Source organism: Dasypus novemcinctus, chromosome 4 (assembly GCF_030445035.2).
Source record: "Dasypus novemcinctus isolate mDasNov1 chromosome 4, mDasNov1.1.hap2, whole genome shotgun sequence".
In the NCBI taxonomy this organism is placed as follows: domain Eukaryota; kingdom Metazoa; phylum Chordata; class Mammalia; order Cingulata; family Dasypodidae; genus Dasypus; species Dasypus novemcinctus.
In genome coordinates this window covers 88,714,675-88,786,763 of record NC_080676.1, presented here as the reverse complement: position 1 = coordinate 88,786,763, position 72,089 = coordinate 88,714,675, and the positions used below count along the sequence as shown (strand labels likewise).

Here is a 72,089-nt window from a genome sequence, read left to right as displayed (position 1 = left end):
CTAAATATTTTAATTCAAATAGCGTTCCTCAGGCTGATGGTGATATACATCATAATTTATTGCTCAGACAATCAATTTTCTTGTTATTTCTGAACATATTTTTTTAAAAGAGAACAAGAATAAAATAAATACATAAAAATTGTTCTACTTACTTACATTTCTTTCTTCCTTAAAAAGCACACCACTTGAGGTAAGGAGACCATTACCTCAGAGTGCTCAGACTTCATTAAAACAAATCACCTTGGGTCAGTATAAGGGGGGTGCTAACACTCATTCTGGTGGAGGAGGCTGGGAGGCCCCCTGAGAAGGAGTGAAAGAATGGATCTCTTGTTGGCTTGCACATGACATTATTTAGAAATGGTTTGTTTTGCTAATATGACCAGATGGTTCCCAGCCCTATATAAAAACATGCCAGTCCATACTGATTTGCTTGAAAAGTATCTTACAACAAGGCATTTAACCTCGGCTGAAGGACATGTGTCTATTTGGTGTTAAACTGTGTTCAAAGAATACTGATGAGCTGTTCTTGGGAATTCCAGTGTTAATAGGAAAAGCACTTGCTTGAGACAGAAGTTGTAAATTTGAATTTTTATTCCACCACTTCCTGGTGATGTGGAATGACTAAATGGAATATTTTCTAGGCCTCCATTGCTTCATTTGTAAATCAGGGATCATAGGTGAGATTTAAGTTACATTAAGAAAGAATTGGGAATGAGAGTCTGATATCTAGTAAGCATCTAATAATGGAATATTAGCTGACACAATAGATCAATTTAGACATGTGTCTTCAAATTTCAGATCCTAGTTTCAAGATGTTAGGAATTGTAATAGAGTGGGAAAAGTGTTAGATTTTGAATCAAGGAAAAAAACTAAATATATTTGTGACTTGCTCAGGGGCTTTGACAAATTACTCAAGCTCTCTGAATCTTATTTTCTAAATACGCAATATGTAGCATAATAATATCTCTTCTCTCTACTTTCCAGGATTGTTGAGAGAGACAAAGTTTGTTTCTGTGTATTCCACCGTCAGATTCTGCATTCCTTCTGTTTCTTAATGTAACAACCATTGGCAAGGCATGCATTTGTGTTTTCTCAAATTACTAATTTATGATGGAATGGATAGCCTTAGAAAAAACCCAGTTGGAGAATTAGCTAGGTTCCAGAATTCTGCAGTCTTCTCTGAGGGAGCATTTGTGCAACAGATACTATTAAACAGCAATGATGAAGATAATTATCTGTCTCTGGAGAAATGCTACCCCCTTCTGTGCCCTTAGGCTTTCAAGTTCAATAAGACGGAATAATTCCATAATAACTCAAGTCCTACAACTACCTTTTCTCAGCAGAGCCTGAGTAATAGTTTCTGAGAACTTCAGAAATCAAATTTTATAGCCAATTGGCTGCATTAGTAGGTAAATCACAAAGGCTAAGGTTCACAAAAACCTCTTCAAGAATTCAGACCCAGTGAATGTAGAAGCATTCTAGCCAAAGTATGCATGTAAGTTTATGGAACATTGCCTGAAGGAAAATAACTCCAAGTTATATTTTAGTTCAGTTGAATAGAAAATGCTTGTCAATTTATCTTCTCTTCTTCTACTGGGGGAAAATTAAAACGCTATCTTTAATTTCCAAGTAATACATGAATATATTCTTACTCTAAAAAGAGTTTCAAACCAAACCTTATAAATAAAGTTTTAAGTCCCCTTGTCACCAGCCCCCTTCTCAAAGGTGACTACTATTATCAGTCCATTGTGTAGCCTTCCAGAAATTGTTTTTATGATTTTATTTAATACGTATATGTACCTATAAAAATATAGTTTTGTTAGTGTATAATTGCACAAAAATAATATAAACTATTTTATAAATATCTTTTTAGTTTACAATGTGTATTAGAGATATTTCCATGTCAGAACAAAGATATCCACCTCGTTCTTTTTAACTGTTGCATAATACACCATAGTATGAATGTACTATCTTTTATTTAACCATTCACCTATTGATTTACAAATATGTTTCTCTTACAGATACTACTTCAATGAATATATTTTCCATGACTCCCTGGGTACATGTAAAGAGATATCATAGGATATACACATTTAAAACTGTAGACTGCAAAATGATTTTTTAAGATTATTGTGCTGATTTAAACTCCCACAGCAACATGTCATGGTGCCCATTTCCCCATACTTTCACCAACACTTGAATCATAGATTTTAGTTTTTTGCTTGATGAGAGTAAAATACTATCTTGTTTTAATTCATGTTTCTTTGATTAATAATGATATTGGCCATCTTTTCATGAGTATATTGGTTATTTTTATTTTCTCTTCAAAAACACTACCTGTTAATACATACATTAGCCCTTTCTAGACTCTATTCTATTCTTATAATCTATTTATATTTTCTTTTGAAGATTTATTTATTTATTTCTCCCCCCACCCCAGTTGTCTGTTCTCTGTGTCTATTTGCTGCATCTTGTTTCTTTGTCTGCTTCTGTTGTTGTCAGCAGCGCGGGAATCTGTGTCTCTTTTTGTTGCGTCATCTTGTTGTGTCAGCTCTCCATGTGGGTGGCGCCATTCTAAGGCAGGCTGTATTTTTCTTTCGCTCTGGGCAGCTCTCCTTTTGGGGCACACTCCTTGTGTGTGGGGCTCCCCTACGCGGGGGACACCCCTGCAAGGCAGGGCACTCCCCACACGCATCAGCACTGTGCATGGGCCAGCTCCGCACAGGTCAAGGAGGCCCGGGGTTTGAACCGTGGACCTCTCATGTGGTAGACAGACGCCATAACCACTGGGCCAAGTCCGTTTCCCTGTTTATATTTTCTTATATGCATGCTACATTTATTTAATCACTCTAGCTTTTTAATCTGTTTTACTATCTTGTTTACCATCTTATATAGACTTTTTTTACTTGCAAGTTGCTTACAAAAGGAAATTCTAATCTCAGATCACTCCTCTACTAAGTGACAGATATTGCTACTCATTTCTACAACCCAGATCTTTGGGTCCAGTGCCTTTTCTTCTAGACTAAGTTCTACAGTTATATCCAGGTGCCACAGAAGCCCACAATCTTAGAGTAATTTAGGTAAGAATTATCTCCTCTAAACTCCTCAGCAAACTAAGGATGTATGAGAAAGTTAAGTATCTACAACCTGATAGTAGAACACAGGTCTGCAGGCCTTCCTCTGAGGATCTAGAACCATGTAGGTTTTTATAATGGCAGTATTTGATAAGCAATTTCTTGTGTTTCATTCCTTCTAATCACCTGGAAGGGGAAAAGAATTTACAACTCATTGCCAGACTTCAACAATGTTCCATTCTTTTAACTCATGAAATAAAGTGCTTATTTAAATGGACGCGTGAAAGTTCAAGCTCGTGTCTTCTGTATGTTTTCACTGGGTCTGCAAAAGAGGCAAAGGGAATAAAAACATCTTGAATTACAATAATATATTCTGTTTACTGTCTACCTCCTGGGTATCTCAAGTATTTCATGGATGGTGTTGGTATCTGTAAGAAAGGATGGGCAAATAAGTTTGGAAAAAGCAGTGGAAACTATTACTAGGCCTCCTCTGGAACGGAAGCTGATTCTAGATCTTCCAAATTCTTCTTTTGACTGAAATCTTTCAAATCTAGGCTTTCAGCATTCTGAGTGAGGAAATATGTGAATGATGGATTTCTCCAACCATCTTATTTCACCTGGTCATCAAAATTTTCTTTAACTGGGTGAAGAAGAAGAATGTTTTTACCTGTGAAACAAACTTCAGAAGAGCTGAAGCAATTCTTGGAAAGAGAGAGGGAGGAATTTTTTCTTGCCTCATAATCTTCTGGATTTTGAGCCAGAACAGGGAAAGAAAAAAAAAACAATAACAGTGTTTGAAGTTCTAACAAAGGTTAATGCCAAAGTTTCAGATTTTCTGCAGGGTGAGTTTCATAGCAGGAAGGAGGCCATCAAACTGTCAAGAACCACATAGCCTGACTATTCCTGGATTCCCTTGGGCCAATCATCTCACAGCCTGTGTGTGTTCCATTTGTAATCTTCAAGGAAATTCTTTAAGTTTTTTGGATATATTTTCCATTTCAATTTACTTTAAATAACAGATCAGAACACATGTCTTGAATAGTCCAAGATCTGAAACATGTGTTTTTGCAATGAGACCATAGAGGTAGAGCTAGGGAACTTGAAGCCAATTTCATTTTTATCAGAGACTCTACATGTTTGATGAATACATTTATTTGAAAAAATGATTTTTATTCGCCCAAAATATCATGCTGCCAAGAAGCATACCAATGAAAAAGACCAAGTTCCTGCCTTCCTGGATCATATAATCTTGTCGAAGAGTAACTACATCTCTTTCCTCAATGCCAGTTCTCTTTGCACAGAACTAGAGATTCAAAAAAACATAATAGGAGTAAAGTCGAGATGAAGGGGAAGACACACTCCTCCTTCAGTCAGTCCCAACTCAAAGAGAAATCCTCACATTTGCGCCCATCAATAAGGACTGAAGAATAGCCTGATGGACCTGGCAACAATATTTGACAGCCTTGGCCAAATTTATCAAACCACTACTTCATCCCTGAAAGATCGCAAGGAATTATTCTCCACATGTACACACTTTCCTGGCTCCATAGCAGAATTTTACATACAAAACTTTCTCAGGTCTGACTATCTTCCTCTCTAGGTGAAGAAGTTTCCTTCAGCTCAGATATTCCTTCTTTGAACTTCAAACCTTTCTCTACCAACTGTGCAGACACCTTTCTGTTCTAGTCCAGAACAACTATACTTCTTCTTCCTTTTCCTCTTCCCTGTACCCTTCCCCTTCCTAATTTTCTAAAAGGAGGTAAGGGTATTGTGGGAAATCCTGAGTTAGAGCCTTGGCTTCACTATTTTATAATTGGAGCTTCAATTATTTTGACTGTAAAATTAAATAAAAATAATAATGCCTACTTGTCTCATCAGATTGATAGAATGATTAAGGTATGTAAAGTAGGTACATCTGTAAGTGTTGGTTCCTGTCCTCCTTTCCTAAATAAACTCTAAATTCCTCTTCTAAGCGCTATATTATCCCACTCTGATCTAAAGTCACCTTTCCTACTTTTCTTAAAAGTCTCCATGACTCTAATCCCTAAATATCTCTTTGGATAAGTTTTCTCTGTCCTATGTTGCTTTCAGTTGACCCAAGCTGCTTCCTCTTCAGGTGAAGTTCACCTTTCCTCATCCACATCCCACCCAGTACTACCCTCTCAGGGAGCCCCCATTGTGAATTTCCTATAGGTCCAGTGGTATGTTGGTGAATTGGCTCTTTGGCACAGGGGGTGGAGGGGAATCCCTAATTTCCAGCATTTTGTTAGTACTCCTCTTGTAGCCTATTTCAAGCACTTAAACAGCCAGCTGGCAAAGTTCCTGTATATTTAACAATCAGTATCACCAGGCAGTAAGAGCTTGTTCCAGCATACAGCTGATATAGTTTCCGGTCATATGCTCATCCTCTTGGTTCAAGGGTGTCTCTGGGCACTTTGTAACCACCATCAAACTTCAGAGGACCTTTCATTATGCCCTGTTTCCAGCCTAAAGGACACCTCTAGTTGTCCTAGTTTATAGTCCCTTTGCAGTGCTGAAATGACTGATATCCCTTGAGCACAGTAAATTCCCCAGTACTTCCAGGATTAGATTATAACTCTCCTCACTCCTCAGAATGGTGACCCATTCTCTCTCCCCTGAAAAGCTGGTTGCTGAAAAGTTTGGCCTCTCCCTCCCTCCCTCCCTTCCTTCCTTCCTTCCTTCTTTCTCTCTTAAATACAAAAAGAGTTTAAATACACAGAGACATATATACAAATAATTTCACTAAGGGCCAAAGAAGGAATAATAGGTCAAAATTCTCCCCCTTTCTCCACTGATCTTGTGAGAGCAGTAGGGTGAAAAGAGAGTGAGTCAAGGTCATGAGAGTTAAACAAGAAAGAGGCCAAGACTTGTCCTGAAGTATAAAAACTAATGTTCTTTATCTTTCACCATATGTGTCCAAAACTGCACAGCTGATCATAATTCTAGGCAAAGGAAATCTAACATTTTAGAACAATTTTAAAACTTTCCAATCAGGTAGCACTCCAGCCAAATAATGCTCCAAGAAGAGCAAATCCTCTTAATGTTCTACTTTTTCATTTCATTCTGACAACTTTGGAAGAGTAACAGGAAGTATCTTTTGATGAAGAAATTCTGAATTGGCTTCAGATGAAAAAAATGTTTTGACTATTTTATGAGACACTTTGGATTTCTGAGTTTTAAAAATCATTATGATTTCATGTATGCAACAAAATTTTTTGCCTTCAAATAAAGTAATTATGATTATCTCATTGTATGTACATAACTCAGAGATCTGGATATTGAATGTATTTGACTTCTCACCTTGATTATGAAATTAACTATATAATTCCCAAATTTCTGTTTTTGCTTAGTGTGATGGTCAGCCTCCCATGATCCTCTCCTCCTGGTGGTTATGTCCCTCCATAGTCTCTTCCTGGGCTGTTACATAGGCTGACCTATGTAACCAATAGAATATTGACAAGAAATATCATAGAAGGCATTGCAGTTTCTGCTTCCTCTCTTTTGGATCACTCACAGCTTCCACATCATGAGAACACTCAACACTATGAAGAAGTCAACGTGGCAAAGGACAGAGGCCTCCTGCCAATGCTTGGCATCTTCTGTCAGCATGTGAGTGGGCCATTTTGGAACTGGATCTTCCAGCTTCGGTCAAGCCTTCAGAGAACTGCAGCCCCAGCCAACATCTTGACACATCTTGACACCACCTCGTGAGAGATCTTGAGCCAGAACCACCCAGCAAAGTTGCTCCCAAATTCCTCATCCACTGAAACTGTGCTAGATAATAAGTGCTTATTTTTGTTTTAATCTGCTAAACTTTCACGTCATTTTTTATGCAGCAGTAGGAAACCAATATACTTAGGTAGGAATTAAAACCCAATATTCAGTGAGCTAGGGTTTATGAACCTCTTAGAGTCAGTAAGTAAAAGGGCTCCATTTTAATCCCTGTAGTAGATGGTTATTGAGGTTCTGAGATTCCTTGGCATTTGTTTACCCTCTTATATTTTGGGATTCTCCATCTTCTGGATCTTGGTGAAAGGCAGAGCATTTCCTTCCACTGAAGAAGCAGAAAATGCAAGAGACTTACTTTTCCAGTCCCTCTGGCAACTGGGACCCGGACAAGTGTTCCAGGTATGGCTAGTCAGGTGTATCTACCTACCCAGGATCTTGAATCTAGAGCTAGCAATGCAAAAAGGCAAAGTATGAGAGGTGGAGGTGTACACGACCCAGTGGCAGTAATGGTGGCAGTATAAGCTATGACATTCACTATGGCTCAGTGGTTGTGGCAGCAATGCCCTTCCTCACTGGACTGGTTGTTTCTGCCCACCTCCCAATACTGGTTCTTCCACCACCAAGATTCTGTGAGCTATGCAGTATTCTTAATACATTTCTTTTCTGCTTAAATCAGCATCTACTTGGTGTACATTATATCATGGTAGGTTCAATGGAACTTACAAGGGAAGAATCAGATAGCTTAAAAGGTTGCTCTCAATAGGCTGCCTAAGAGAGAGAGTTGCATTGCTCTGGCCAATTGAATCTGTTTTTGTTTGTTTGTTTTAAAGATTTATGTATTTATTTATTTTCCCCCTTTCCCCTCTTCCTGCCCTGCTGTTTTTGCTGTCTGTGTTGTCTTTTCTTCTCATTTTCTCTCCTCTAGGATTCACTGGGATTTGATCCTGGAAACCTCTGATGTGGAGAGAGGTTCCCTGTGAATTGTGCCATCTCAGTTTCTGGTTTCTGCTGCGCTTCACCTTGACTCTCCCCTTGTTTCTCTTTTGATGTGTCATCATCTTCCTGCGTGACTCATTTGCATGGGCACCGGCTCACCATGTGGGCACTCACACAGGCACTGGCTCACCATGCGGGCACTTGCTCTCACCGCACAGGCTGTTGCAGGCACTGGCTCACCACATGGGCACTCGCATGGACACTGACTCACTGCATGGGAATGCTTTCTCTTCTTCTTTTTCACCAGGAGGCCCAAGGAATCGAACCTGGGTCCTCCCATATTGTAGGCAGAAGCTCTGTCACTTGAGCTACATCCGCTTCCCTGAGTCTGTTTTCAAAAGTACACCCTAACTGGTCTGAAGAAGCTAAGCCATGATTAGGAAAGATAAAGGTTGAGGGGGTGAATCTCTTTAAGGTAAGTCATTACAGTTATGCACAAGGGACCAGGAATTTGGGATCCTCAAACACTGGTAATTTATAATGAAATATTTTTCAAAGTGTAAGTTCTTCTCTTTTAGTAGCTTTAAATATTTATTAACATTTTATATTTAAATGCTTATCAACTTACCAAAAATAATTTCAAACATTTCATGAGCTTCAAGAAACAGAAAGCATCAAGAAATGAAAACCAAAGTTAATTTTAAAGCCGTACTAGTTAAAGTAGGGACACTTAGAAAATTAATTGACACAAAACCTAACAAGCTTGAAATTGAAACAAATATTAAAGTATGAGACAGTTATAAATATCAAATTTTATCCTGTTTTCCCATATAATTTAAAGTCATTTCCATGACATTATTGGAATTTATCTTTCCTTTACCTTGCCTTTGATTTATTCTCAAGTTACAAATTTCCATAAATTCTGGTATTTTTAGACTGCTAGATAGATGTGTAATGAGGGCAGGGGAACTATCTATATGAAGATAAACAAAAATGCAGATCCACAGCTCCTACAGGTCAGGTTTTGCCAGCTTCAGTCTGGCGTCATGTGGATGCCACTCACTCACCTGTCAGCTCTAAACTCAAGCCTTCTGCACGGCCTTAACAATCCTCTTTCACCCTATCTTTTGGCAGAATTAAAAGGAAGTTCATTTCATTTCAAAAGTACATTGGATCATTGGATTATTTTTCTTTTTAAAAAAAAAATCTTATTTTTAATTACAAGTAATACAGGGGTACATTCTTGGTACAACATTCAAGCATTACTGATCGAGCTAAAACCTCTCTTCAGCACTATGCATGGTCCCAGTCTTCATCCATGCTTGCATCTTTCCAAGCACTTTTCTTTGTACATATTGAAATACATAGCTACTGGTATAAAATGCAGTCTATATTCTGGTATGCAATGAAAGCCCTTAATATTTAAAGAACTTCTTCTACCAGCATGAAAAATATTACTCCCAGTCCATCAGTTCTGGCATTCCTCCCTTCTGCCATGGTTGTGTCTAAATTTGACTGTAGTTGGGGAAGCATCTGGTCTTCCAAGCATCTATCCCATAGTCACTTGTGGAGAAAGCTCTTCTTCCCATCTGCCCAGTCCCTTGGAAATAGAGACTGCTTTGTTCATATCAAGCTTGAAAGAACAAAAGTAGGTCTTCTGCCTGTAGAGTTTCTTCAAGTAAGAGAATTCCTGCCATGGCATCCCAGATTTCTTCTGCAAAAACTCCCTCTGGGTACTTTCACCTCCAGGAGTCTGCCTGGGTAAGATATCCCCCTCCAAGAAATCTATAATCTTACCACTTGATCTCCACTTTTCCTTCTCCCCTCAATTCTTTGCTTTTTAAGAGTCAGAGGTAGGATTGGGGAGAAAACTCAGAATTTCTGTGTTCCCCTAAGAGCTTCTGCACTTCTGAAAATCAGAGTTAGGAAGGGACAGATAGGTGACATTTCTACCTTATTCTCTGTTACATCTTTCTGCTGAGGCAATGAACCTAGGATGGCCAAGCTGGAAAGTAGGGTGGAACTGTCTTACTCCTATACCCAAAATAAGAAATTCAGTGATAAATTTAGCACTTGCTAGTCTTGAAAAGTAGTTATTAAAGAAAAGAAAAGTACCACTGATTATGAGAAGTTAATAAAAAGACAGTATGGTTGGATGAACACAGCCTCTCCCTAACATTTGACAACAGCCTGAAGACGGGTTCTTTTGCATCCCATCCAGTGTGTGCATGCACATTGCTGGTGTATTTTTTGGTTTCTTCCTGATCAGAGCTCTTGACCCAGAACAGCTGCAATTAGCAAGTTGTAAGTCTGTTTTACCATCTTGCAGAGGTAAGAGTCGGAAAGTGTATGCTTATGACTTCCTGATCCTCTGGGGAGGCTGCCAAGGAAAACATGTTTTAGATAGAAATCTGGAAAAAAAAAAAATTAAAAATTTTCAAAACCAGAGTACGGTTTGGCATTGGGATAAGGTTTCACATCCAGCTCCTCCCAAAGCTCTGCCATTTAATCATCGTCTGGGTGCAGGGCTGTCATGGTTTACTGTGATTAGGCTTCCTTGGGTTGCACTAGCAAACACCCTCCCCTGATAGGCAGCTGGAAACTAATGGGTTTGGGGTTTTAATTGTAAGGTAATGGTGGAAAATATTACAAGCAGCTGACCTCTTTTACCCCTGCTGAAATGGCTGCCTTCCTCTGCACATTTTATGCTGCTTTGGGGAAAATGACAAAAGACAGATGCTTCTTGCTGGAATGCTAGTTGTTTAATCATTCTTTCTATTCCCAAAACATTAACTGTAGCTTCTTGGAGCTGACATCTAGGATGGCTCCTTGATTTTCAAATGTCTTATAAATGGTGTTGCAATTTTCCATTACAAGAAATATGGGAAAGTCTGTGGGAGAGATTTTTAAAAGGTGTTTTGTCACAGTTTATGGCCAATAGCCTTAAACTCAGAAGTGCATGAATTACAAATAAGTTGCAAGCGCTCATAGACATAAAATAAATAACCAGATTCAGTTCCCTATCTCCCCCACAGCCTTAACCAAGTCTACAAGTGTTTGTGTCCATTCCAAGGATCAGCAGCAACATACAAGATTAGCCTTCCCCAGAGCATGACTTGCCCACATGGTACCCATGACAGAGGAGACAAACTGCTTCTCCAGGTTCAGGGAATCATGGAAAGAAGCATTATAGATAAGGTGCTCTTCAGAAATTAAGTAAAACTCTTGGCTTAGCCAGAAATGACCCTCCAAATAGGTCTCTTGCTCACTGTTTTTACAAAATAACATAAAAGAGAAGCTAAAAAGCTTCATCGTACACAGGCATTTTCATCGTGTCAAGAGGCAGGAGTAGCTATCGCATAATAATATACAACCTTGTTTCCCCAAGAGGATCAAATTTTCACTAAGCAAATCACAACAGAGAAAAGTGATTCATTTTCTCTTCCCCTAACAGTCATAACATTTGCTTGAACTTCATGACTCTTGCTTTAATGTATGTATCTTGTGTAAAACTTGGTTTTTCTGAATCTGGGGTCTGTGAATATTTTTCTTTCCCTCTTGTTAAATTTGCCAGTTTTCTTGACTAGTGCCATGGCTTCCTTCTACCTGTACAGAGATCCTTGTTTCTTTTCTCCCTGCTGATAAATATACTTCTGAAGAGCTCTCTCCCCAATGTGTGAGAGGTTTAGAGTGGAGAAGACCCAATTGGAAATAGGATTCATGTGGTGTGCAGGATTCAGGGTCTTAATATCTTAAGAAGGAGAGAAATTTTAGGGAAGGCACACTGTCAGTTTTTTTCCCCTATACGTCAATGTGTGCTTTAGGAGCATTTAAAAACAGGTAGGAAGAATAATAAGGCTTAATATTTCTACAGCACCTTTCACAAGGGCATTTATAAACATATAAATTCACCTGGGTTCAGAGCTAACGTTATCTTCATATTTCATAAGGGGAAATGAAGGTAAGAACTCTCTCAACTCTGCCAACTTTACCCAACTGGTCAAAAAGAGAGTCTCATCTGGATGAGTGACATCATCCATCAGACCCACTGCCTCTCCAGGCTGAACTCCCTCCACCTCTTCTCCACTGTGTATAAACCAATGTTCTTGGCTCCTTATTTGATCTTTAAAAACAGGAATGGGTGAATCAGTCAAAAGATTTGGACATTCTGTTCAGAAAATGTTATAAATTCATCAAAATTTGCTGGATCTGCAAAACTATCCTGGCAATCTCAATAGAATAAGTCAGTTTCTTTTCTGTCTCTGTCTTCTGTCCCCAGATGACTCCTTGAAACGTAGGATTTGTGAGAGATGATACAGTCTCCCCATTATCCTGAAAGAGATATACCCTACTTTCTCCTATGCTGTCCTCTCTTCCAACATGCCTTTCTTCCCTACCCTTGCCCATCTTTAGAGTTCTTATTCATTTTTTAAAACTCAGAGTGACTGTTATCATCTCCTTCCTGAAGGCTTTTGCAAACATTCTCTACTTCTTTCTTCTTAACAAAGCCCAATTTTGTTCAAGTCCTTACTTCTCTCCTTCAGACTATGTGCCCCAGGGAAGCTGATCATAGCCTCAGCTCCATGGAAAGCCTAATCAATGTAAGCATAATCTTAGTCTCTTTCCAGAGATTGGTTGAGGAATTTGCATGTGACCTTGGCCAATAGGACAAGAGGGGAAGGCTTCAGGGACGCTTAGTTGTCACTAGCAAGGTGGGATCCCAAGAAAAGATGGCCAGTCCTCTTCCTCTGAATATCTTATGTCTGCCTGAGAACTGGGGATGCCTGCCATCCTTTTACTTCCAGGGATGATGCAAACACTGACAATGGCAGAGCAGAGATGAGGTAGAATTCAACCCCTAAGAAGCTTCAAAGAGTAATTGAGGCACCAGATTTGAAGGTGGTTCTACTTCTGAACTACTTCTTATATAAGATAATGTGTCAGTATTGATTGTCAGACTTTCTGTTTCTTGCAGCTGAAAGCCTCTTAATTCATGCAATGCTTTTCCTGAAATACAAATCACACTTCCAGTCAGAATTAGGTATTCCCTCTTTTGATCACTGTAATACTGTGTATATACCTCTATGGTATTTACACTGGATATTAATAAGCTGCTTATATGTTTGTCTTCCATACTGTGAAATCTTTAGGGTAAGAAGCATATTTCAATATTTAATTCATATTTTACTTGGTATTTAGTTTTAGAATTTAGCGTGGTGGTTTATGTACACTAATTAATAAATATTTGATGAATGAATGAATGGATTCACTCAAATTATATCAAAGTGAGCGCCATAGACAGCCTCAGGAATAAGCAACATAAATAATTACTTGGCATCCTGGACTTTTAGATCCTAATTCCAGGACTGATGGTGATTTTTTCGTCATCCTATCTATCCATCCAACCTACATACAGTGCCAGGCACCACACTGACCCTAGGAATTCAGAGATGAAGTATCTTCTGCTAACACAGATTTCAGTCTGCCCACCACAGTACAAATTTTGGGCCCTCTTGCCCTTTGACACCATTTCAGGTGTACTTTCCCTAGGTGTATGCTGGAAGCTGATAATACACAGAGTTACAGTTCTCAATGAAGACTTATAGACCAGCAAGTACAAGAAAATGCCCTACTTCCTGCCCAGGAATGGCAACTGGACACATATCTGAGAGAGAGAAAGCACAAAGGGCACTGCCTCCCATCTAAGCCCTTTGTTGGACTCACACAATCATTGGGGGGATCTGCTAACTTGTCTTTCTGGCCTATCATAGGTGTGGCTTGTTATTCTAGAAGACCTAAGAAGATAGGGAGAAAACTAAGAAGTTAAGGATTTCTGAATGTGTCTATTTGATTCCCCATTTTTTTCTTCTAGTCCAGAAAATTATAAATTGCCAAGCCACAGGGAAATATGTAGGTACACATTAGACTCTAGAGCCATACAGGACCCCCAAAGATTATAGATTTCTCTCTGCTACCAGAACACAGAATACTTAAAACCTCAGTTAAGCTAATAACTCCATAGGTACGCTATGAGATTCTTGTCCTAATCATCCTTTTGATTCACAAAGGGCCTTAAAAGCTCCAGCCTTCTGGGATAATCTTTTCCTTTAACATTCAAATAAAATAACCCATGCCTTAGCCAGTGTAACTTTGGGAAGTTCCACTCCCTCCCCAACATTCTGAAGATACATGATAAGAGTATTTACCTTTCTCTGGTGGTTTCCTTTCATCTCTTGCCCTAAATTTCTAATCCCAAACCAATTCTTGGTCACTCTTGGTTTCTCATCTTCAGTCCCAATCCATTCTACAACCTGGACCTTACCTCTCTGTCTAAATTGTTGGTGTATTTCCCAAAATAAACAGACAAAATTTCCCTTTCTGCTTCTTCTCTTCCTTCCAGGCTGGAGAAAGCAACTTTTTAAATCTCTCCATTGTACCTGTCTTCTCAAAGTTGAGCATGTGATGTACTTGATGTACAATGGTGCTCCATTAATTTTTTTTTTTAGGAGGTACCAGGGATTGAACTCAGGACCTCATTGTATATGGGAAGCAGGTACTCAACCACTGAGCTCCATCCACTCATTAATTTTTAACAACCAGTGATATCCAAACTTTCCTTGAAGAGAGTAATTAACCCCATGAAAATTTCATTTATTGCTTCACTTTTTCATCTTGATTCTTTGAAGACTCCCATTATTCCCTCTTGAACTTCAACTCTCACCTCAAACAAAACAAGTTGTGTAAAGCCTGCTATGTGATTATTGTCAGCAGCTAGCAAAGCAAGTCCAGCTGGTTTCTTAGTAACACCCAAGAATCACTTAATTCTGAGTCTCAGTTTCCTCTTTTGTAAAATGAGGAAGCCAGCCTAATTTATCTGTAGCTTTCTTCCAGCTTTAGAAAACCACGCATGCTGCTAAAAGATGATGGTGGAGGAAACATGGGGGAGGGTTCAGGAAGTGGAGACCAGCCAATTTGCTAACCATCTGCTGCCATTAACTAACACTAACAAGCAGCTATTTGCTTTTGAACAATGGGCTGATCTCAACCCTCCAGTATAATAAATAAATGAGTACTAATCTTGGCTTTACCACTAAGAGAACCTCATATTTACCCTTCCCCTGCAGTGAGGTTATTAATATCTGCCTCTATCTCTTTTGGTAAACAAAATGTTCCTTGGTCAACAAAGTGTTTCTACTAAAACTAAGTGAAAGGGGTGGTATAATTCAAGTTTGGCAACTGAAAAGGTTTTATTTTCTTAAATTCTAATTTAACCCATTATCCCTTCATTGTGTAATTGCTGCAAAACCACCCAAGAAGACCTAAAGAATTAGTAAATGGAGGGGCAGCTGTAGGGAAAACTTAAAGGAAAAAAATGCAGGATTTCTTTTCCAGACTTTAGTAGATTTTAACTTCCTGCAAAACATTAAAAAAATTAAGTTGAAGCACCATCTAGTGGCTCTCATTACTGTTTTGCTAAACATTGCTCCCAATTTCTCCCAATTTGGGAATGCAATTAGTCATGCCTTATTCAGAACCAAGGAAAAGTACATGTATATATTTTTATCTCAATGTATTTGTAAGAGTAAAGGGTGATGGCTGCAGCTTTTGATATATCCAATCCAACATTATCCAGAAAAATCATGGCAGTGAGAATGTGGTAGAGCATTAGCATGAATTCAGATATATATTTTCCAGGAGTGATGGAGTCCTCTTAGTGGAAAAAAGGATTAGCATAATAAAGAAATTTCAGTTCCTCTATTTCTCCTACTCACATCCTCTCCAAGTACCCACAGCAGAATTTTTATCTTCCTACTCTAATACACATGTTCTCATATGTCCAGGAGTTGACTATTGGTTGATCTTTACACACTCCCAGATACTAAGGCCTTCTCCCACCATAAGCCCTCATCAGCCCTTGACTTTTCTTAACCAATAATTCTGGAATTTCATAGTTATGGTTCTCATTCCTAGGACCTCTACCTTTAGAAGTTAAATCTGTTTCATTATCTCCAGGCAAAGAACAAAAATAGGCCATGAAAAGGCATAGGAATAGAACTTAGCTGCTGTTGCAGGATTAACAACAGACCTTGAGATTGACTGACTAGGTATTGGTATCAATTAAGATTAAATTCACCTGCTTGTAGAGTAAAATCCAGAATAACAGTGTCTTGAACGAAATAGTTTATTCTCTTCCATACAAAAGAATTGTACAGATAAGAGCTCTGGAGTTGGTATGGCAACCCCAAGATCATCAGGGACTAGATCTTTCTATCTTTCTTTTCCACTATTTTAGTCAGTGGCTTCCATCCTCAAGGTCACCCAAAGATCGACCAAGTTGGCTGCTGGAGCTCCAGTCACTACATCAGTGTTGTAGTCCAGAAAGAGGAGATAAGGAAGAAAAGCAAAAAACGAAACCTCCTTTTTATTTAAGGAAACTTACTAAAAAATCTCACACAAGATTTATTCTTAAATCTCATTTGCCAAAACTTACATGGATAGTCATACTCAACTAAAATGGAAACTGACAAATATCTTTTAGCTAAGTATACCCCCACACTAAATACAAATTGGAGTTCTGCTATTAAGCAATGTATCAGCTACTTCATGTCACAATAATGTTGTGTAAAAAATAACCACAAAAGCTCAGTGGTAACAATTGCTCATGTTTGGATGAACTGGGCATCAGCTAGACAGGTCTGCTGATCTTGGCTGAGCTTTCTCACATGTTTAGGGGTTAATTGACTATTGGATGATCTAAGTTGGCTTCAAAAGAGAGGTGAAGGTTGGAACTGGGGTAACTCAGCTCTGCTCCATGTGTTTCTCATACTCCAGCAGGATAGTCCAGGTATGTTTTCAAGGAAAAGCAAGTAAAAATATCCAAAATCTCTTGAGACCTAAGGTTCAAAATTGGTACACCTCATCTTATTGTACTAAGCAAATTACATGGGGTAGAGAAATATACTCTCCCTTTATCAGAACTCTGAAGTTAACTGACAAATTACATGGGTAGAGAGAGGGGTGAAGATTTAGGGTCATTAATATAATCATCTACCACAAGGAGGAAAAGTAGGATAAGCATTGGACCAGGCAACTGGCAATCTTTGCCATAGTTTTTTATTGTTTTTTTAGGTACCAGGGGCTGAAGATGGGACTTCATATGTGGGAAGTCAGCATTCAACCACTGAGCCACATCAACTTCCCTGAGTTGGTTTTTTCATTTGTTTTGCTTGTTGTTTGTTTTGTTTTTTTCAGGAGGCACTGGGAATCAAACCTGGGACCTCCCCTGTGGGAGGCAAGAGGTCAACCACTTGAGCCACATCCACTCTCTGTCATAGTATTTTTAGTATGTTACAGAAATGTATTACTAGAGTTCTTTCCACCCTAAGCCCTGACTTAACATGAGAGAATTATAATGAGAGTTAGAAAAGACTGCCTATAAGTTTGCTAATTTATTTATTGACTCATATTCAATTACCAAGGAAGTAGGTATTAATCTTAGGCCTTTCCCTATTCTTTACTATGAGCATAGACTGTTTAGATATACACCAAACCTGTTTCCTTCCAAGGCAACTAGCCTACATTTTTCAACCTCCTTAGAAATTAGTATGGTCATGTGACTGAGTACTAGCCAGTGGAATGTGAGCTGAAGGGACTGCTACTTCTAAACCTGGCCATAAAAAATTAAAATTTAAAAATCTAAAATTAAAAAAAAAACCTTCCACATAAAATCCTCCATTTTCTCTCTTTCCCATTTACCTCCTGTATTAGTAGTCAAAGGGGTGCTGATGCAAAATACCAGAAACTGGTTGGTTTTTATAAAGGGTATTTATTTGGGGTAGGAGCTTACAGATACCAGGCTATAAGGCATAAGTTACTTCCCTCACCAAAGTCTATTTTCACATGTTAGAGCAAGATGGCTGCCGGTGTTTTGAGAGTTCAGGCATCCTGGGTTCCTTTGGCCTCAGCTCCTGTTTTCTCCACAAGGTCACCTATAGACTATTAGGCTCTCTAGGCTTTGCCTTTCTCCACAAGGTCAGCTATAGATTGTCAGGTGAATGGCTCTGTCTTTCTCCCTGGGGTTTCTGCCATGTCTAAGGAGCCATCTCTATTGGTCTGTGTTCTTCTCCTGGCTCAGTCCTCTCTTCCCAGGGCTTGTTTCTCTTTCCTCTGTGTGCTTACTTTCTGGGCTCAGCATAAAACTCCAACATCAAAATCCCCCAATTCTGTCCTTTTCCAAACCTTTTATCTGTGAGTCCCCACCCACCAAGGAGCAGGGACTCAACACCCAAATGACATGGCCCAATCAAAGCCCTAATCATAACTTAATCATGCCTAGGTACAGACCACATTACAAACATAATCTAATATCTATTTTTGGAATTTATTAACTGTATCAAACTGCTACACCTCCTGAATAGAGATCACTTTGAGAAGGGAAGAACTGCAGGAGGTACTGATAGTTTAGAGCAGAGCCTTTCCTGACCCCTGCTCCAGTCATACCATCTGCATTGGAAAGTGATGTAAGCAAGAAATAAACTTCTCTGATATAAATGCGCTGAGGTTTCTGGGTTGTTACAATGAGACCAACCTAAATTATGTGGTGTTCTCCAGACATTATGCATTCTCTCCCTTACAGTTTGTTGCTAAAAATAAAAGTAATTGCTCAAATCACCTGCCACTTTACATAAGAAATTTCTTCCTTTAAATAAAAGAACACTCTTTCTGTTGGATTACCACATGTATCAGTGAAAATGGAGTACCAGTTTTAAAGTGACCCTGGAGGATGGGCAGGCTTTCATCAAGCACTCTCAATTCTCACAATCAATAAACTGCTTTAATCCCAACCTCTGTACCCAAGAGTGCAACAAGAAAGGGAATTGAGATAGTGGAGCTCCAAAAGGTGAGAGGACATTCAGAGCAGTCTCCAATGACTACAACATTTCCTTAGTTGAGGTCAACTTATAATTTTTGCATTAACGCAAGTAGAGCTAAAAATTATCTCATGCCATTTATTCATTGATCAGTCCAAATATGTGACACAGCTGCCCAGCAAGTTGTCAACAAGCAAGAAAGGGATAGGTTTGGAATGGCTCCTGACATTGCAACACTGAGTAGCATCTCAAATGGATGAAGGGGAGGGAAAGGAGTGATCAAGATGCTAGGATGAAAGTACTATCCAAAGAACCCAAGAAGTATAGAAAAACTGCAGTGCACTCTTATTTGCCTTTGTGGAGTCATCTTCCTCTTTAGGCTGAAAAGTACGGCTGCTTTACTTTTGGAAAAAAAAAAAATGAGGCTAAGGGCAGAATAGATGAGTCATGCCAGGCATTTAGGATGGCAGGCACCAAGTTTTTGCATATATACGTATTGTATGCTAAGAGTCTGAAACGAGTCTTGCCAACTATAAATTGATTCTCATCAACATGAAGGTATCCAAGCGGCACAGGAGCTGTTAGGCTGAACTGTGAACCCGAAGGTTGGTTTCAAATTGCTTCTTTCCTGTGATATTTCATCAAGTTTCAGGTGACTTCTAGATTTTTTAATTTTTCAAGCTCTAGAAAAAAACATAAAATACATAATTAAGCAGGCATAAATATAGACCCTCAGAAGCAAAAACTTGGAAGTTAATCACTTGAGAAGTCCCAGCTACACATCATATCCCCCAGTGAATTCTCAAAAAGAATTCTCTTCTAGGGAAAAACTACTATGAAGCAGTTCTTGCCCCAGTGCTGGAGGGCACCTCTGCCTGAGCTCTTAGTTATTAACAAAGCTTTTATATTACTAAAGGGGCTGAAGGAACAAACACAAAACACCAAAATAAGGTTCAGGCTTTTCCAAAGATATAAACTCAAAAGTCCTACATTGATGTTGTTTTTCTAATGAATACTATATTTTTCAGTCTTTTACTACCTACCTGCAACCATTTATCTTCTGGAAGTAAAGGAATCCCACGATGACCACAAGGACCAATAAAAGAGAGAGTTTCCAATAGATAATAATCAGTAAGGCTGACACTGGAGATCCTGAGGTTCTGAGACCTTTAAACATAGGCAGGAGTGATAAATGACTTTGAATTTCTTCTTATTAAGACATTAGAAGCAACAATTTGAAAGAGCATTTAAAAATATTCCTGAAAGTTCACAGGCTGTCAAAATCAATTTACCTTCTAAATTAAAATTTGGGGAGAGTATTGTGGGAAAGTGGCAAACTGGGAACCTTCAGAAATCTGTCCCTTCATCAGAACATCTGTTAAACAGTAAGGACCTGTCTGTATCAACTATTGCAAAACTCCTGAGTCCAACAGAACACTGTACAGCATCCAGGGAAGAGCAGGAAGAAGAGGCTGGTAAATTATGGTAAGTACCCGTAAATTGTTCTCTCCCCAGGCAGTTACTGGCACCTATCCTCCACTCTCATGGCAAGCACCAGTGGGGGAAGGCCCCTGATGTAGCTTGCTGGTATCAGGAAAGGACAAAAAAGATCCAGAGTGGACACAGGCCAATAACTAATCACAGCTTTGGATTAGCTACTACTGGGACCCTAGCTCTGAGGGTAGCCATTGCTCCAAACCACCCCAGACAAAGGTGACAGAGGAGATTATGATGGTATGTATCTTCACAGCTGCAGAGGACATTTGAAAGAATGCATTCAAGAAAATGTAGCTTTGGGAAGCTGTAGAAGAAGCTCCTGTCACCTTTCCTGGTCCCATCTTGGTTGTCTCTCCAGGGCAGTTGGGAGCTGGTTCATGCTCCTTTGTGGGTCCCTGGCCTTGTTCCAGCTGGGAAAGACCGACTTGAGAAACTCCTTTCCAGGATGTTCCATTTCCACCCCCAGAATTTGCCCTCCAGGCAAAAGCAGGTGAGACAATGAAAGTAGTATAAAAACAATTGAAGTAGATCTGCTTTAAGTCCGGAAGTGGAAACTCAAGAGAGAGAGAAGGTCTGTCACAGGAAAGTAGAGGGAGCACTCCTAAGGCCACTAGAAAGTACAAGCCAGGACAAGACACAGGCCCAGAAAGAGAGGGAGGACCCAGAACTTTGCATTCACTTTGAGCAGACATTCCTGGTAGGAGGGCTGAGACCCAAGAAAAGCTCTGTCTATCACTATTTGGTGACAAACTTTAGAAAACACATCTCAAGGAATAAATCCCAAAGTTCACATTTTATATTATTAAAATGTACAGCATGCAGCAGAGTACAAAGCAAACAAAGAAAGAGGAAATGATGGCCCATCCGAAGGAAGAGGATAAAAATCCAGAAAATACCAATGAAGAAGACCATATGTGGACATACAAAACAAAGCCTTAAAAAAATGATCTTAACAGTGCTCAAGGAGATGAAGGAAAACACAGAGAAAGAACTAAAGGATATCAGGAAAACAAAAAATGAACAATATGAGAATCTCAATGAAGAGATAAAAAAAGTTTTATAAAGAAACCAAACAGAACTACTGGAGTTGAAGACCACTGATATGGAAAATTCCAAAGAGGGTCTCAACAGCAGATTGGAGCTGGCAGAAGAAAGAACTTGCAAACTTAAAGACAAGACAATTGAAATGAGTCATGCTGAGGAATAGAAAGAAAAAAGAATTATAAAAAGTGAAAATAGTCTAAGAGACCTCTGGTACACACCATTAAGTGTACCAGTATACATATTATGGGGGTCCTAGAAGGAGAAGATTGAAAGCAGCAGGAGGAATATTCAAAGAAATAATGGAGAAAACTACGAACATAGAAAAAGATGTGAAGATACACCTCCAAGAAGCCCATAGAACACCAGACAGGTTAAACTTGAAGAAAAGTACACCCCGTCACATACTGATCAAACTGTTAAATGCAAAGAATGAGGAGAGAATTCTGAAAGCCACAAGAGAAAAGCAACATGTTATGTTCAAGGGACTCCCCATTAGATTAAGGGCAGATTTTGCACCAGAAACAATGGAGACAAGAAGGCAGTACGTTAAAATACTTGAAAGAAAATAATTGCCAGTCAAGAATGTTATATCCAGTGAGAATTTCTTTCAAAAGTGAGGAAGAGATTAAGACATTTCCAAATAAAAACTGAAGGAATTCATCACCACTGAATCTGCCCTATAAGCAATGCTAAAGGAGTTCTTCAGACTGAAAGGAAAGGACATTAGACAGTGGTTCAAAGTGGCATAAATAAGTAAAGATCCCAGGTAAAGTTAACCCAGTGGGTAATTATAACTGCCAGTACCATTGTACTGTATTTTTTGCTATGTAACCCCACTTCTTCCTACAGGTACTAAAATGCAAGTACATTAAAAGCCATGATAAATCGAAGGTTTGGGACATCCAACAGAGAAAGATATAATTTTTAACAAATACAAAAGGAAAGTAGGGAGACAGAGGGATACAGGAACAATGTATGTTATTGAAGTCAATTTGTCATCAATTTGAATATGATTGTTATATACTGAGGATGTTAAATTTTAATCCCATGGTAACCACTAGGAAAAATATGAAAAATAAATTCAGATAGAAGTAAAAAGGGAGTCAATGTGGTACAATAAAAAAAGAAAATAAATATGAAAGTAGGTATGAATAGAAGAATTGAGGGACACGAAAGGTATAAGCCTTACAAAGACTAAACGGCAAAATGGCAGAATAAAGAACTGCAGTATCAGTAGTGACTTTAAATGCAAATAGATTAACTTCTCCAGTCAAAAGACAGAGATTAGAAGAGGGGATAAAAAAGCATAACACAACCATAAACTGTCTATAGGAGACTCATCTTAAATTTAAAGACATAAGTAGCCTGAAAGTAAAAGGTTGAAAAAAGTAAGCATGTAAATACTAACTAAAAGACAGTTGGGGTGGGTCTTAAATAGACTTTAAGTAAAAAACAGTTATGAAGGATAAAGACAGTCATTATATACTGTCATTATATACTGATAAATGGGTCAATTCAACAAGATATAACAAGTATAAATATATATATACACCCAGCAACAGAGCTCCAAAATATATGAAGCAAATGCGGTCACCCCTCAGGCTGAAGTATGGTTCGCTGGCCTGGCGAGGGGCGGCGGCCGCGGTAGGCCGATTCCAAACCGCTGCCCCCATAATAGGGTGGTTGGTCGGGCCCACCGCCACCCCTGAAGGAAGCTCGGCATGGGCGCAGAGTGCCCTCGAGTCTCCCCTTCTTGGCAGCCATGCTTCCGCGGCCGCCCCTCCTCCCGGATGGCGCCACACAATGCCTTGTGGGGCGGCGCCCTTCTTCTTCTTTCTCCCTGCGCAGGCGCAGGGCGGAAAAATCCAGTCTGCCCTTTTCCCTCCCCCCTGACAACAGCAACAGCCAGGCGTGGGCAGAAAAATCCAGTCTGCCCTTTTCCCTCCCCCCTGACAGCAGCAACAGCCAGGCGTGGGCGGAAAAATCCAGTCTGCCCTTTTCCCTCCCCCCCCCCACAGCAGCAACAGCCAGGCGTGGGCGGGAAACTCCAGTCTGCCCTCTACCCCAGCAACAGCAGCCACCAATCACTAAACCCTGCCCCTTCCCCCAGCAACAGTGACAGCCAATCCCTAATCACCACCCCTCCCCCCGTCCAGTACCGCCCACTGACCTTTCTCCGGCAACCAATCAGAGCAGGGCGTGGCTTGGACCAATCAGCCTTCCCCAGCCCCTATAAAACTGTTGCCTCTCCCTCAATAAAATTGGACCTGCGTGTTTACCTCGTCTCCACGGTAGTTCTTCTGCTGTGCGCCCTCCAGTCCTGAGAGCCCCCAACAAGGGCCTGGCCTCCCTTGTCCCCAGTTCGTCGCCTGCTTCTCCGGGCGACCCTGTCAGCCGAACCACGCAACCCCTGTGAGACCGACCCCTCGTCTGCTGCCGGACCGACCCCTCGTCCCAAGTGGGACCGACCCCTCGTCCCAAGTGGGACCGACCCCTCGTCCAAAGCTGGACCGACCCCTCGTCCAAAGCTGGACCCCACCTCTACCGACCGAGCAAGCCGCCGCAGCAAATTTGAAGGGAGAAATTGACAGTTTTACATTAATTGTGAGAGACTTTAATACACCACTTTCAATAATTAGAACACCTAAACAGAAGATTAATAAGGAAATGCAAGACATGAGCAGTACGCTAAACCAACTAGATCTAACAGACATATATAGAACACTTCACCAAACAACAACAGAATACATATTATTCTCATGTGCACAGGGATCATTCTTCCAGAATAGATCATATCTTAGTTCACAAAACAATCCTCAATAAATTAAAAAATTTTGAAACCATACCATGTATCTTTCCCAGTCACATAAGAATGAAGCTAGAAATCAGAAATGGGGAGGAATGGAAAATTCATGAATATATGGAAATTAAACAATGTGTTCTTAAACAGTGGATTAAAAAGGAAGTCCCAAGGGAAATTAGGAAATACTTTGTGGTGAATGAAAATGAAAATACAATATACCAAAACTTATGGGATGCAGTAAAGGCAGTGCTGGAGTGAAATTTATAGTTCTAAATGCTCACATTAAAAAAAGAAGAAAGATTTCAAATCAGAGACCTAACTTCAAAGCTGGAAGAACTAGAAAAAGAACAGCAAATCAAAGGCAAAGCAAACAGAAGGAAGAAAATAGCAAAGATTAGAATGGAGATAAATGAAATAGATATTTTTAAAATAATGGAATCAACAAAACCAAGCGTTGGTTCTTTGAAAAGATTAATAAAACTGGCAAACCATTAGCTAGACTGGCAAACACACACACACACAACAGAGTATTATTCAGCTACATAAAGGAATGAAGTTGAACCAGCAAGATGGCAGCAGAATAAAGAGCTCCTAGAGTCAGCTTCTGCTACAGGGCAGTTAGCAAACACCCAGAGCTATAATAGAGCTAGCTGAGGCACCTGTTTGGGGGCTCCAGGAGACCAGAAGAGCATCCTGCAATATCCTTGAAGGAATGGAAGAAGGAGACTGTTTATCTGCAGAGAAGATTAGTAAGTAGAGCACTCTACACCACGGAGACCGGTGTCCATCCTCCACTGGAGGCACAAGCCAAATATTGTATGATCTCACCAATATAAAATAACTAGAATAAGCAAACTTTTAGGATCAGAATCTAGAATATAGGCTACAATAGGATGGAATGGGGGTAAGGAATAGGAAGTTAAAGCTTAAAATGTACAGAGTTTCTATTTGGGGTGATGGGAAAGTTTTGATAATTGATGGTGGTGATGTTAACATAACAGTGTGAGTGTAACTAACAGCACTGAATTATATATTTGAATGTGATTTAAAGAGGAATTTTTAAGTTGTATATGCATTACTAGAACGAATTTCTAAAATTCCATGTAACTGCACAAAACAATAGTAAACCTTAATTTACACTATACGCTGTAATTAATAGTACAATTATAAACCTACAACTTGTCTAAAAAATGTTTTAAATTACAATTCTTATGTTGTTAATGTATCTTTCTTTCACAACAATATTGAGGAACCAAATGTGTTTTGCATGTGAAATGTTTCTTTTTTTTCCATTGGCTCTACAATTTTATGTGGTTTTGAATAGTAGCTTAAAGACAACCCTGAATTACAACTTATTCTGACTTACATAGTAAAGAATTTAAAATCAAAATTTAACTTGCTTCTCTATTGTGTCCTATTACTTTTAAAAACATCCAACATAACAGATCATCTATAAAATGTGAGAAGTGTTCAGCATTCTTTATTTGGTATCAAACATAAACCATACCAAAATGCCTTTTGTTAATTGAAAGGCAACATTTCAGATACAGGGAATTTTAATTAGATTGGTGCAGTTAAGACCAAAAAGATAAAGTGGACATAGCTCCATTATTTTCAGCACCTGCCTTTAAACAGGCTGATGAACACTAGTTGAAACATAGGTGTGTCTTGCTTTATGAGACAGTGAAGGGATTTCCTTAGTATTTAAATATATTCTTAAAACCATAAAACCATTATATAAATCTAAATATAAAACTAATCTCCTATAAGTTGTGAGTTGGCATTCACCATCTTTGTGAAAATGCAACAACAAATGCAACCTAGCTTTGAGTCCAATTATATGTTTAGAAGGGGGGAACAGTGATAGCACTTGCTGGACCAGAATTACTATCAAAATTCAAAAAGCTCGATCATATACATTTACCTATAAGCCAATCTTATTTAACTCAGGACTGTCCAACAAAAATATCCTATCAGCCATTAATAATCTGAATTTTGGTGTATGAGATAAATTTAAATATGGTACATGTAAAAAGCCACAAGATATTTTTGTTTTGTAATAAATAATGCAGTGCCCAATTACTCATTAGTACCTTTTTTTTGGGATAAGCTATCAAGTCTGCCCTTTCTGCCTTCTTCTAGATGCCAGCAAAGATCATTTTTGTTCCAGGGATGTACTTCTGGGGATTTTCCAAATACTTCTTCAGTGTCTTGTCTCCCCAAGTGATGCCTTTGTTCTTATTGGCATCTGTGTAAGAGAATCCAGGGACCTGACCTGTCTTCCGCTGAAAGAGACCATGCAGATTTGGCCCAGTCTTGTGCTTGCTTCCCTTTTCCATGGTGTGGCACTGGGCACACTTATGAACAAAAATCTTCTTGCCCTTCTTGTCACACACTACACAAGAGTCAGCTTGAAAGCTGAATGTCCCTCGCTCTTGTGATAGGCTTTTAATAAATATTTTTCTGAATAAATGAATGCATGACAGACATTGTTGAGTACTTACTAAAAAGAAAGATGTGCTTTCTAAATTTCCTCGTAAGTATTAGCCCTTTGACAGCATTATTCTTGATATAATGGGCACTCATTGATAACATTTTCCACACAATGAAGTGATTTTGATCTGAGTTGCTGTAATCCCATTAGTGAAGCATTTTATTTATTTGTACTTCCATTTATTCATCTGTAAAATGGTTCCAAGAATTATTGAAAGGATAAAATGGGAGGAATTACCAGCATTGTTCTGAAGACTTTTGTCGTATGAAATTGGCATCTGAAAGACTGTGGGAACCTGGTGACCCTTTGCTCCAACAGGTAAAGTCATCACACTAAATAACCTGCTCAATGTCAATCTTACAGGCACTACAAGGGAATATGAAGATATGCCCAAAACCTTCAAAAAGCTTACAATCCAATTAGAGAGTAAAGTCCATACCAATGAAAAGATAACTTATAAGAGAGGAAACAGTACTAAATAAGCATTAAAGATTCTAAGTCATCTAAGAAATAAGAATAATTAATCAACTCTAACTAGGGAGTTTGGGGAGAAATGGGACTTGAACTCAGTCTTGCCAGTCGGCAGGACAAAAATGTTAAGAAGAGGTGAGGACTTCTCAAGGGAAAAAACTTGAGCAAAGATTTGAATAATAGTAAACTTAAGTCATATATAGAGTACAGAGTGGGTTATATATAAAAGAAGTCTGTGATGACCTGGACCTAATTCGGTTGTTGTTTGTAAGTGTCAGACCCCAAGTATCGGACCCCAAGTGTCGGATCCCAGGGATATAGAAATGAAAGATGTAGCCCCTACTCTCAAGAAGTTTACACTGTTGTGGGAGAATCAGAGAAGTGAGCAGAGAAGTAAAGGGCTATTGAAGAAGTACTTGGGGGGAAGCGGATGTGGCTCAAGTGATGGGGCCTCCACCTACTATATGGGAGCACCCAAGTTCTATCTCTGGGGCCTCCTGATAAAAAAGAAGAAGAGAAAGCATGCCTGTGTGGTGAGCCAAGTGCCCACACGATGAACCAAGTGCCCAAGTGGCAAGCCAAGTGCCCTCATGGTGAGCCAAGGGCTAATGTGGGTGCCCCCATGGTGAGTCAAGTGCCCACATGAGTGCCCACGTGATGAGCCAAGTGCCCGCATGGTGATGTAAGTGCCTGTGCAGTGAACCAAGTTCTTGCACGAGTGCCCTCATGGCAAGCCAAGTGTCCACATGAGTGCCCATGTGGTAAGCCGGTGCCTGTGCAGCGAGCCAGTGCCTGTGTGGTGAGCCAAGTGACCATGCGAGTGCCCACGTGGTGAGTGGAGTGCCTGCACGAGAGCCCATGTGGTGAGCCAGTGTCCACGTGGTAAGTCAGAGCCCATGCAGCAAGCCTAATGCCTGTGCACCAAGCCAAGTGCCCAAGTGGTGAGCCAGCGCCTGTGCAAGTAAGTCACACAGCAAAATGATGATGCAACAAGAGACAAAGGGGAGAGTCAAGGCAAGTGCAGCAGAGACCAAAAACAGGTGGTGCAATTGACAAGGAACTTCTCTCCACATCAGAGGTCCCTAGGATTGAATCCTGGTGAATCCTAAAGGAGAAAATGAGAAGACAAAAAGAAATAGATACAGAAGATCATACAGCAAATGGACACAGACAGCAAGAACAGCAGGGCAGGGGAGGAGGAAGGGGAAAGGGAAGAGGAGGGAAAAAATAATTAATTTTTAAAAAAAAGAAGTACTCAGATAGGGGTGAGCACAAGTCACTATTTAAGCACAGAGTAGAAATAACTAACTCAACAGTGGGGTGAGGGAAAAATTATCCTAGAGGATCAGTATCAAAGTTAAGTCTTATAACAATCGGGTTGGTTGGGGGAAAATACTTGGGTTAGTAGTAATACTTTGAAAATGCTCTTTAATCATTAGCTAAAAAGATGTAACAACAATGCAAGTTATTGGTGGTAGGGTGAGTTATGGGAGTCCTGTATGATGTTATATATATTTGTTTTGTAAGTTCACAACTATTATTATACACTTATTGTTTATGTATGAGTGATATACCTCAGTAAATTAATTTTTAAAAATCCATTACCTCAATAAAAAACAAAAAACAAATAAGATACCTTTAAACACTCATTTAAATTGCTAAAATTAAAAAGACTGATCATACCAAGTGTTTATGAGGATATGTAGCTACTGGAACTCTCACATAATGCTGGTGGGAATGTAAAATAGTACAACCATTTCCGCCTAAAGGCTTGTTTGAAAATGAATGTTCATGGGAGTTTTATTTGTGTTAGCTAAGGCTAGAAACTATCCAAATGTCCAACAAAAAGTGAATGAACAATGGAATACTTCTCAGTAATAAAAAAGAACAAACTATTGATATATGCAAAACCATGAAAGATTCTCAAAATAAATTTGCCTCTTTCGTCAGAAAAGTGTATATATAAGTTTCCATCTATGAAAATTTCTACAAAATGCAGATTAATCTGTAATGACAAAACACATATCCATGGTTGCTTTGGAATGGGGATGGAGGGAGAGCTAGACTACAAAGGAGCACTAGGAAACTTAAGGGATTTGTGGAAATGCTTGTTATCGTCTGTGGGTGATGGTTTCACATATGTTGAAATTTATTAGATTGTATCCTTTCAATATGTACAGTTCATTGGATATCAATTATATCTCAATAAGCCTATAAAATGTACAAATGGAAGAAAAAGTTAAGTCTTAAAACTTCTGTAGGAATTGGTCAAGTGGAATGGGAAAAGAATAGGGGAAGAAAGTGCTTTTTGGGGGGATAGAAATTACATGTTAAAAGGAACAGAGCAGAACATTTTTGAGGAGCCTAAAGGGACCCACAAGGATGAAATGTAGGCTGGAGAAGAGGGAGACCTGAGGCTGGGGACAGCAGAAGGTGGAAGTTGTCAAATGGCTCTAGCCTCAATGGGGCAAAGAGAAACTATTGAGAGATTTTTTTTTTTTTACATTTTTTAATTGATTTTGTAATAATATTACATTAAAAATATATATGTGAGGTCCCATTCAACCCCACCCCCCCACCCCACCTCTCCCCCCCCCCCCCAGCAACACTCATTCCCATCATCATGACACATCCATTGGATTTGGTAAGTACATCTTTGGGCACCTCTGCACCTCATAGTCAATGGTCCACATCATGGCCCATACTCTCCTCCATTCCATCCAGTGGGCCCTGTGAGGATTTACAATGTCCGGTGATTGCCTCTGAAGCACCATCCAGGGCAGCTCCATGTCCCAAAGACGCCTCCACCTCTCATCTCTTCCTGCCTTTCCCCATACCCATCAGCCACCATGTCCACTTTTCCCAATCCAATGCCACCTCTTCTATGTGGACATTGGATTGGTTGTGTCCATTGCACCTCTATGTCAAGAGGAGGCTCAGATTCCACATGGATGTTGGATGCAATCCTCCCACTTTCAGTTGTAATCACTCTAGGCTCCATGGTGTGGTGGTTGTCCTTCTTCAACTCCATCTTAGCTGAGTGTGATAAGTCCAATAAATCATATTGTAGGTGCTGGAGTCTGTTGAGGCTCAGGACCTGGCTATCACATTGTCAGTCCAGAGATTCAAATCCGCTAAATATATCTTAAACCCCAACATTAACTGCACCTCCATCACCTTAGCATGAAAGTCTTATGAAGGAAGATCCCATCTGAGTCCAGATTCATCACACATAAACACCAGTTCCAAAAAGGGGCCATCTGACCTGGTAGTTAACCCCATCGGCCATGACCATAATTCCCATGGGTACTATTGAGAGATTTTAAGGAGGGGAGTCATGATTTTCATTTTAGAAAGATAAACTGGCAACAGTGTAGGGGATAAACTGGAGGCAGGTAAGCCAGGGGCCAGTTGACCTGTTTTAAGACCATTACATTATACTCCTGTGGAGAGATAATTATGGGCTCAACTAAACAGTGGGGAGAAAGAGAAAGGTCCAAATTCAAGAAAGTTTTTTTTTTAATCTCCTTTTTTTAATTTTGAAAGACACTTTAGATTACATAAATGTTAGGTTGAAACTATAGGGGGGGATTCCCATTTACTGCACCCACTACCCCACCCACACTTTTCCCCCTTAACAACATCGTTCATTAGTGTGTACATTTGTTACAATTGATGAAAACATATTGAAGCATTGCTACTAACCATAGTCTATAGTTTGCATTACAATTTATACTTTGTACCACACAATTTTATATAGGTTTTGACCAAAATGTACAATAGCCTTTATCTGTCATTGCTGTCATACAGAATAATTCCAAAGTCTCCAAATTGCTTCATGTTATACCTATTCTTCCCCTCCCTCCCCTCAGAAGCTCTGTTGACCACTGTCTTTGCATCAATGTTACAAGTTCTTCCATTGCTGGAATAATATTTATAAGTCTGCCTTAGTCCAGAGCAGCATCCCCTCCTTATGCTTATTCATTCCTCAATGTTGAGGATTTGGGGATGGTGAGATGCCCACTGTTTCTAATTGTGAGGGCGCTTAGATCCCATGGGGCAGATGGACGGAACTGTCTTGCACTTGTAGATTCTCTGTTTTTTGGCGTGGGCATTTTCTATCATCATCCTTTGTTAGTTGTCCTGGGTGAGTCCAATGAACTGGGGAGTAGATGCTGTAACTCTGCTGAGATTAAGCAACTGGCATATGAACTACACTGAAGATTTAAGCCTCTGGGACACATATTTAACAAATATAGTGCTAATTATAGATTCAAATAAAATGGACTTTTTGGGCTTTGTTTTGGGGGAGGTTTTGGACCACAGAAGGATCACTACTGTGGCAGGAGAGGATCACTGGTGCAGGGTGTCAGTGACAGGGGTGTGTGGGGAGGGGTGTACCTGGGGCATGCTTCTAAGGCATCCGAATATGTTCAAGTGGTCACGGGGTGTTGCCTCAGTGGATAAAGATCCGCGCAATAGTCAAAGGAATATTGAATTCTCATCCTGGGAAGTCCTGCTACATTCTCTGATAGAGTAGCAATAATGCCACAAGTACATGGGCAATGCTTTCCAAAGGAGGACAGACCATTATGCCAGGCCCTTGACACTGATGGTTGTACTTATGAACCTTTTCTTGTGAAATTAAAACTTAGCCTATTATTATATATTGCCTAATAGTTACCTCCTGAAAGCCTCTTCTTGCTCCAATATGGCCTCTCTCGATGCCAAACTCAACACATAAATGCATTACCTCCCCCCATCACCCGACCAAGCATAGGACATGACTCCTGGGGATAGGCTTTCCTGGCACCAAGAGATTATTACAAAGCACCAATGAGTGATGCATTTGGAAAAAAACCTTGACCAAAAGGGGGAAATATTAAATACAAATTAGTTTTTATGGCTAAGACATTTCAAAGAGAGTCAGGAGGTCATTCCAGACATCACACTTATGCACATCTCAGTAGGACCTCATTGACTACCAGAGTGAACAGTGCCTCAAGCAGGGGGACTCCTGAGGGCTCTAGAGACGTCTAGACACTACAGGCTGGGCAGATAATCTCAGGAATTCAGCAAGTGGTCAGTGGGCCTTACTTTGGAACATATGCTCCCCAATGTAAGAGAGTTAGACTCATTTATAACTTCCCTACTCAAGGCTCAAGGAAGATTTTCAAGGTAAAATCAACAAAACATAGTGACTGCTTTTGAATATGAAGAATAAGGAAGAGGAATGTATAAGATGTTTTCGGGTTTCTGGCTCGGGTTATTTATGAAGATATAGATGCAGATGTGGGGAATTCGAAGGAACAGGAGAGAGGAATTCAATTATAGAAATATTTAGGTTGAGGTACCCATGACATATGCTGGTGAAGGTGTCCATTTGGAAGATGGTTTTGATAAGCATGTAGCCAAGGAGAGAAACCTGGGCTAATACAGATTTGAGAGTCAAGAATTAGTCATTGGGGAAGTGGATGTGGCATGTGACTGGGTTTCTGTCTACTATATAGGAGGACCCAGGTTTGATTCCAGGGCCCCCTGGTAAAGGTATGCCTGCGCAGTGAGCTAGTGCCTGCACCAGGAGCCAGTGCCTGCACGGAGAGCCAGACAGCAAGATGATGACACAACAAAAAGAGAGACGAAGGGGAGAGTCAAGATGAGACACAACAGAAACCAGGAACTGAGGTGGCAAAAGTGACAGGGAACCTCTCTCCACATTGGAGGGCCCCAGAATTGAATCCCGGTGAATACTAGAGGAGAAAATGAGAAGAGAAGACAAAAAGAGAAATAGATACAGAAGATCACACAGTGAATAGACACAGACAGCAAAAAGCAGGGTGGAGGGTAGGGGGGAGGAAAAAAAAGAATTAGTCATTGGTTGAAGCCATGGGATGAGATTGCTCAGGAACAGGGGTAAAATTTAAAGAGAAGAGGGCCAAATATGGAAACTGTAGAAATGCCTTTATTCAGAGGTTAGATATTATAGATTAAAAAGAGTCTATTTAAGACTACTGAGACGTTGACTGAAAATTTGGAAGAGAACCAAGAGAAATGGGAGGGAAGTTAGATGAAAAGGGAGGAGAAAACATATCAAATGTTATAAAACTGCTAAGCAATGACAAGAAATGAGAAATTTATATTTTATTTGGCACTTGGATCACCTTTGCACTATTTGTCAAAGAATGTTGTGTGCAGAGAGATTCAAGTGAGTTAAGTACTGGACGTGAGATGACAAAGAGACAGTAAATGTAAGCTCTCATATGGTTGGAAAACAAGAGAAGGGGTTAAAGTTTGAGGAAACCATAGCATCAAATTTTTAAATATGGAAGGCAAATAGGCAAGTTTATATATTCATTCTTAGAAAAGGATTTGTAGAGCAGGAAAGATTGAACAAAAGTGACAGAGTATAATTGAGGAGCAAATCCTCTGGTGATACAGAAGGGGAGAAGAATTAGAGTATAGATAGGGTGTTTCATCTTGATCCACAGAAGAGAAAGTCAGGAAAGCTGGATGGGACTGGAGATAAAAGCAGAGTTAGAGATAAGAAATAAGAAATGATATGAGCCTAAAGTTTACCTGAAATGGATAATAGAAAGTAAAGAACAGATGTGAGGGTCTTTAAGAGGAGTAATTAACAAAAATATTATTTTTAATAATTATAATAATCATAATAGATAATACATATAGACATAAATAAAATTGTTACTATTTATTATAAATAAAATAGAGCTAATATTTATTCTGCACCAACCATGTGTTAGGCACTTTAAGTGCTTTACTTATTTTATTTAATTAACACAATCGCCCTAAGAAGTAGATTCCATTAATCCCCATTTAACAGATGAAGAAGCCATGGGACAAAGAAATTAAATACTGATCACGGTCATACAGTGGGTGAAAAAGAAGCTGTATTATGCCAAAGACTTTGCTCCTAATCACAAACAATTCTGCTGATAGTTATCTGAAGACATGTTCCTCATCTTTTATCCTTGTATCCCCAAATTCAAGCATGTAGAGGACATTCAATGAATGTTTGGTTCACTAATCTAAAAGAAACAGACACTTACTTGGATGCAGTTCTAAGGTCAGAGTCTTGTTGCCCGTCACATGGGAGACAGAGCAGGTCACGGGAGACACATTGCTGCCCTCCCAGTGGCATGTGCTCAGGACAGTCACTGTGCCATTTTCCCAAGATTCTTCCTCAGGGACACAGACCCCCTCTGGGGTCCAGGAGATCTGTGCAGCCGGCTTCCCTGCATCTGCCTTGCACACTGCAGTTCTATTCTCCCTTCGAAACAGGGTCACCTCTGGGGGCACTGCAGGATGTAAGGGGAAAATACCGCAATCTTAGCACAAGAAAGAATGGAGACATTTGTTTCAGTCCCAAATCTGGTTATTGGAAATGACTCAATATATGTGCTCCTTACCCAACATGTAGAGGTGAGAGCCACGATGGAAATTTGCATCAGGTGTTACCAACTCACACAGGTAATATCCATCATCAGTGATGGCCACTGGGTCAATCTGAAGTTCAGGCTTCTGGTCAGGTCTGGAGGCCCAACTTCTTCTCTCACTATTGCAGTTGTTTCCCGTGGTCTCATTTCTATCTTTCCTGTAAGCTATAGAGCAGGGAGGCTTGTCTCTGGGCATTATTTTCCACGTTATTATTATCAGGTCTGTATATGCAACAGGAGGACAAGAGAGTACAACCTTTGTATTCACCAGTATAGGCAGTGAAGTGTTATCTAGACACATAGAAAAAGAAAAGAGGAAAAAGGATTCAGAAAAGACTCCATATGCTAAAATCATCCACAGCACACTGCAAGACTTTACACTAGAACATGGCTTCTCTGGTGGCCTTATTCCTGAAATATTAGACTTAGGAGGAAAAATTAAACATTCACAAAATGTATATACTGTATTAAGCCCATTCAAGAGATTAACCAAATTTCTTCTGTATTATATATTAATAGCATAACAATATTATATGCATGACAATTTAGAGAAAAAGTCTTTTGAAATTAATTCAGGAGTTTTGGTTCTATAAAACAAAGTGAGAAAACAAAATTCTAACTTAAATTTTCTGGTCATAGAGACTATTAGGTTTATAAAACTCATGCTGTCCAGGAATGAAATGGAATAAGTAATGATGTGCTTGTCTCCTTCTAAGTTTGATGAGACAGAAAACACCACAAAAGAATATAACGTTAAAACTACATACCTATTCCTAAGTGTGGTACTTCAGACAAATATAAATGTGCAAAAAAAAGGTGGCGTTTTCAATACAAATAATTAAGATAGCATTGAAGTTGTGCACTTTGGAAATTTTCTTAAGTTTTTTATTTACTTGGAGAATCATAATCAGTGAAATGAACTGATCTTAAAGTATTCTCTAATTTCATCAGTGGCATTATCCCATAAAAATGATGATGCCTAGTGGTAAGAGATGATTAGAACTACTACTAGTTAAAAAATAGTATAGTATATAGTAAACTCAAAACACTGAAAAACAAAAATTGTTTTCCTTTGGAAGCTTTCTGTAAAAAGAATTTTATTGCATATGTGTAATATCAAATATGCCTTTGGATGAGTTCCCCTTCTCTTCTCCTTGGTCACAGGCAAATTTCCAGACAGTGGAGTTATGAACTTTGCTCACAGATTTTTTTCCATAAATTCAACTTAATTGCCAGGATTAAATATAAAAGTTGACCTATTTTGTCCAATTTTAAAGTAAAAATTAAGCCCTACAACCTACAAGCAACTTCCAACACAGGGCACACTTTCCCATAAACCCACATGGTCTATGACTGATAAGGGTTTACTGTGAACTGATTAGTTCAACTCAGTCTCTGTTATAGCTCATCTGTAACAGAGGAGAGGGTCAGTGATTACCTCACTTTAACAGGAGCAAAAGCAAATCTGGAGAGGGGGGCAAATTTTATGCAGACTAAACTTGGATTTGCTCAACTTAGCATTTCATATCTTTTCTCTCCTCTTTCAGTGTCCATCGCCTTCTTTTGTGATACTCAAGATCGCACATTTCACAGCTGGATAAAGATCACATAACTAGATAAAGGAAGGGGTAGGATTTCAAGGCCCATCTGAGAGGCAGTCACACCCATGCTCTTCCCACCTCCAAGTGACATCTCCTTGCAGAGGGAACTGCAACTTGGCAAAGGCTTGGAAACAAGTAAGAACATGGCTTGTGTGAGGAGCAGATCGGGGTTGGGAGATTCAGGGCCCCTTATACCACAGCACTCGGGTGACCATATTCTTCAACTGGCCACATGGCTGGCTAAGACATGGCCACCAGCTAATTTCAAAACTCCACCCCCTCAGTGATGGACACTAGATTACCTTCTGTGGGAAGTCTTGAACTGCTCTGCATCATCTGCTTTCCAGCCTCTAATGAACTAACTGCTGAATCTAGAAAATATTCAGAGAAGATTAAATGAAACCAAATTTTACATACTCAAATGGAGCAGAAACCATGGTTTCTCCATAAAAATATATTTAAAATGATAGAAAGCCAGATAACTATAACCACAGTTAAATAAAAATGTTTACAATACAGAAATTAAAGATTATTCCATCATTAGGGCAAAAATGTGTTGACACTTTGAAAATGACATTTGTAAGCAATTCATCAAGATTTCCTAGTGGTGAGACCCCTTGTTTTGGCAACTACTTTATACAAGGTAACCCTAACTCCACCTGTTCCCTTTTGGTCCAGGGTGGGCACCTCACATGAGTGGGCCAGTTACAGTCCTCTCTCCAAATGACACTGACAAAAATAATTTGGTCCGGTGATGGGTACCTCACCCAGCTGGAACTAGAGTCCTTTCTCAAGAATTTTGGAACTGGAACTGAGAAAAAGATTCCATCTATACCTCTTTCTCCCCCATTTGTCCTATATCATGAGAGATAAAGGCAGAATGTAGCAGAAGTAGAGAGAGGGGCAGATGTGAGAGTCATTACCTAGTGCAAATTTCCAATTCTAGAGTTCCTAAGAGCCACCTGCATTCCTTCCCTTGAGTTCTATAATGTTTCTTTCAATCAAAAAAAAATTTTTTTTAAGATTTATTTATTTATTTAGTCCCCTCCCCTCCCCTGGTTGTCTGTTCTCTGTGTCTATTTGCTGCGTCTTGTTTCTTTGTCCGCTTCTGTTGTCATCAGCGGCACGGGGAAGTGTGGGCGGCGCCATTCCTGGGCAGGCTGCACTTTCCTTCGGGCTGGGTGGCTCTCCCCACAGGTGCACTCCTTGTGCATGGGGCTCCCCTCCCTGCGTGGCGGGGGACACCCCTGCGTGGCAGGGCACTCCCTGCGCGCATCAGCACCGCGCATGGGCCAGCTCCACAGGGGTCAAGGAGGCCCGGGGTTTGAACCTCGGACCTCCCATGTGGTAGACGGACGCCCCAACCACTGGGGCAAGTCCGCCTCCCTCAATCAAAATTTTTTAAAAAAAGAACTACTTCTTATGATTTAAGGGCCTAACAAGTTCATTCTTTGATACTCCCAAAGATAAGTATTCTATTATAATTTATTCATAATAATATTTTATAAGACTTTTGCTTATAAAAATATAATTCTTGGTCCTGATTCTAATTTTGTACCCAGTTCTACTACATTAAAAATAAATAAGGAAATTCAATGAAGACCTTGGAAATTAATACCAAACAAAGCCTCTGAAATAATTTGACTTTTCTAGGCAGCTAGATTTTATGGGCTCAGGCTGGATGGAAGACAAAGAATGAATTTTAAACATTGCCTTTACTGAAGACTGGGTTTAAGAATCATTCCAAAGACAAACAAGAAGTAAGAGCTGACCTAAGGGGCCTTACTGAAATCAAGCTATGTCTTAGACATCTAAAGCTCTATCACAGTACAAAATATTCTTTAGCCCTTCCAGACCTCTCCCATCCAGCCATACCCAGCATCCCAAGGGTCCAAAAGTCGGCAGATTCTTTCATTGCTGATTTCACCACAAACCAAGACTTGAGTGTTTATAATGGAAAAAAACAATTAGGATATGTGATATTGTTTTAAAAGATGTTGTTGGTTCAGTTTGGGAGCATCAGAGGGAAAACTGAAAGTTTCACTGTGAACTACAGGTGTAAGTAAAGTGGGGTAGGAGCACTGGAACAGATAGAGTAGGGGGCAGCAAATGTTTTGCATAAAAGGTCAGAGAGTAAACATGTAAGATTCTGTGGCTCTACCCAACATGGTTGCTGAAGCAGGAATATAGTCACAGAAGATATGTAAACAAATGAGCATAACTCTGAATAAAACATTTTTTAAAAAAATTTGCACCTGGTCAAGTGTGCCCTGAGCCATAGTTTGCCAACTTTTGATTTAAAGTATAATTCCTTTCATTTATCCCAATTTAAAAAATACATACTTCCATTTGGGTATTCTGTTTTCTTTTACTCACCCTTCTTTGAAAAAAAAAACTTCACTAGCAACTCCAATTTGTCCCTCAAATGAAATAAATTTCCTATTTATTTATTTATTTTTATTTTTAACAATTTACTTTATTTATTTCTCTCCCCTTCCCACCTTCCCCCTCCACTGCCTGCCCCCCCGGATCCATTGTCTGCTCTCTGTGTCAACTCGCTGTGTTGTGTGTTCTTCTGTGTCTACTTGCACCCTTGGTTACAACTGTGGAAAACTGCGTCTCATTTTTTTTGTTATGGCTTCATCTTGCTGCATCAGCTCTACATGTGTGCAGCACCACTCCTGGGTGGGCTGTGCTTTTTTCACGTGGGGCAGCTCTCCTTGCAGGGCACACTCCTTGTGCATGGGGCATCCCCATGCAGGGGCACCCCTATGTAGCACGGCACTCCTTGCACTTGGCAGCACTGCGCATGGGCCAGCTCACGACACAGGTCAGGAGGTCCTGGGTATCGAACCCTGGACCCTCCCATATGGTAGGTGGATGCTCTATCAGTTGAGACACAGCCACTTCTCTAAATTTCCTGTTTAAATGGTAGCTCTTCCTTCCCTCTCTCCTTCCTTCCCTTCCTTACCTCCTTCCCTGCTTCCTTCCTTCTTCCTTTCCCCACTTTTAGTTAAGTGTGGCAAGTAGTGAAGGCACCAGTGGGATTCTGATGAATAAGAAAACTGCAGTGAGCCCTGCCCTGCTCCCAGCCAGGGGAGGGTGCTGAGAAGATGGCAGCCTTGATGGACAAAGGTTACTCCAGCACATGAGTACTTTCATTTAAGGTCATTTCTGCCTGTGCAGTCCTGAATCCTGCTGCTTCTGGAAGAAAGTGCTCACGAAAATAATATTCTCTGACTCCAGGTAGACAAAACCCTCCTCTCATTCCTCACAGCATGTTCCACCTGTCACATGTAGTGCTCCCCCCTCAAAGGTATAGTGGTGTCAATGGAACAGTCAAAGACTTCAGCCTTGATAACTTTAACGGGATACTTAAAGACTTTTGTTTTAACCTTTGGATTTTATTTCATATGTTCTATACATTTGTTACTTTTAGTGACAAAAAAAACAAGTTTCATGCTCTGAATTGTTACGTTATTGCCCAGATCAGGGGTTGTTAACAAGCAGTCCATGAGCTTGAACTGAAATTTAAAAAAAAACGTTCTTGTGGGAAAGTGTTGGTGCAGGTGTGATATATTATATTTATTAAATAAGACACGGTATAGTGTGGACTTAGTAAGGGGTCCATGGTTTTCACCTGACTAGCAAAGGAGTTCATGGAACAAAAAAAAGGTTAAGAACTCCTGGCCTAAATAAATATATCAGGGAAGATTGGTGATTCAGGCTACATTAATTGTTATCATATATTAAGTCAATTTCCCAATACTGTAGGATTCTATTAGAAGAAACTCGTCTTGCATTAAGTCATCTCTTCAATATTGATTTTAATAAAGTCATCAAGAATATTTGGTGTCTGATTTCCCAGTGGGCAGACGTATGGAAGAGGCTTTCTGCTTAATGGAGGCTTTCCAGTGAGTGGGTACCCTTAGAGAAATATACCCCTCAAACTCTCCTACAATCCATCCAAATCAACCTGCTTCCAAAGAATACTCTAAGAGGGTAAAACAGCAAATCATCCCTGCAATATCTCATACCAAAGAGAAAACTCACCAGTTGGAATATATTTTTAAATGTTCAGAAATTATTGTTTATAAAACTGCAAAAAAAAAAAAATGCTTGTTCTCACAAATATTACTGTGGATATTTTAAAATATTGACTAAGTCTTTTTGAACTCATTTTAACTGTAATATATGTGTATTTTAGTTTTATTATCTTTATTGACAGCTAATTGCACTGGAATGCCTATTTCACCACATGTATCATGTTGTCAATGAAAATAATAATGCCCTTCTTGCTCAGTCTTGCTTGAAGCTTTACACCAAAGTGTTCAACAGGCACACAAGGATTCTTAACTTTTCCTGTTTCACGGACCCCTTTGCAAGGCAGGTGAAAACCACATACCTCTTACTAAGCCCACACAATACTATGTATTATTTAACAAATATATCATACCCATGCCAACACATGCTCACAAGTATAATGTTTTTTTAAATTTCAATTCTAGCTCATGGACCCCTTGTTAACAATCCCTGATTTAAAGCATCTGAGCCAGGTTCTATGATTTCTTTCTTTAGTTTTTTTGTATGAAACTGAATTTTCTTTTACATTTAGAGAGATTATAGTTTTACGTTGTTAGCATTAGCGGTCTAATTTAACTTTCATACAATGTACATATATGACTATAAAAAATGTGAATTGTGTTTTTAATCTATACTTACAGTAACACACTAACTTATTTACTCATTGTACTAGTTTGCTATGGCTACCATAACAAAGTGCCACAAACTGGGTAGCTTAAAATAAGAGAAATGTATTGTCTCATGGTTCTGGAGGCTAGAAGTCTGAAATCAAGGTGTAGTAGGGTCATGCTCCTTCTAAAACCTACAGGGGAGACTCCTTCCTTACTTATTCTAGCTTCTGGTGTTTGCTGGCAACCCTTTGTATTCCTTGACTTGTAGACGCACGACTCCACCATCTGCCTCCATCTTCACATTGCCTTCTTCCCAGGGTGTTCTCCTCCTCTATTCCCTTAAAAGAACACTTGTCATTGGATTTCGGGCCAATGTTAATCCATAATGAATTCATTTGAGATCTTTAACTTTATTATATCTGTAAGGACTCTTTTTCCAAATAAGGTTGTATGCACAGATTCTAAGTAGATATATATTTGGGGGGGTTGACCACTACTCACTTTACTACACTCATGTTTGCCCCTACTTACTGCTTACATACTTATTTTACATATTTATTCTGTATTTGACCTGGCATCAAATTATATACCCAGATTTTAAATAATTGAGTGAAATGGGAAAGGATATTTATTGAGTTCAAGTACACATTTTTTTAATTTATTGTAATCACTTTTCCTTGAAGTGCTTAGTACAAAGTATACAACAAAAATAACATTTTAAAAATTAAAGAAAAAAATTAACTGTAATAAAATTGGGGTGACAATAGAGTTGGGTGGGGCTACAGAAAATAAATTACTTATACATGCCAAGACTAGCGTTTTAAAAAAATTATCTGAAATAACCTTTGTTTCAAAATGTGAATGAAAAATTTTCTTTAGGATATGCCATCAGTTTGTTTAGGAATCAAATTCTTTAAACATTTATTAAGTAAACAAATAATTTCAGAATGAAATTTTTACCAAGATTCTTAATCATAAGCAATATTAGTTAGACAATACAGTCTACAATACATATAAAACAATCAAGTTCCTAAAATCTAGAAACTACATGAGCATAAAGCACTCTCCCATTTGAATTATGTTAAAAGAGAAGCATTACCAGAAGTGTAGTTATCTTTGATTTTTTCTTGCATTAATCTGTGACTTGGTGAAACAGGATCTTCCATTCTTGAACTTAGGCATTCTGAGAAGAGGTGTGGGGCAGAGAGCAGAACATGCATTAGTAGATATGACTTCTAGTAAAAACCATCTTTCTTTCACATTCCTCAGACCAATTTTGAATTACAGTGGCCAATGAAAACACAAATTACAACAGTTGAGAAAAAATCTCAGCAAAATTTTGTCCCAAAATAAACTTTTAACCTGACCTGATCTTCCAACCTGTTTTGGTATATTCTACTTTAGATCTCGAGGGCCCCCTACCACCCTCCTGTATTTATATTCAAGTCTAAATATTTCTTCTCCCAGGCTTATATGCATTTAACCTATCTCTAATTATGGAAGAAAGAGTTTTACTATCTTTTACAGACTTTTCAGGCACAAGTGAGTAGGTAGAAGTTTAGTAGTGATGAGCTGATTTAATGCTTTTACGGAACAAAAAAGGATTTTACTAAGCATTACTGAAATCACATCATAAAAATAACTGCCTATTAAGTTCACATTTTGTAAGGCACGCTCTAAGTGAGAATTGCTAACAATCATTTTTGGAGCACCACTTATTGCCATAGTACTCTGACAGGCACAGATACATCATCATAAACAAGACCCTCTTCTCCTATGGAGCTTAAAGTCCAGATGAAGCATCTATGTAACCATTTATAACTTAAATTTTTCAGTGCAATGTTGGAAGTATGCACAATGCCCAGAATTTTCAGAATAGATGATATTTGAGCTGGATCTTAAAAGATGAAGACTTTTCCAGGTGGATAGAAGGAAAAACAGGATTGCTTAAGAAAGAATGCCGTTTGGAAAGCCAGTGCAAAGTGTAAACCAAAATGTAAATTATAAACCTTGCTTAGTAGCAATGCCTCAATATTTTCATCAATTGTAAAAAATGTATCACACTAATGTAAGATGTTATTAATAGGGAAAAATGTGAGTGGGGAAGGGGATTGTATGGGAATCCCTTATATTTTTTATGTAACTTTTCTGTAATCTAAAACTTCTCTAAAAATAAAGTTTATTATTTCAAAATAACATATCAATTTAATGATGTTTCTGTAGAGAAATATAATTTAATGACAAAAACCATTGTAGGGGAGTGGGTGTAGTTCAGTGGTTGAGGGCCTGCTTCCCACATACAAGGTTCCAGGTTCAATCCCCAGGACCACCTAAAAAAAAATTGCAAAAAATTTTAAACCGTCTATAATAGTCATATTATTGGTAGTAGTGTTTGGTACTGTTATTCTCTAAATGTTGTATATGATATGGAATAAAATTAAGTGAGTTATTCTGTAAGTATTAGTCAACTTTTCAGTGTAGGAGAAAGGAGGCTCAGATGTAAACAGATATGTTTAAGCAAAAACCCTGAAGAAAACAGATGTGGCTCAACCAGTTGGATGCCTGCATACTACATGGGAAGCCCTAAGTTCGGGTCCTGTATTTTTTTATTATTATTCTTTATTTTCTTTTAAATGTTACATTCAAAAACCATGAAGTCCCCATATACCACCCACCCCACCCATCACACCCCTCCCATACCAACAACCTCTTCCATCACCGCGGCACATCCACCACACCTGGCAAATACATTCTGGAGCACTGCTGCACCACATGGACAGCCGTCCACATTGTAGTTCACACTCTCCTGCAGTCCACCCAGTGGGCCACAACAGGACATATAACATCCAGTATCCATCTCTGCAGCACCACTGGGTCCTGTATTCAGGTCCTGGTGCCTCCTAAAGAAGATGAGCAGATGCTGCACCCACCACAACAAGGAGACACCTAAATGAGCAGATGCCATAAGCCAGCAGACACCACAGCCTGCAGGGAACTGACCCATGTGCAGTGCTGATGTGCACAAGGACTGCTGTGCCATGCAGGGTTGTCCCCTGCATAGGGGAGCCCCACATGCAAGTGGGGAGCCAAGTGGGAGACCCTGACTACAGTTTCCAGTGCCTCCTGGATAAGGTGAGCAAACAGTGAGCAGAGAGATAAGAGAACCATGGGGGTGGGGCATAAAAAAATAAATCTTTTAAAAAAAATGCATGTAAGTGCATTTCCTTCCCCCACTTCCACCCCCCATGTGGGACATGGCTCCCATGGTTGAGCCTCCCAGGCATTAAGGGATTACTACCAAGCACCAACTAGCAATGCAACTGGAAAAAGATCTTTTTTTTTTTTAAGATTTATTTATTTCTCTCCCCTTCCCCCTCACCCCAGTTGTCTGTTCTCTGAGTCTATTTGCTGTGTCTTCTTTGCCTGCTTCTGTTGTTGTCAGTGGCATGGGAATCTGTGTCTCTTTTTGTTGCGTCATCTTGTTGTGTCAGCTCTGTGTGTGTGCGGCACCATTCCTGGGTAGGTTGCACTTTGTTTCTCACTGGGTGGCTCTCCTTACAGGGCGCATTCCTTGCACGTGGGGCTCCCCTACATGGGGGACACCCCTGCGTGGCAGGGCATTCCTTGCACACATCAGCACTGCGCATGGACCAGCTCCACATGGGTCAAGGAGGCCCAGGGTTTGAACCGCGGACCTCCCGTGTGGTAGACGGATGCCCTAACGACTGGGACAAGTCTGCAGCCGGAAAAAGATCTTGATCAAAAGGGGGAAAAGGTAAAGACAAATGAGTTTATATGAATAAGAGACTTCAAAGTGAGTTGGAAGGTCATTCCAGAGGTTACACTTCTGCATGTTTCAGCAGGAAATCATTGGCTGCCAAAGTAAATACTACCTCAAATAGCAGGGCTCCTGAGGGCTCTGGAGACTTCTAAACACTACAGTTAGTGGAGACAGCTCAGGAGGGTGATGACCCGACAGTGAGCTCTACTTTGGAATTTATGCTCCCCAGTGTGACAGAGTTGGACTCAGTTGTGCATTCCCTACACATGGCTCTTCTGCTCCTTCTATTTGAAACTAAAATCAGTACTAGAGTTGATAGGTATATGTTCAAGAGACTTAAATCTTTGGACTTTCCATGTGCCTGCTGGGCCCTGAATCTCAACAGAGTTGAAACACCTACTCTCCAATTCATTAGACTCATCCAGGACAACTAACAAGGAGATGATGGTGGACAACAATCCCAAGGAACAGAGAGAGTCTGCAACTGCAAGCAAGGTAGTGCCATTCATCTGCCCCCATAGGATCTAAGCCCCCTCTTAATTAGAGGTAGAGTGGGCATTACCATCCCAGAATCCTCAGGATTGGGGAATGAATGAGGGACTAGAATAGACTTTCTGTTATTCTACTATAGACTTATTGTGATTCTAGCAATGGAAGAACTTATATTGTTTATGTGGAGTCAGTGGCCACTGGAGGTTCTGAGGGCAAGGAGAGGGAAAAACAGATGTAATACAGGGACATTTTCAGGACTTGGGAGTTGTTCTGAATGGCATTGTAATAACAGATACAGGCCATTATATATCTTCCCATAACTCACAAAATGGTGCAGGAGTGTAAATTACAATGTAAACTGTAATCCACGCTTAGTGGCAATGCTCCAAGATGTGTTCATTAACTGTAACAAATGTACCACACTAATGAAGGACATTGTTGATGTGGGAAAGTGTGGGAGGGATAGGGTGGAGGGCAGATGGGAATCCCCTATTTATTTCATGTAACATTTATGTAATCAAATTATCTTTTCTTAAAAATTAAAAAGTATATTTAAAAAAAACTAAATTGGAAATCAAATCAATAAGATACCTAGGAAAACTCCAAGTATTTGGAAATTAAACTCATTTCTAAGTAACCTTTTGGAGAAAGAAAATATCCATAATGAAATTAGAAAATATCTTGAACTGGATGATAATGATAATAAATATATAAAAATTTGTGATATGCAGCTAAATCAGTTCTTTAGAGGGAAATTAATAGCTTTAAATGTACAAAGAAGAAATGTCCAAAATCTACTTAACATAGCTAAACACTAAAGAGAAGGAAGAAAGTAATAAAGATAAAGGAGTAATTAAAGTAGAAATCAAACAACACAAAAAACTAAAAAATCAAAAGCTGGTGCTCTGTGTGGTGAGCTGACTTGAGCACAGTGCTGATGTGCTCAAGAACTGCTGTGCCATGCAGGGTTGTCCCTGCATAGGGGAGCCCCACATGCAAGGAATGCTCCTCATAAGGAGAGCTGCCCTGCATGAAAAAGCATAACCTGCCCAGGAGTGGTGCCACAGAGAGCTGATGCAGCAAGATGATGCAATGAAAAGAGGCACAGATTCTCAGTGCCACTGTCAGGAATGCAAGCAGACACAGAAGAACATGCAGTGAATGGACGCAGAGAGCAGACAATGGGAAGGGGGAAGGGGAGAGAAATAAATAAAAATGAATCTTTTAAAAAACAAAAAAAAAAACCTGGTTCTTTGAAAAGTTAATCAAAATTTATAAATTCATAGCTATATTGAACAAGGGAAAAAGACAACAAATCTCTAATATCAGGAATGAAAGTGGACACATTAATATAGTTCCTATGCTCATGAAAGGAATAATAAGAGAATATAATAACAAGTTTATGCTAATAAAATTCAGTTACTTAAATGAAATGGACACATCTTTGAAAGCTCATTTTTTCAGTGCTCATTTGAAAATAGATTTTAAAAAACCTGGAAAGCCTAGTATCTATTAAATAAACTGAATGTTGATAAAAAGCTTTTCCACGAAATTTATTGTACCACCTAATTTACCCAAACATTTAAGGAAGAAGTAATACCATTTCCACACACAAACTCTTTCAGAGAAAAGACAAGGAGAAAACACTTCCCAACTCATTTTATGAGCACAGAATTAACATGACACCAAAACCAGACAAAACATTGCCAATAAGATAAATGCCAGAACAACAACAGTCTTCATGAACAGAAGACACAAAAGTTTTTTTTTAAATGAGCAAATCAAATCTAGCAATATATTAAAAAAGATAACACAACATTATCATGTAGGTTTTAAGCCAGTAATGCAGGTCAGTTTAACATTCAAAGATCATGCAGCAAAATTCACCAAATTAACATAATAAAAGAGAAAAACATATCATTTCAGTAGATGGAGAAAAAGCATTTGATAAAATTCAACATCAGTTCATTATTTTTTCAAAAGTCTCTAGGAATAGAGGAAACTTCCTCAGACTGTTACATAACAACTATAAAAATTCTACATCTATACTCTGGTTTCTCTTCAGACTGCATAAATCTTTCACCTTTTATTAAAGATTTCCATGGAGAGAAACAATTCTAAACAGTCATCAAACAGCTCCCCAAAATGAAAAGCCCAGGACCAGATGGTTTGACAGGTGAGTTCTACCAAGCATTCAGAGATTTAATACTGATCTTACTTAAGCTCTTCCAAAAAATTCAACAAGAAGGAACACTACCAAACACAATCTGTGAAGCCAATATCACCCTAACACTTCTCTAATGAATACAGATGCAAAAATCCTCAATAAATACTTGCTAATTGAATCCAACAACACATTACAAGAATTATCCATCACAATCAAGTGGGTTTTATATCAGGCATGCAAGGCTGGTTCAATGCAAGAAAATCAATCATCATAATACACCACATTAATAAATCAAAGAAGAAAAACCATATGATCTTATCAATAGATGAAGAAAAGGCATTTGACAAAATACAGCATCCTTTCTTGATAAAAATACTACAAAAAATAGGAATTGAGGAAATTTTCTCAATGATAAAGTCCATATAGGAAAAACCTACAGCTAACATTGTACTCAATGGTGAAAAACTAAAAGCTTTCCCATAGAGATTAAGGACAAGACAAGGAAGCCCACTGTTACCACTATTGTTCAATATAGTGCTAGAGGTTCTAGCTAGCACAATCAGGCAAGAAAAAGAAATAAAAGGCATCCAAATTGGAAAGGAAGAATTAAAACTTTCACTATTCACAGATGATATGATTGTATATCTAAAAAAATCCCAAAAAATCTACAACAAAGCTACTAGAGCTAATAAATGATTTCAATAGAGTGTCAGGATGCAAGATCAATACACAAAAATCAGTGGTGTTTCTATACACCAATAATGCACAATCTGAGGAGGAAGTCAAGGAAAAAATTCCATTTACAATAGCAACTAAAAGAATCAAATATTTAGGAATAAACTTAACCAAGGATATAAACCACTTGTATTCAGAAAACTATAATGCATTGCTAAAAGAAATAAAAAAAAGACCTTAATAATTGGAAGAACATTCCATGCTTATGGATTGGAAGACTAAATATCATTACGATGTCAGTTCTACCCAAATTGATATACAGATTCAATGCAATCCCAATAAAAATTCCACCAGCATTTTTTAAGTAAATGGAAAACACAATTATTAAATTTATCTGGAAGGGTAAGAGGCTCTGAATAGCCAGACACATCTTAAAAAGGAAATGTGAAGTTGGAAGACTCTCACTTCCAGACTTTAAATCATATTACCTAGCTACAGTGGTAAAAACAGCATGGTATTGGCATAAAGATAGACACATAGACTAATGGAACCAAGTTGATGGTTCAGAAACAGACCCTCACATCTATAGCCAAGTGATTTTTGACAAGCCTGTCAAGCCCTCCCAGTTGGGGTAGAATAGTTTATTCAATAAATGGCGTTGGGAGAACTGGATATCCATAGCCAAAAGAAAGAAAAAAGACCCCTACCTCACATCTTATACAAAAATTAACTCAAAATGGATCAAAGACCTAGAAGAAAAAGTAGGGAAACATCTTCAAGACCTGGTGGTAGGTGGTGGATTCTTAAACCTTACACCAAAAGTATGAACAACAAAAGAAAATATGGATAAATGGGACCTCCTCAAACTGAAACATTTCTGCGATTCAAAGGAATTCATCAAGAAAGTGAAAAGGCAGCCCAGTCAATGGGAGAAAATATTTGGAAACCACTTATCAGATAAAGGTTTGACTTCAATTCTATATAAAGAGATCATACAACTCAACAATAAAAGAGCAAGCAATCCAATTAAAAAATGGGCAAAAGATTTAAATAGACATTTCTCCAAAGAGGAAATACAAATGGCCAAAAAGCACATGAAAAAATGTTCCATATCACTAGTTATTAGAGAAATGCAAATTAAAACAACAATGAAATATCATCTAACACCACATAGAACAGCCATTATTTAAAAAAACAGACAACGATAAGTGCTGGAGAGGATGTGGAGAAATAGGAATACTCCTTCACTGTTGATGGGAGTGTAAAATGGTACAGCCTCTGTGGAAAACAGGTTGGTGGTTCCTCAGGAAGCTAAATATAGAACTGCCATATGATCCATCAATTCCTCTACTAGGAATACATCCAGAAGATCTAAAAACTATGACATGAACAGACATCTGCACACCAATGTTCACAGCAGCGTTGTTCACAATTGCTAAAAGAGGGAAACAACCCAGGTGTCCATCCACCAATGAATGGATAAACAAAATGTGGTACATATGTATGATGGAATACTATGCTGCAAAAAGAAGAAATGAAATTGGGACATATGTGATAACATGGATGAATCTTGAAGATATTATACTAAGTGAAGTAAGCCAGATACAAAAGGACAAATATTGCATGGTCTCATTAATATGAACTAAATACAAATAGTAAACACATGGAATTAAAAACTAGAGTATAGGTTTTAAGGAGATAAGAGGAGGGTTGAGAAGAACTATGGAAGCTTAATGTACATACAAGTTTTAATTAACTTGACTGTAAAAGTGTGGAGATGGATAGAGTTGATAGTAACACATTATAGTGAGTAACAACTGGTTTATAAATGGGATTGTGAATGAAAAAGGTAGTCTGGGGAAGTAAATGTCAATAGAAAGAAAGCTAAAGAATAATCTAGGGACTGAATAACACAGTGAACCCAGAGGCATTTGAGAATTGTGGTTAAGGGTACATATGTAGGAGAGTCCTTCTGTTAGCTAGAGCAGATATATATCACTATTGCAGGGTGATGGGAATATGGAGAAATATGGGAAAACTAAAATTGGTGTGACCCATAGACTGTGGTTAACAGCAATACTATAATATTCTTGCATTAACATCAAGCTATACTGTGTTGATAATGGAGGTGTATGGAAAAATTGTGCCAAATGTATGCTATGGACCATGATTGGTGGTAATAGTCTGATGATATTATCTCATAGTCTGTAACAAATGTTCCACCAGGGTGTGGACTTGTATGGGAAATCTACGTATCTGTCTGATTGCTTTGCAAGTTCACAATATCTGTTTAAAACACATTTTAAAAAATAGTATGGGTTGGGAGGGGAATACACCAAATGTAAGATAAGGAATAAAGCTGGTAGTAATATTTTGACAATGTTCTAGCATAGTTTGTAAGAAATGTTTCACATCAATGGAAAGGGTTGGTGGAGGGGTGATGTGTGAGACCCCTGTGTGATGTTATACACATTTATTTTGTAAGTTTGCAACCTTTACTATACACTCATTGTTTATGTGTGTTCATGTATGAATGATATACTTCAATAAAAAATAAAAATTAAAAAATTAAAAGCTGAAAAAAATTCTACATCTAACATCATAATTATGAAATATTTCCTTATCAGATCAGGAACAAAGTAAGAATGTCTGCTCTGTGCACTTCCATTCAACAGTGTACTAGAGGGCCTAGCAAATAAAGGTAATGGGAAAGAAGGCATAAAGATCAGAAACAAAGACTTAAAACTGTCTCTATTTGCAGGCAACATGATTATCAAGAATCTATAAAATAAGTATTAGAACTAATTGAATTTAAGAAGGTCATAGGATAAAATGTTAATAATAATAAAAATATTTTATAGGAAAATGAAATTTTGAAAATTAATCCCATTCATAATAGTGCAAAAACCTCACAAAATATGAATAAATTTAACAAAAGATCTGCAAGACCTGTTCACTGAAAAATACAAATCATTGCTGAGATAAATTAAAGAAAACCTATACAAATGGAGAGAAATGCCATGTTCTTGGATGGAAAGATTTGATACTGATAAGATGTCAAATTGGTCTATAATTGGTCTATAGCTTCAACATAATTTCAGTCAAAATCCAGCAGTCTTTTCTGTGGAAACTGAGAGGTTGATTCCAAAATCGATATGGAAATACAAACCACCAGAATAACCAAAGCAAGGTTTTAAAAGGAATACAATTGGAGGATTTATACTATGTAATTTCAAGCTTTACTCTGAGCTACAGTATTCATATGGCTAAAGAATAGACATACAAATCAATGGAATAGAATAAAGCCAAAAATAGATCCACACTCATGTGGTCAATTGAGTTTCAACAAAGGTGCTAAAGCAATTTAATGGGGAAAGAAAAGGAACATCTTTTCAACAACTGATAATGGAACAACTGGATATCCACAGCAAAAATAAAAAAGGAACCTCAACCCTTACCTCACACCATATTGAAAAATTGGATCATTGGCCTAAATTTAAAAGCCAATACTATATACAATAATATTATATAATATTCCTAGAGAAAAACATAGAGAATGCCTAAGACATTGGCATATGCAATCTTCATGTATACAAAGATTTCTTAGGACACACATAAACAACAAACAATGAAAGAAAAATTTGATGACTTGGACATCATCAGAATTTAAAACTTTTCCTCTTTAAAAGAGAGCATTTTTAATCTGGTAACTTCACCATAATTTGATTTAAGCATAATTTGAAAGGAAGTCCACCTCAATTGCCCTGCTAGCAAAGCAGTTCCTGCCAGGCCAAAATTCCTTTTGGAGGTTTCAGGGTGTGACACAGTAAGGTTGACATTTGGGGAATTGTAATATTATGGTCTATACATCACAGGAAAAGGGGTAATAATAGGAGAAATTTACATGTTGTCTCTGATTAACACAGCCATAAATACTGGCCTCTTCCAATCTGGCTACTGAATTATTCCACACAAAGCTTGATCTATGTAATTATTTTGGTCAAGCATATATATATTTATTTATTTATTTTAACTTTATTTCAATTCCAAAAAAATAAAATAGCAGACAAAAGACACCTTAACAAATTATGGAAGCATTACTCTAAGAAATCCAGGCACATTTATCTTATTTAATCCTAAAAACAAACTCAGTTGGAGGAAAAGCAGGAGAAGCAGCAAGGGTCAGTGCGGGGCCGCTTTCCCTCCTGCCTCCATGCTGGCTCTGCTCCTTTCCCTCCCTCTTTGCTGATGGTCTGGTATCTGAGGTTTTTCCATCTGGTAAAGTTCTCAAGAATTCAATTATGAGCAAACACTGATTCCCAGGATTCCTGTTTTTCTTAGTATTTCTGTAATGGTCATTGGCTTTCCAATAAAGAGTATCAGCATTTTATTAGGGAAAAAAATAATAAACATTCTCATTTCTGAACTAAGAAAAGATGTCGTTTAGAAAAATAAAATGCAAACCACAGAATAGAATTGATAGTATTTGCAAAATATGTACCAGACTACACAGAATACATAAAGGACTATTAAGATTAGATCATTTTAAAGAAATAAAAATTGGGCAAATTATTTGAACAAAGAATTCAGAGGGGAAAAAAAGATATATAAATAAGCACATGAAAAATGATATACAATAAGCACATGAGAAGATGTTCAACATTTGTAATTATCAAGGAAATAGAAGTTAAAATCCCAGGAGATAATAGTTACACACCCCCTAACAATGGCAAAAATTACAGACTAACAACACCAAGTATTGGCAAGCATGTGAAACTGAAGCCAGCTAGTAAATTAGGAAATCGATAGATGGATCTGGAACCTGGCAAAAAGTCCATGTGGACATCAATATCCCCCAAGATGGCTGCTGGAAGACCTTCCCCATGATTCTGCCATTCAGAGCAATGACTTCTTCTAGAAGCCAGGAGAAGCCCCAAATATTACCCAAGGACTTTATCATTGGGCCCTCATGAGGATTGATAGGTGGAGTAATCAATCAAAACAGTAAACAGCTGGAAGTCCTCCCCACCATTAGGAAAGGGGTGAAATAATTAACAGTTCAAAAAGCCAAGCACAAGGCCTGAACAAATGCTCTTTCATGCACTCTCTTGCCTGTGGACCTGTTCTACCCTCTGTACCCTGCTGTTACCATTTTTCCTCCACCATATGGCCATGCAAGTAAAACTTACAAATTTATAACCTATGATGGGGAATTGTAGCCTGTAAATCAACCCACTTATCACTTTTCAACCCCTTCCTCTCTAACTGGGACCCCTGATCTGTTATTTTCTCCCATTTCTCATCCCCCTCCACCTGAATAAATTCCTAGCCTAAATCACCTGACAAGCTCTTAAAATTCATTTCTGCAGCATAGTCAAAAACCTAGATAAAGTCTGGTAACATATTTGGTGAGCCACCCAAGAGCTCATTGGTGAGTGAAATTATGGCCTACAGCCTGTTTAATGCCATCCTTTGGTTCCTCATTTTAAATAGGTTTGTATACAAGCCCCCATAGGACATAATCCTGGGAGGGAAGGGGCCAGGCATGTGAATTCTCTGCGACCATGCTGTGCCCCGAGGCCTGTGAGATCTGACCCCAGCTACGACAGCTGGGTGATAGGGCAGTGGCTCAAATCATGGCCCTACTGAGACAGAGGTTCCCCAGCAGAGCGCCAGGCCCTGCAAAGCTTCTTCTCCAAGCCTTTTAGCACCCAGAGTCTTTGTCCTCAGGCCTGCCTGCCTTTGCCTTCTCCTGCCCTCTCCCCTAGGGGGTGCTGGCAATGGCAGAGAGCCAGAGGCTTGCCCCTCCCAGCAGGTCCACGCCTTTGCAAGTGGCATTCCTATCTGACCACACCCAACTACCTGGGAGATGAAGTAGGAAGGCGGCAGGCAGAGCGAAGATGGATGTCTTGGGCGTTCCCTTCCCCACTGTGGTCACAGGCCAGGATACCCTTGCATAATTAGCCTTTACCCATGTTTTTTACCTTCCTACTTCTTACTACTGAATTTCTCTTTCCGGGTTTGTGTTAGAATGCTTTGAATGTTTTAAAAACTGTGAAACTGAGAAAGTGCCTTTGTCTAACAAGAAAGCTATTACCCCAGGGCCTGTTAGCTAGCACAATTAATCTCTAACCACTTAATGGCCTTTTGATGGCTGTTTTAACTGTGAAACTACCAAACCGTAAAGTCATAAAATTAGGATGGCTTTAAGGACCTCTGTAAGAATAGGAAGAAGCCTTTTGCCCTTCTCAGAAGAAGGAGCAATATTCAAGGAAGGAGCAATATTCAGCTTGGCAGCTTCAGGTTGAAATCTTCTCCGCCTGTCTCCCAAGTCCAGAACAGCCCCTGGAACGCCAGGCGTCAGGGGTCCTGTGATTCCCCAGGGTGGTGGGAATCAGAGCAGCCAAACGTTTCCTGAGATTTAACTCAAGAACTTCTGTTTGGGTAACAGTGCAGTTGGTCTCTGATCCTCGAATGTAGGGGATCTGAGAACCAGAGCAGTAAGCTGAATGGCCCCCATTCCTTGGGCCCATCCATTCAGAGAGCAGCCAAATATCCCCTGAGAGAGACATCTCAGTTGCTTTGAATTGGGACAACTGCTCAGTCTCCCACCAATTTGGCTTGGGTGCATTTATCTGATCACCAGAGGAAGGATCAGACATCCCCCAGGACCTAGGTCACCCACAGGGATACCTGCAGGCCTGAAGGTTCTGAAAATTAAGTTCTCAGGATGCTGGGACAGAGCATCAGCTCCAAATTACGTGGAGCGGTGAACATTTTCGTCAGACTAGGACTCTGGGATGCCAGATCGGTCAACTAAAAAGTACATGTTCATTCTTCCTACATTCCTTCCACAGAAAAAATGCCTCAAAGACAGAAGGAGAAGTCCCAGACGGTAAAGAGAGTGGGCACAGAGGCATGGAAAGAGGTCCCCAATAGGCTAAGCCCATTCAACAACTTAAAGCTGAAGAGAAGAGACCCAGAGGAGAGGGAAGAGATGAGCCATATGTCTGATCACCCACAGCTGAGCTCCAGAGACGAGCAGAGACACCATTTTATCCTGTCTTGTGCGTTGTGCATGATCACCCACAGCTGAGCTTGGGGAGAAAGTGAGCCTAGAGGGGAAGGCAGAGTCCAACTGCCATTGTGTCATGCCACATGTCAAGAATCCAGGCTCACCAACAGCTGACCTTTTGTGAGATAGAATCTAGGATGATACCTTGATTTGGACATTTTTTACAGCCTCAGAACTGTAAGCTTTTAACCTATATAAAAACCAAGTAATCTCTGATATTTTTCAATGGCAGTCTTTAGCAGATGCCAGATGGCATTAAGGTTGAGCAAGTAGGAAATTAAATTTTCTTAAGTTTATTTTTTTTAATTTAGAGAATCACAAAGTAAGTGAAATGAGATGACCTTTTAAAAAAATCTGTAATTTCATCAGTTGAGTCATCCAATAAAAATGATGGAGTCTAGTGGTAAGAGATGATTAGAAATATTCACTACTAGTGAAAAAGTAGTATATTATATGACTACAAAACAATGAAAAACAAGAGTAGTTTTCCTTTGGAAACTTTCTGTAAAAGGATTTTATTGCGTATGTGTGGTAACAAGGCCTTTGAATGAGTTGCCGTTTTGTCCTACTCGATCACATGTAAATATCCAGAGAGTTCAGCTGTAAACTTTGCTTACAGATATGGTTTCCAAATGTTCAATTTAATTGTCAGGATTAAATATAGAAGTTGACCTATTTTGTCCAAATTTTAAAGTAAAAATTAAGCCCTACAACCTACAAGCACCTTCCAACACAGGGCAAACTTTCCCATAAACCCACATGGTCTATGACTGTTAAGATTTACTGAGAAGTGATTGGTTCAGCCAGCTTCTGTTACATTTCATCTGTAACAAAGTAGAGGGTCAGTGATTACATCACATTAACAGGAGCAAAAGCAAATCTGGAGGGGGAGAACAAATTTCATGCAGATTAAACCTGGTTTTATTCAGCTCAGCATTTCATGTCTTTTCTCTCCTCTTTTGGTGATACTCAAGACCACACATTTCTCAGCTAGATAAAGATCACATAACTAGATAAAGGAAGGGGTAGGATTTCAAGGTCCATCTGATAGGCAGTTACACCCATGCTCTTCCCTCCTCCAAATGACTTCTCCTTGGAGAGAGAACTGCAATTGACAAAGGCTTGGATGAAAATAAGAAATGACTTGTGTGAGGAGTAGTAAGGGGTTGGGAGATTTAGGGCCTCTCACACCACAGCACTCAGGTGACCATATTCTTCAAATGGCCACAAGGCTGGCTCAGACATGGCCACCAGTTAATGCTTCTAAGAAATTTCAAAACTCCATCCCCTTGGTGATGGACACTATGAGAGGTCTTGAACTGCTCTGCATCACTGCTTTCCGTCCACTAATGAACTAACTGCTGAATCTATAAAATATTTAGAGAAAAGTAAATGAAAACATTTTTATGTACTCAAATGGAGCAGAAGCCACTGTTTCTCCACAAAGACTTATTTAACATGATACAAAATCAATTAACTATAACTACAAATACATAAAACTCTTGCAAAACAGAAATTAGAGATTATGCCATCATTAAGGGAAAGCACTTAACAGTTTGAAAGTTGCATTTGTAATTGATTAACCACTGATTTCCCACTTGTGAAACCCCTTGTTTCGTCAACTAGTTTGTACAAGGTAACCCTGCCTGCATCCACTTACCAGCCATAATGGATTGCTCCAGGGTAGTCACCTCACATGAACCGAGTCATCCTTTCTCCAGATGACACCACTGATTAAAATTGTTTGGTCCAGTGGTGGGCACCTGTAGTTAGCTTATATTAAATTGAGGATGTCTGTTATCCTGTATGTGGTTAAAGATGTCCAACAGTCTGTTGGAACACATGTGTTGAACTTCAGAGAGATGTCAGAGAGGAAACACATTTGTGAGTTGTCGTCAAGTGAAAGACCACTGAAGCTATACAGCAGATAACGTGCCCTGGAGAGATTTGGAGTGAAAAAGAGAAGACTGCCAATGGTAGACCATCATTCCTCTTTGGAAAGATTTACCAAGCGTACACTTCTCTCTATCCTTTTACTTTCTTGCTGTCTTGATGATTCTACAGGGAATGTTTTTCTTGAATCTTCCTTAGGTGGTATTCTTTAAAGCTCAGGAGACCTGAATTGCTAGTAGCTTTGACCTTCCCATTCCTTATAATTTACGTCAGAAATGACCTTAGAACACCAACAGGATGCCATGAGCTTCATAGACAAATTCCAAAGGCTCAAACCCTGTCTTTGCTCTTGATAATAGTGTACAAGTTAATTAACATCTTTCCTAAAAAAAAAAGATAATAATGCCTACCTCACAAAGATATTGTAAAAAGATAATGTATTTGAAATGTCTTGTGCAGAATATTTTCTCAGTAAACATTAGTGCTCTTCTTTGCCCTCCCCAGTTTATTATAAACTCTAATACTCCTTAAACTTTTAGCAACTTTCTATTGCTTAAGTGAATGTATAACATATACACTGGAATTATTAACTTTTAAGGTTTTAACATTATTTTTAAAAAATAAAAATAGAATATAATTTTACAATTAATCACTATGATTATACTTATTGGAGCCCATTTCCAAGGCATTTATAGTCAATGCATCACTTGAGCCACAGGTTGGGTTTCATACATAGGTGGCTTCTTTTAATACTTCTTTTAATACTTTTAATACTCTCTGTTTCTCCTAACTTACAATGGTAGGTTTTCAGGAAGGCACTCATTTGGTGATTGTGTGTTTCTGCTAATGTATTTCAGTATTTTATTAAGACAACTTCAAAAACTGTCAGACCAGTTGTTCAATTTGGGAACTAGAAGAAAATCTATTCCTAAACCACCCTTGGTTTTCATTTAGCTCTGACAGAATTTCTCCATGTTCTTCTCAATGTTCAATTGTGTATTTTAAATATGCCCAATAATACACAATTATTTTATCTTTAGTGAGTGAAATCATCAGTATTGCGAAAGTGTCAAATTCTCAGTAATTAAGCACAGACCCACAGAAACTTGGAGAAAACAAATATGTAGTAATTCTGTGGTCATTTGTTATGTGGCCACAGATAATTATTAGAAGGCCCTGTTGTTATCCAGTTAGTCTTTTTGCACTTAAAAACAATGCTATGAAGATCACCCTTTAACTCTGCCTAAGAACTTGTTTTATATCCTGAAAATAAATGTCTAAAAATTGAATTTTGGTGTCTAAAGTATTTTTAAACCTTTCATTTACATTACTAAATTATTCTCTAAAATAGAGGTTGGTAAAGCATAGCCTACAGGCCCAATCTGGCCCACCCCTGGTTTTTGTAAATAAGTTTTACTGGAACACAACCATACCCATTCATTTACATATTATCTATGACAAGTATCATACTGCAATGTAAGAGTTGATAGCTGTGACTGAGACTTCATGGCCAACCAAGCCCAAAATATTTACTGTCTGACCCGTTAGAGAAAAAGTTTACCAAGCCCTACTCTATGTATGAAAGACTATTTCCTTACCCTTTAGGAAATACACCTAGTAAACATTATGTTTATTAAATATTATGTAGCAGTTTGATATTGTTTATAAATCCAAAATAGATATTGGACTATGATTGTAAACTGGTCTGTTCCTCTGGGTATTTTAGATTATACTGGATTCAGAGGTTTCACTTTTACTTGATTAAATTTTGACTAAGGCTTTGATTTGGCCATGTCAGTAGGATGTTGAGTCCCCACCCACCAAGGAGTTGGGAACTCACAGAGAAAACTACATGGCAAAGGAGTTAGTAGCAGTTTTGGTGCTGGAACCCCAGGAAGTAAATACACAGAGAAGCAGATATATGATGAAAGAGAGAAGGCTCCATTAGACACAGCAGATGCCCCGGAAGAGAGATGAGCCATTCACCTGACAGCTGGCATTGTGGAGAGAGAAGAGCAGTCGAACCCAGACAAAAACAAGCCCTGGGAGAGAAACAAGACTTATCCCAGCCTATAGCTGATATTGGAAGAAGCTGGGACCACAAAGCCTTAAGAGGAAGAGGAAGTCAGAAGCCTTGCAGACATCGGTAGCCATCTTGCTCAAAAATGTGACAACAGACTTTGGTAAGGGAAGTAACTTAATGCTTTATGTCCTGGTAATTGTAAGCTTCTACCCAAAATAAATATCCCTTATAAAATCCAACCGATCTGGTATTTTGCATCAGCACCCCTTTGGCTGACTAATACATTTATACTTGTTAAAAAATCATGTTTGGTATTATCTTAATTTCATCTCAGTATTGTTTTATTTTTATTTTAATAAAAATGAAAAAAAAAACTGTTTTTCACATGTTATTTTCTATGCAAATATTCTTCCCATCCCCTCCAAATTGGAAGAATTCTTTATCTATTGAAGAGAGTAGCCTTCTGTTGGTCAGTCATTTTGTAATTGTTGTAACCTATTTTTCACCTGTCCTTTATTATTATTTACAGTGGGTTTTAATGTACCAAGTTTTTCATTTCTAAGCAGTCACATCTGTAAGACATTGCCTTTATGGTCTGCTTTTAGTATCATATACATAATGTTCTCCATTACCATGAAATTCACCTTAATTTCCTTAAAGTGCTTGTATGGTTTTGTTCTGCACATTTAAATAGGTTTTCTCCAGCACTTGCACAACAAATATTTATTGAGTACCTATAATAAGCTGGGCATTGTTTCACTACAAACAGTGAAAAAATTGGACAAAAACCTATTCCTTGTTTTTGTCTGCTAGGCTGCCAGAATGCAATATACCAGAAATGGGTTGGCTTTTACATTGGGGATTTATTAGTTGGTAAGCTTACAGTTTTGAGGCTAAGAAAATGTTCCAATCGAGACATCATCAGGCAGTGTTTTCTCCCTGAAGACCAGTGGCTGGTGATCCCAGACTCCTCTGTCACACATGGCAAGGCACAGGATGGTGCCTGCTGCTCTCTCCCTTCTCTCCCAGGTTTCATTGCTTTCAGCTTCTGGTTTTTGTGGCTTTCTCTTTCAGCTCCCTTGGCTTCCTTTCTGTTTTTGTCTGAATTTCATTCTCTTATAAAGGACTCCAGTAAGAGAATTAAGACCCACCCTGGGCCACACCTTACTGAAGTTACCTAATCCAAAGCCCCTTAACTGAAGTGACCTAAGCAAAAGGTCTCATGGGCGATAGGTTTACCCACAGGAATGGATAGGTTTAAGAACATGATTTTCTGGGATCCATCCAGCTTCAAACTGTCAACTCCTTAATAAAATTTGTATTCAAATAATAGAAGCCAAGCTATTATCAAATAAGTAAAATTTAAAGCATGTCAGATGGTAATAAGTTCTTTGAAGAAAAATAAAGCAGAGAAGACAGATAAATGTGTATATAGGAAGACATATTTGTTATCTATTTATGCAATAACAAATTACTCCCAAATTAGTAGCTTAAAAAACCAAACATGTACTAGTTCACACAGCTTCTGAGGTCTGGAATTGAAAAGTACCTTAGATGGGTAGTTCTATTTCAGGGTCTCTTATGAGATGGCAGTCAAGGTCCTGGCCAGAGTTGTAGCCATCTGAAGGCTTGACTGTAATAGAGTATCTGCTTCAAAATTCAACCATGTGACTTTTGGCCAAAACCCTAGTTCTTCATGGCAGCTTACTTCACACGGAGTAAAATTTTTAAGAGAGAAAGAGAAAAAGAGACAGTAATCAAGACTGAATCTGCAATATTCTTTATAAACTAAATTTGGATGTGGGATCCTGTCTCTTCTACCATATACTATTGGTCTTACCAACCAACTCTGGCTCAGTGTGTATGTGTGTTGGATGAGGGAGATATACACAGGTATAAATATCAGGAGATGGGGGTCTTTGGGGGCCATCTTGAATCAATAAGCTGAAGCACAAGTTATCTGACTGCTGCACACCCAACATTCAATGATAGGACGTGGATAGAATAAGTGCCATGTATACTTCTTTTCAAAAGGTATGGAGGGAAGACAAGAAACAGGAGGCACACACAGTCACTAATCCATAGCAGTTCTGAAATCCAGCCAGAGAAATGTTGAGACTCCATTGTGCTCTTACCCAAAAGTTATTCTCCATGGCTCTTGGCTCCTTATACTGGAGTCTTAGATCTGCCTTCTGAGTCATCCTTCCTTTCTCATGAAAGGTAACATGGGTTGGAAGCTAAGTAATTTTCTTAATCTCCTCTGTGCTAGTAGAATGTGGGGGTTCTAATGTCTTTTTATTTTGTACTCTGTCACTTTCAGTCCAAGCTGGTAGCATTTCTACTGATATAATTCTTTTTTAAAACTTTGTGGGTATTCCTTGAATTTTATTGCAGTTCACACAATTAGGACACAGTCACACCCACTAATCTCTTAAGGATTAGCCTTTCTCTACCTTGGCAATCTGCGTGGATGTCTGAGGAACAATGCCCATAAGCTACTTAGAAAACTTGTTGTTTCATTGAGAAGATTTCAAAGGCACACCCCTAAAATCTTTGGAGATAATTTTCCCTGACCGAAAGATACTCTCAAGAACAATCTTTGATCTTTCTTAGATCTTATCACGGGATTTTAAACGTATGTCTTCAGTTTCATCTTAGCACCATGCTTTCTGGGAGTGCACTGGATTTGAGCTTTTCTCAGAAGATCATTTCTTATTTTAACCTTATCTGCCACATGAGGAAGCTGGGAATCTTTAAAACAGTACCTTCTTCCTGTTTTTCATTTACCATTTCTTCCTTGCATATATCTCTCTTCTCTTACATTTTACTAGAAGCAGCAATAAGAAGTCAGGTGACATCTTCAACACTCTAGCCTGTAAACTCCTTACCTAGATCACCCCATTCAACAGCCCCATTTTCTACCTGCCACATTACTGTAGGCAACAATTTTTAAAATGGGCAAGGACTTGTACATACATTTCCACATAGAAGATACACAATTGGCCACAAAGCACACAAAAAGATGCTTATCATCACCAGCAATTAGGTAACTGCAAATCAAAACCACAATGAGTCACCATTTCACACCCACTAGAATGAGTACTACTTTAAAAAAAAAAAAAAAAAAAAAAAAAACAGAAAATAAAAAGTTTAAGAGGGGATGCAGAAAAATAGGAAACACACATCATGGTTGATGGGAATGTCAGTTCCCAGAAGGTTAAGTATTCACACATTCATGGTTGATGGGAATGTCAGTTCCTCAAAAAGTTAAGTATACAATTATCATATGACTTGACAATCCACTTCTAGAAATATACCCAAAAGAATTGAAAGCAATGATTCAAGCAGATATTTGCACACTGATGTTCATAGTGGTATCATTTGCAATTACCATAAAATGGAAGCAACCCATATATCCATCAATGGTGAATGGTTTAAAAAATGTTTTATATACACAACAGAGTGTTATTCAAAATCTCAGCTGGCTTTTCTGCAAAAATTTACAAGCTGATTCTAATACTTATATGAAAATGAAAACAGCCAAAAAATATTTATGAAAAATAAGAAAATTGAAAGATTCACATATCTGAATAATCAGGATATTGTGGTATTGACATAAAGATAGACAGATGGATCAATGGAATATAACTAAGAGTCCAGAGATAAACCCATGTGTTTCTGATCAACTGGCTTGCAATAAGGGTTCCAAGACCATTCAAAAGGGAAAGAATGTTCTATTTCACAAACAGAGCTGGGGTGACACAACATCCACATGCAAAAGAATGAAGTTGAATCCTTCCTTATATCATACACAAAAATTAATTCAATATCATAGTCCTAAATGTAAGTGCTAAAATTATAAATCTCTTAGATTAAAACATAGGGATAAATCTTCATGATGTTGGTTTCTTATATATGACACCAACAAGTATTAGCAATGAAAAAAAGAATAGATAAATAGGAGTCAATTTGTACTTCGAATGACACTCTCAAGAAAGTGAAACTACAAGACACAGAATGGGAGAAAATATTTGTATATCATATACTTGTTAAGGGACTTGAATCCAGAATATATAAAGAACTCTTATAACTCTGTAACAATAATAATAACCCAATTGAAAAATAGCAAAATTCATAAAGAGATATTTCTCCAAAGAAGATATGCAAACACCAGTAAGCATATTAAAAGATACTCAACATCATTAGCCATAACAACAATGAGATATCATTTCATACCCACTCGAGATAGCTAAAATTAAAAAAAAAAAAAAAAAAAAGGTAAGTGTTGGCAAGAATGCAGAGAAATTGAAAACCTCTCACATTCCTAGTGGGAATTTAAAATGGTACAGCCACTTTGGAAATTTCTCAAAAAATGTAGTTACCATGTGACCCAGCAATTCTACTCTAAGATACCCAAATGAACTGAAAACGTATACCCCGACAACAACTTGTACACAAATGTTCACAGCAGCTTTATTTGTATAGCTAAAAAAAATGGAAACAACACAAATGTCCATCAACATATGAGTGGATAAAGATAATGTGATATATTTATACAATGTCATATTATTAGGCAATAAAAAGGAATGATACGCTACAACATGAATGAACTTTGAAAAATTATAGTAAATGAAGGAGTTAATCACAAGAGATCACATATTTTATAATTCCATTTATATGAAATTTCCAGAAAAGAAAATCTATAGAGACAGCAATTAGACTAATGGTTGTCCAGGATTGGAGTTGGGGAGAGATGAGAGAATTAATCCTTAGAGCAAACACTGAAAAATGAATGCAAAGTAGTATAGCCAGAAAGTCAATATTTAATTAAAATGATGGCCTTAAAAATGTTAACTCAAAAGAAGACAGGAAAGAAAAAACAGAACAACAACAAACAGAGAGGACAAACAGAAAATAAATATTAAAATAATGGATGAAAAATGAACCATAGCAATAGCTTATATTAGATATTAATATAAAAAGCAGAGGTTGTCAGAAAAGATATAAAAACAAGATACAATGACATGAAGTCTCCAAAAGATGCACTTTAAATATAAAGAGACAGAGAAGTGGAAAATAAATGGTTGGAAAAAGATAAACTATGTAAATAGTAAGCATAAAAAGGCTGAAAGGTTACATTAATAGCAAGTAAAGTATTAAAAACAAAGAACATTATAAGAGGAAACATTTAAAAGAGTAAATTTTAATACGTTCAATAGCTCAATTCACCAGAAAGAAACAATTACCATAAAAGTTCATAAAACTAATAACAGAGCTTCAAAATACATGAAGCAAAAATTGACACACTTAAGGGAATAGGCTACTTCAGTCATATTTACAGATTTTGACACTCCTCTCTCAGAAATTAAAAGAGCTATTAGACCAAAAAAATTGAGCAAAGACTTAGAAGATGTGAATAAAACTATTATCTTGACCCATTTGATATTTAGAGAACAGGACAAGCAACAAACAGGATACACAGTCTTGTCAAGTGCCCTTGGTACATTCACCAAGGTAGACCATATGCTGTACCACAAAACAACTCTCAATAGATTGAAACAGATTGTTTTTTAAGAGACTATGTAAGTATCAAGGATGCTCACTCTTTCTGAAGGAAGAGTACTGCCAATGGTGTACTGATCTTGGTCTAACCCTTGGCTTTATATTTTATTCCGAGATAGAGGAAAATAGGCACTAATATCTCAACTTTTGAAGAAAAATCGATTTTCTTCTATATTCACCAACTTATTTTATAATTTTTGTTATTCCCAATGAAAAACAAGTAAGGTATGCAATTGTACTACAGTTACATGTAATGCTTGTTCTCCCACTCTTCATACAAATTTGTTTTCACTATCCTTGTTCTTCACCTTACACTCCCTCCTTCCTCTGCTCACTTTCAGTGACTTTGCTTCACACTCTTTGAGAAAGACCTCCCTCATCTTCCCAAAACCAAACCATAAACTGATCGGCACCTATGCTTTCCCCCTCTCCCCCATGTGAAAACTGAGGACAGTCCCTCTTCCTACCAAAATCCAATTCTTCCTCTAGTGCCCTTCACCTACTGCTTCTCATCTCCTCAGAGATTTTTCTCCTCTAGTTAACGAAAATCACTCTTAAAGAAAAGTGAGAAACCCAGCAAAATGATTCTTTATTATGAAATACCTGCATTAAAAAAAAATCAACTCAAAGATAAATTGGAGAATGGTGAAATGATCCTATTTTCCTACTGACTTTCATTATAAAATTGAGATTTATATGCACAGAAGATGTCACAAATAAAGAATCAGTGTACAAATGTTTAAAACATTTTATCATAAATGGATGTTGAATTTTGTCAAATACCTGAGACAATCACATTTTTTCCCCTTAAACAAAGTGGTCGATTAGATGAATAGATTTTCCTTAAGTACTCTGCAATTATACCTTTGAGTTGTCACGTGTTTCCTGTCAGAAACCTGACTGATATATCTAGATATTTCTGTTCCCTTTTCCATGAGCCAAAATTTTCTATCATTTTGGAGGGTTCATCCCAGATATTCCTCCCTCCCTCCTAACTTCTTTTAGCTTTTCTGAGCACTGGATTCCCCTCTCTCTATCTCCTCAGAACGATTCTCTTCTCCCTTAACCAGACGTGATATGGAAATATGAAATTCTGTGTTTTCAGAATGTCTATAAGACCTCTACTTAAGGAAAAAGAGGAGGGATCCAAAGGCTGATTTCTGACTGCCCAAATCTGTTTAGATTAGAGTCACTCCACTGATAAGCTTTATTTGCTTTTGCTTTTGATAAGATTCCATTTGTACAAAGAGTTCTGGTAGGACCTTGAAATTATTTACTTAATCATTTACAATTTATACATGTTTATGTTACCTGTCCCTTTACTCATAAATTTTTTGCCTCCATTTAAAAATGAAAATTCCCAAAATAAAAATGTAATGTTTTCTTCTTATTCTCAGTGCTAGAAGTAGATGGGGGGGGAAATTACAAATCAAGAAACAATATAGGCAGCAGACTTGGCCCAGTGGTTATGGCATCCGTCTACCACATGGGAGGTCCGTGGTTCAAACTCCGGGTCTCCTTGACCCATGTGGAGCTGGCCCATGCGCAGTGCTGATGCACGCAAGGAGTGCCGTGCCACGCAGGGGTGTCCCCCACGTAGGGAAGCTGCATGCGCAAGGAGTGTGCCCGGTAAGGAGAGCCGCCCAGTGCGAAAGAAAGTGCAGCCTGCCCAGGAATGGTGCCACACACACAGAGAGTTGACACAACAAGATGACGCAACAAAAAGAAACACAGATTCCCATGCTGCTAACAACAACAGAAGCGGACAAAGAAGACGGCTCAGCAAATAAACACAGAGAACAGACAACCAGGGTGGGGGGGAGGGGAGAGAAATAAATAAATAAATAAATCTTTAAAAAAAAAAAAAGAAACAATATAGTCCAAAAAATAAAAATTCAAATGATACAATAAAAATACAAGCCAAAAAAAAAAAAAAACTGGGAGAAAGCACTACTTTTTTCTAGTCACAGATGTTTAGTTTCATTCCATTCCAGGGCCCCCTAATCTTAATCTGAATTCAACCATTCACCTAGACAGTGCATCATTTGGGACAAGCAATTCAGAAGAATTTGCACTGGATAATGCCCAAATTTATCACTGCTCCTAGGACAAATTTTTTTTTAAGTATTATTATGAGTGGATCAAAAATCTTATGAGTGATCAGGAATATCTCCATCACTATAGAAAGATAGCTGTTTTTGTTTGTTTGGCTGAAAATGTTACAGCATTTTAGACTTACCAGGCACCCCAATGATGAGAACAGACAGTATCCTCCAAGCAGAAGTCTTCACCAAAGCATTCATTTGGCAAGGTTTTCTACTTTAACACAAATCAACTGTAAACCAAGCAATGGACTCAACCAAGCTGTCTCTCTCACTCACTTTTGTTTTCTTCCAACCCAACAGTCTCCTGCGTCATTATTCCTCTCTATTTTGCTTCTCTTTACCTTCATCTCCATTCTACATGCTTTCTGTTCTTTAACCACTGACAGGAAATGTAAGTGAGTTTTGCTGAATGATAAGCAAAAAGGCCAGTGCTTCCTACTCACTGGTTCTCCCATGACCCTGAAGTGACAAAAAAATTATATGGCAATTTATTCAGGAAATAACATTTTTGGAAGTATAAATTAGATATGGTAAAACACACAAACCTTAAGTATTCAGCTTTATGAATTTTTACATATGCATGCACTCTATCACTTATATATCTCCAAGGTATAGATCATTTTCATCACTCCAGAATGTTTCTTCATGCCCCTTCTTTCTCAAAAGCCCTTCTTTTAAGATAAACATTACTATGACTTCTATCACCATTGATTAAATTTGCCAGTTTATTAACTTCATGTAAATTAAATTCTTTATATAGTTTATTTTGATTGCTTTGTAATTTTTTTTTGTATGAACAGGCCATAATTTCTTTTTCCATTCTACCATGGATGTGGATTGCTCCAGTTCGGAGCTAACACAAATAAAGCATCTATAAACATTCTTGTAGCCAACACATTTTTAGTGAAAACATATATCCAGAATATTCTTGGGTATATACCCAGGAATAAAATTTGTGACTAGTGTGATTTTAGTAGATAGTTCCAAACTAGTTGTACTATTTATCATTTCTACCAACAGTATATGAGAGTTCCAGTTGCACCACATATTTGCCACATCTCTCACCGCAATTCACCATATCTCCCATTGCAATTTGCCACATCTCACATCTTAATATGCGTTAGCCACATTTCAAGTACTATTATCAGACAACACTGTTCTGGAGAGTAATCATATTTTATGATCATTATGGTGCTCTAAAATTTTCTGATAAAATATTTTTTTCCACAGGAACAACTATGCTTAATCCTTTCTCAGACCTTGAGAATATTGCAAAAAAAAAGTATTCTGAACTATTCTTCACTGATAATTTAAATGATAGAGATACAACTATTTGCATAAAGCCTAAAACATATACACACATTTTTTAATTCTCTGGATCATTTCCTCAAAGTTTAAAATAGAACTTAAATAAACTGTTGCATGATTTTGTAAAGACAACAGAGAAAAAAAAGATGAAAATTCCATTCTTCTTTAGTTGCAAGTTTCCCTTAAGATTTCCCACTCTCCCAGATGTTACAAGTAACCAAAGTGCATCTTTTTTTATTGTAATAAAATACACGTAACATAAAATTCACCATTTTAAACATTTTAAAGTATGCAACTTGTCACATTTAATGCATTTGCAATGTTACCCAACCATTACCACTACTTCTAGAATATATTCATCACCACCCAAAACAAAAAACAAAAAAAATACCCCTTAATTGTGTACTTTCTATTCTCTTCCATTTATGTATATGTCTATCATTATGCCAGTACCACATGTTTAGTATAGTGGACCTTTGTAGTTTTCTTGAGATATCAAGGACCAGGATTAAACTCAGGAACTTGTATGTAGGAAGCAGGCTCTCAATCACTGAACCACATCGGCTCCCCTGAGTTGGTTTTTGTACTTGTTTTGCTTGACGTTTGCTTTTGTTGTTGTTGTTGTTTAGGAGGCACTAGGGACAGAACTGGGGACCTCTGATGTGGCAAGCAGGCACTCAACCACTTGAGCCACATCTGCTCCCTGTATTGTTTTTTTTAAAAGATTTATTTTACTTATTTGTGTCTCCCCACCCCCTTTTTGTTTGCACTTGCTGTGTCTGTTCATCGTGTTTGTTTTTTTTTAGGAGGTACCAGGAACCAAACCCAGGACTTCCAATGTGGGAGGGAGGCTCCTAATTGCTTAAGCCATCTCCATTCCCTGCTTTGTTGTGTCTCTCGTTATGTTTCTCTTCTTGTGTCTCTTGTTGCATCATCTTGTTGTGTCAGCTTGCCATGCCTGCCTGTCACATCAGCTTGCTGTCTTCTTTAGGAGGCACTGGGAACCAAACCACAGAACTCCCGTGTGGTAGATGGGAGCTCAATCACTCGAACCACATCCTCTTCCCTGTATTAAGTTTTGAAATCAGAAACTGTTAGTCCTCCAACTTCGTTTTCTCTTTGTAAAGATTGTTTTGTCTATTTGGGGTTCCTTGCAATTCTATATGAATTTTAGTATCAGTTTTTCATATCTGTAAAATGACTATTGGGATTTTGTTAGGGATTGCGTTGTCTGCAGATTAATTTCTATGGCTATCTTAACAATACTGAATATTTCAATCCTTAAACACTCATGTCCTTCAATTTATTTAGGTCTTTAATTTCTTTCATCAATGTTTTGTAGTTTTCATTGAACAAATCTAGCACCTCCTTAGTTAAATTTACTCCTGTGAATTTTATTCTTTCTAATGCCATTGCAAATGGAATTTTTTCTTAATTTCCTTTTTGGATTGTTCATTGGTAATGTATAGAAATACAACTGATTTTTGTAGGTTTGATCCTGTATCCTGCAACTTTTGGTGAATTCAATTATTAGATCTAATAACTTTTATAGTGGATTTTTTAGGATTTTCCATATATAAGATCATGTCATCTGTTACTAGTAATAGTTTTACTTTTTCCTTTCCAGAATGTATGCCTTTTTCTTCCCTAATTGCTCTGGCTAGAACTTCTAGTATAATGTTGACTAGATGTGGCAAAAGCAGCCATCTTTGTCTCTTCCCTGATTAGGGGGAGCTTTCAGTCCTTCACCATTGAATTTAATGTTAGCTGTGGGTTTTTCATAAATGCCTTTTATCATTTTGAGATAGTTCCCTTCTATTCTTGGTTATTTTTAATTTTTTTAAATCATGAAAGGGTGTTAGATTTTGTCAAATTCTTTTTTTGTGTCAATTGAGATGATCATGTCTTTGTTTTCCCTTTGAACTTTAATGTAATGTATTAATTTGATTTTTAAATGTTGAACCACTTTTGCATTCCTAGTGTAAAACCTACTTGGTCATGGTGTATAATTCTTCCAATATACTGCTGGATTCAGTGAGCTAGTATTTTGTTGAGGATTTCTGCACCTATATTCATAAGGGATATTTGTCTGTGTCTTAGTTTGCCAGGACTGCTATACCAAATGGTTGCGTTAAACAACAGGAATTTATTGTCTCAAAGTTTTGGAGGCTAGAAGTCCAAAATCACAATACTGGCAGGCCATGCCTTCTTTGAAGCCTGTAGATTTCTAATGACAGTGGTATTTATAAAACCACTTTCCTTTGGTTACTATTTGCATGGAAAATTTTTTCCAACTTTTCACTTTCAACCTATTTGTGTCTTTGGATATAAAATGAGTCTCTCATAGCCAGCACATAGTTTGATCATGTTTTTTGATCCATTCTGCCAATTTCTTCCTTTTAATTGGCTAATTTAATTGATATACATTTAAAATAGTTCCTGGTAAGAAAGGACTTACTTCTGCCATTTTGCTATTTATTTTCTATATGTTTTGGGGTTTTTTTTGTACTTCCTACCTCTATTACTACCTTCTTTTGTGTTTGATATTTTTTCTAGTGTACCATTTTGAATTCATTCTTATTTCCTTTTCTCTATATTTTTAGGTTATTTCCCATGGGTTACCCTAGGGATCATGATTAACATCTGAAATTTACAACAGTCTAAATTGAATTAATACCAACTTCAGTAATATACCAAACCTCTGCTCATCTCCCTCCTTTAAGTTTTTATTGTCACAAACTACATTGTTATACATTTCATACCTATTAAATTGTTGTTTTCTGCATGTGCTTTTTAAATCATCTAGAATAAAAGGACTTACAAACCAAAACTGCAATAATACTAGCTTTCATATTCAGCTATATAGTTACCTTTGTTGGTGGTTTTTATTTCTTTGTATGACTTCAAGTTACTATCTTAGTGTCCTTTAATTACAGCTTGAAGGAATCCCTTCAGCATTTCTCATAGACTCAATTTACTAGTAACAAAATCCCTCAGCTTTTATTTATCTGGGAATACTTTGATTTCTCTTTCATCTGGAGGATAGTTTTGTCAGATATAGAATTCTTGGTTGACAAAGGAGGGATTCTTTTTCTTTCCTTCAGCTCTCTGTCATTCCTCTGCCTTCTGGCTAACATAGATTTTGATAAGAAATCAGGTCTTAATGTTAATCTTATTGAGAATCTCTTGTATCTGAACTACTTCTCTCTTGCTCTTCTCAAGATTCTCTCTGTGCCTTTCAACAATTTCATTATAATGTGTCTCAGAACAGCTTCCTTTTTTTTTCTCAAGTGATTGGGCCATATTTTCTTGTTTCTTTTCATGCCTCATAATTTTTTGTTGAAAATGACATTTTCAATATTATAATACAGTAACTCTTATAATTAGATTTTTCCCCACCCCAGGGTTTAAGTGTAATCGTTGATTTCTTTAGTGACTTTTCTAAACTATTTTTATAAAGGTTATATTCTTTGCCTTGTGTGGTCATTAACACATTTCTTCCATTAGATGAGTGATCAACTAGTGTTTTGACAGAGATCTCCTTATACATCTGGAGCCTCACCTCAGGAAAAAAAAAACAAAACACATCTCTGAGTCTTAGCAGTCTGGCTCTTTATTAGGACACTCCTACATGAAAATCTAGGCCATTTACAAGTCTATATTAACCTTCACTTCCCACTTGCACAGAGCCTAATTATCAGTCAAAAGTGAAAGCTTAGGCAGCCCTGGACATGTGCATTGCCTTCTAGATTCTCCAGTATTACAAGAACTTTTCAAATCTCCCATGTACCTCCTTCCCCAAGCTTTTCCATTTGTCTGTTACTTCTGTCTGTTATCCCTTGCTCCACATGGCTATAGCAGGTATAATTCCATTTAGATTCTTTCAAATGCCACCCAGCAAAGTTTTGTAGCCATAAAAAAGTTTTGAGATGAGTGGAGCAAAGGCAAGTCCTTGGGCTGACTCTTGAAGGAACCACCAGACAGGTGAAAGCACACAACCACAAGTCTTTGAGAACAAGGTCCATATTGTCCCCTCTTGCACCAGCAACTGCTGCAGGAAGGCCATCCCCATTTCTCACTGTTGTCCAGATGGGGAGTGTTAAAATGCCACAATTCTCTCACTGAAATTTAGGAGCTTCTTTATTCATTAAGCATTCCCTAATTTTTGCAAGATTTTTTTTTCTTTAGATTTCAGAGTTCTAAAAAAGTTGGTTCTGACATGTTTTGGCAGCTTAATCATTGTTTTAGTGGAGTGATGCAGTTTTGGAGAGTCCCTACTCTGCATTTTTGGTAATGTCACTCAACATATATGCTTTTGA

The 72,089-nt window shown here is 38.3% G+C and overlaps 1 protein-coding gene and 1 pseudogene across 1 annotated transcript; one reads left to right on the top strand and one right to left on the bottom strand.

Moving 5' to 3' along the window:
- Nucleotides 1-19,307: 19,307 nt before the first annotated feature.
- LOC101435444 (cell surface glycoprotein CD200 receptor 2-like) lies at nt 19,308-66,822 on the bottom strand. Its single transcript, XM_012518426.3, has 7 exons — nt 66,597-66,822; nt 41,789-41,872; nt 36,298-36,366; nt 34,368-34,685; nt 34,008-34,256; nt 19,675-19,798; nt 19,308-19,314 (listed from the first exon to the last, which is right to left on the bottom strand). Exons 1-7 carry the CDS (start codon nt 66,658-66,660, stop codon nt 19,308-19,310), a joined length of 915 nt encoding a protein of 304 aa, XP_012373880.2. The 5' UTR covers nt 66,661-66,822.
- LOC111759733 (U5 spliceosomal RNA) lies at nt 47,008-47,098 on the top strand (annotated as a pseudogene).
- Nucleotides 66,823-72,089: the final 5,267 nt, after the last annotated feature.

Bases quoted from the DNA above. Each gene is read 5' to 3' on its own strand.
- LOC101435444 (XM_012518426.3), bottom strand. From the start codon at position 66,660: ATGAATGCTTTGGTGAAGACTTCTGCTTGGAGGATACTGTCTGTTCTC. The intron at 41,873-66,596 runs GTAAGTCTAAAA...ACCTCTTCTCAG, and splicing joins TCTCATCATTGGGGTGCCTG to AATGCCTAAGTTCAAGAATG. The intron at 34,257-34,367 runs GTAAGGAGCACA...TACATCCTGCAG, and splicing joins CTCTCACCTCTACATGTTGG to TGCCCCCAGAGGTGACCCTG.